Raw genomic sequence first — 57,402 nt, forward strand, 5'->3', positions numbered from 1 at the left:
AGAATTTATGGTTACAAATACGAGAATTATATTTTAAGAAATATCCAATCCCTTCAAGAAATAGAATCTAAGCAGTCAATTTTTTCTCACATTATTCACCATTCACTTATCTGTATACATGTATATAGGAAACACCCAAATGTTTTTTTTTTCAAATCTTCCACTTTGTTTGTCATGAAAGAGAGCCCCAGACGTTGTGCTTTGTGGAGATCGAGGAAGCACGTCACAAACCGACAACACAGTTACACATTTACAACACACAGTTATGTTGTCCGTCACCCATCCTTTGTCTTATCCTGGACGAGAACGACGTAGATATGACTAGTGTCATACAGATTGATCGAATCCTATTTAACACAGTTTTTGTTTACATTCTGCATAGAAATTGGGCGACTACTCCATCTATGCTGTCTCCTGTCATGAATTCTACCCAGTGACCGATGTACGTTTCTTTGTCAATTTGTCCTCCTTTCTTTGTGTCCATGGCTTTGAACATGGCCTCTACCGCCTCTGAGTTACTCATCCCGAAACATTTCATGCCCTTTTGAAAATTTTCAAAAGTTATATATCCAGCGTTGTTCACATCAAAAGCATCGAAGAAGCTCCCAACCATGGATTCAAATGTTTCTACGAACAACTTTTTATTGAAACCGACAAGTTCCTTGAAAGCTGCGACATATTCATTTTCAGATATGTTCCCGCTGTTTCCCATCTTTTCCCCGACTTCTAACAATTTTGGTGCTGTTTCCTTTGATATTCCACCCTTGCCACCTTTCGCTGTAATTTCTTCACCTTTCTGAATCAAAATTTCCCATCCATTCTCCAACCAATTTCGAATTGCTTGCGCTTTTTTCTCGTCCAAATTAAACTCTTTGATGAAAGAATCGGTCATATCTGAATAATCCTGTTTGCTAATGTATCCGTTCCGCTTCAGATTACTTAGTTGAAACCATTTTCTGACTTTACTCTCCACAAGTTGAGAGACAACCATTGTTTCAATATTACCGGAAGTCATAGTAATGATTAGTGATTATGTCTGCTTCAGGATCCAAGAAAATGTGAAGTAAATGTGTTTTCGCTTTTTCTTGGTCTTAAGTACTAGTAATACTCAGCAAAAGCGGATCATTGAAACCCGCCTCGTGACACCGCCCAATGACTACAGTGATGTGATCTGAAAGTTAGCTTCTTTTCATCAATACTACAAGAGATCTTGTCAGATTTAGGCACACGCAATTCTGAAATATTGAACATTATCAAGTTTCTGTTCCTCATAGATAGATTAGCAACAGAAATGTGAACTCTCTTGAAATATGTGTACTATCATCGGGTTTATAAAACCTGTTCAGTTCAAGATTTCATGTACTGAGTAAACTGATTTTAATGTTTCACGTACCGGGTAAACTTATAACCGTTCAATTCAATGTTTCACGTACCGAGTAAACTGATTTCAATGTTTCACGTACCGGGTAAACTGATTTCAATGTTTCACGTACCGGTTAAACTAATTTCAATGTTTCACGTACCGGCTAAACTGATTTCAATGTTTTACGTACCGGTTAAACTGATAACCGTTCAATTCAATGTTTCATGTACCGGATAAACTGATTTCAATGTTTCACATATCGTGTAAACTGATTTTTTTTTACCTATGATAATTGTACTCGCTTTCTTTATAAAGTTGACTAGAATTTGAATTTTAAACAACTCTTGCATAACTTAAAATTTTAACTCCATCTTACTCTAAAACATGCCCAACTTCATTAGAAGTATTTCGCGGTCTGTTTTTGTTTTTAAATTAACGATATCCAAGTTTCATATTTCTCTACACAGAGAGATACATAAACTACTTTCACGGTCATGTTTGCTTAATTTTCATTGAACGCAAAATTGCCAATATTCATCTTTTTTATAATCAACCGAATTTTAGTTATATCCATTATTTCTTTTCAAAGAACTTTTGTAACAGCTTAATAGCATTTCGTCATACTGAAATGTAATGAATGGGGAAAAAAAAGAGAATTATTGATTTTGCTTAAAAGGTACATTCTAAAACTTAAAGCTGATCAGTACGTTCACAGTTCATCACGAGGAGTAACACTTTGATGTATGTCCCAAATATCGTGTGTTTTCGACAATACCACAACGGAATGTCATCTATATTGGTCAATATGGAAATTACTATCTAAAGAACAGCCTAACAATTGTTGTCAAACACGTCAGATAGCTTTCAACCTAATGACAGGTTGTATTTGCAAACAAAATCATTACAACAAACATACAATTTGCGAAATGCCTGATTTTAATTCGGACTGACGAAAACATAATGCGTGCCAAGATCTTAACTTAACCAGAGTCATGAATAGGACTTGGGTGCAGAGTTAAGACCTGCATAAATCCAAACAGAGTATTACGGGGCACATTGTATTTATGTCTCTCAACTGATTTGATTGGTTGTATCTTGTTTAACGTCTCTCTCGAGAATTTTTTACTCATATGTAGACATCACCAAGACCGGCGAGGGCTTCAAATTTAGGCCTTTTGCTCGGCGCTTACGGCCATTGAGCAGTGATGGTTCTTTAGCGTGCCAAACCTACTGTGACTCGGGACATCCGTTTTTAATGTCATCTCTGAGGATCTGTGACATTCACACCTGATGTCAAGCGTTATGGCAATGGAACTGTCAATGCCTGTTTTAACGACTAAGGTCTGTAGCGGCCGGTATTCGAATTCCGCATGCGGGGCGAACGCTGTAACCTCAAGACCACCGCGGCGGTCTCAACTGATTTGATATGCAAGAGTTTATTTTGCATATGATCAGTTTTAAATTGAAACAGATTACTGCTAAACAAGTTGTTAAGCCGTTCTTGGCACACTAACTTTGACTACGGATAACTCCGTTTACCTGATCAAGATATAGGGTTCACGGCGGATGTGATTGGTCAATAGGGGATGATTACACCTCCTAGGCACCTAATCCCACCTCTGGTGTATCCATAGATTCGTGTTAGTCCAGCTCTCGATTTTGTATTGCTTATAGGAATTACGAGATTGATCACTGTTCCTTATCTTCATTTTTCATTAAAATGTCCAGTTGGAAGCCACAGCAAGAGATTTCTTGTTGTGTAGAGGGCTTTTAATTTTGACTCACAAGAATATAAAAACACATCAGTTAAGCACAATTTGTGTCCATGGAAATTCCAACAGCCTGAAAATGAATGGCCGAAACGTTGTCAACAATAAGTCAATTTTATGCTCAAAATAGATAGCTTATGACGATATTTGCTCATTTAATCAACCAAACTACTTAATGAAATCATTTTTGAATGATTTGTTTTCAAAACGAGATAATAAAAATCGCTTTTACTCAAGATATTGCCAAAAAGTCTTAATTTAGAGCATGACATTGACATTTTGTCGACATCTTTTCGGTGACTAACAACATATATCATCTTCAGATGTCGTGTAATAACCTGATGTCGTGTACTAACCAGATGTCGTGTACTAACCTGATATCGTGTAATAACCTGATGTCGTGTAATAACCTGATGTCGTGTAATAACCTGATGTCGTGTAATAACCTGATGTCGTGTAATAACCTGATGTCGTGTAATAACCTGATGTCGTGTAATAACCTGATGTCGTGTAATAACCTGATGTCGTGTAATAACCTGATGTCGTGTAATAACCTGATGTCGTGTAATAACCTGATGTCGTGTAATAACCTGATGTCGTGTAATAACCTGATGTCGTGTAATAACCTGATGTCGTGTAATAACCTGATGTCGTGTAATAACCTGATGTCGTGTAATAACCTGATGTCGTGTAATAACCAGATGTCGTGTAATAACCTGGGCGACAATAATTTTATTGACCTAATTTTTTGTCGATAAGCTACAAGTCATCATATTGATTTATCTAGAAATAAGACGAGAAAAATATGTCCTCCAATGCATAAAGCCCCAGGTGTGAGAAAGTACACATTGGTTTTTGCAAAAATGTCCTGGGTGTAAATAGAAAGACATGTAACAATATGGTTTACAGTGAATTAGGAAGATTACCTTTATGTATAAAGAGAAAAAAAAAATAATTAAGTACTGGATAAAACTGAAGAACACAGACAATTGTATTTTAAAGGCTTGTTACGAAGACATGTTCACTTATTGTACTGGAACATATTGTTGATATATATATATATGTATTTCATTTGGATATTTTCTTAGATAAGGTTAAATCGATATAAACGTTCATTTATTAATTCAATTTTCATTGATTTACAATCATCTGTTTTATAACTGGCGTGTTTGTGTATTGGCAGCCACTGCCTTCCATACGTATAACTTTAGAGTTATCGGCCCTTGGTATATTTGTCCCACTCAGAATTCCACGTTCAACTTTCGGAAATTGCCATAAGCTTGGCTGGCCACAATGTAAGCATGCATTAATTAAGTACATTGTGTATGATTTATTTCACAAGTTCTAGCTATTTTAGGAATGCACATCATGTATTTTATCGTATATTGCGATTTCCATGCAGTCTTCGGTTAGTCACGTGGTATACTTATAAACATGCATTTATAGTTATTTGCTTGTCTGATGTGATACTTGCCTGGCTTATATTTACTCCTTTATTCTGTTATGTAATTTCTTTGGTCTGGTTTGTTAATTTTTACTGGATTTTCACGTTTATCTAAACACAGCCCTTTATTGAAAATTTAAACTATGGAACGCACTTTGTGTCACAATCGTGATGTACAACTTTTATCACACGTTTCAATTGTCAGTTGGAAGTTGTTTGTGTGATTATGTTTTTGTATTTTTATGATGTGTTAACCCTGTGTACACGGAATCTTTACTTTTCTTTGTAGTTCTTCTCCATTCATTGATTGATTGATTCATTAAAGTGGTTTAACTGACTGCGTCTTGTCTAGGCAGTACACTTATGATAGTAACTGGTTAGCTAATATAAAAGAAGAATTATCTAATCTGGGTTTAACTTACTTGTGGGACCACAATAGGAACCAAAATATTTATAAAATAATCGAACACAAAATGCTAGACATATACAGACAAAATATAATGTGTAGTTTTGAAAGTTCATCAAGGTGTATGCTATACCGGCACCTTGTTGACAATTTTTGTGTACAGTATGATCTAACAAAACCAATAGACTCGTATAGTAAGCAGCTTATTACTCGTTATAGAACCTCGTCACATTCATAATGTATAGAAACCGGTAGACATAATATTCCCAGAAACATGAGGATTTGTAAATACTGTAATTTAAATGATATTGAAGACGAATTCCACTTCATTCTAAGATGTCCTCTTTATAATGAATTAAGAAAAGAAAAATAAAACAATTTTATTATGCCAAACCAAGTGTATTTAAATTGACCAAGCTTCTGGGTGTAAATAACATCAAAGAACTGAGTAATTTAGGTAAATATCTTAAATGTGCCGAGAAACTACGTAATGACACAGTGCATATTAGGAATCAGTGTAATTGGTTATGAATACCTGTACTATATATATACTGTGTTTATATATAACTTAAATTTATGCAATGACATTAAATGTATAAGGTTATGTGAGTTTATGCACTCTCCATATGCTGTTCCTGTATGTATTATATCTTTATATATACTGGACTGCCTGTGTAAATATATGTGCATGTGAATCCAATGAATGCTGGACAACTCGCCCCCAAGACAACTCGCCCTCAAGACACCTCGCCCCGTCTTCGAGACAACTCGCCCCCAAGACAACTCGCCTCAATACAACTCGCCCTCTCTACAGCCCAGTAGCTAAATACTTCGTTACTAGCTTGAAAATATGGATGTATATTTCATTGCTGTTATAAAATTTAGAAATTCATTTCAAAATTAAGGATTATCTCCCTCATGCATAGCTCTTATCCTTGAACGAATTTGACTCCACTTTTTTGGCACACTGCTTTTGCCTATAATAGCTCTAAAACGTCCTTGCTATTTCGGATTTCAAACATTTCGGTTGAGCATCACTGAAGAGACATAATTTGTCAAAATGCGCATCTGGTACATCAAAATTGGTACCATATATGTTTTACACACACACACACACACACACACACACACACACACACACACACACACATATATATATATATATATATATATATATATATATATATTATCACACTTTATTCCTATTTTTATTATTTTGTTTGTACAAAAATCTACACTTTTAACGCCGTAAATATACGTCTTTTTATTTCATACTTTAAAACGAAGATCATGGTGAAATTCTAATAGAATTATACACAAAATAGAAAAATGGCATAATTTTCATAATTCAATATTGACTATATGACCACTATCCTCAGTGAAGGCCTTATGTGCTTCCTAGCACGAAGAGGATTAAGTAAGTAAGTAAGTAATATTGACTAAGAATTATATTTACTGATCTTCACTTAATTATTGAAAAGAAATAAATGTCTCCAGTATTACGAACATTTTGGGATTTTTATTGGGGGGGGGGGTATCAATACGGTATGTATTACATAAGTGTAAGTGTAAAGCATGCATGTGAGCGTTTCTCAACTACATTTTAATTCTTGTTGAAAAATCATGAATTTCCTATTTAAGAAATTTTATTACGGTTTTGTTTTATACTTATTATTTGCACGCGGCAATTTCAAAGTGAAAAGTGAGTACCTTAACGTTTGAAGTAAATATTTAAGAGCGGGGGAAATCAAAGAATTAGATTTAAAGCAATACAAACAGATTGTGACGCAAAAATCTTTTTGCGGAATTTTATCGCGAACTGCGCGCCGTAATTGATTGAGAGTTATTTTTTGAGTTCTGTCCTTGCGAATCATTTTCTTTGAGATTAAAAAATATGCAAAATAATGTATTTAAGTTTCAGATACAATTTAATATTAGTATTCTGTGTTTATAACAATAGTCCAGGTAATTAAGAAATTTATAAATTATGTTTGATTACTTGGAATATTAAAACCGGTTTGTCGGCTTATTTATAACTCACTCACTCACTATATGTGCACGCTCTTCATTCTGACGCCGCCCTTCACACAGTTCACAGGATGTTAGAATAGAATTCGCTGTAAAACATTTTAAGTATTGGTAAGCAAATTATAAAATATTTTGATATTCTATTTTGGATAAATATTATCAGTATCAATACATGTAATTCTACTATAGTAACATTTAGCATTTTATGAATTTCATAAATATGCTAACGTTCATTTATAGTTATAAGAATTCTAATACGTTATAGCAGTGAAATATATCTTTAGCAATTTCGACAATGTAAAACTTATGCGGTACCAATTTTGATGCACCAGATGCGCATTTTGACAAATAATGTCTCTTCAGTGATGCTCAACAGAAATGTTTGAAATCCGAAATAACTATGAAGTTTTGGAGCTAAATATAGCCAAAAACAGCGTGCCAAAATAGTGGAGCCAAATTCGTCCAAGGATAAGAGCTATGCATGAGGGAGATAATCCTTAATTTTGAAATGAATTTTTAAATTTTATAACAGCAATTAAATATACATCCGTATTTTCAAGCTAGTAACGAAGTACTTAGCTACTGGACTGTAGAGACCCTCAGGGACTATACAATTTTCTTTATTATTCACAATAGAATACCTCTTTGTTCCAGTGAGACGGGTTTAATTGGGTGTGTCACTGCCATACAATTGGGGTATGTTATTGATGTATTTGTGTTTATTTTTTCCAAAATATTCATGACAATGTCTTTGTTGACTGAATATTTGATATGTTGTATGTTTTTGGAAAGAAACAGATTATTTAGTGTGTTTTATTTCTTTTCCCTGTAATAGCTCATTGCCAATTTAAATATATAATAAAAATAGTGACATTGAACAAAAATCTTTGTCATAAGATGATTGATAATTAATTATACCACGCCGGCTGTGTAGCCAGCTAACACACTCCCTTTGATGAGCAATGTTGATGGTAATTGTTTTAGAATAATTAACAACATGTATAAAGATATTAAAGCAAAGATTAGATTGAATAATAATTTTTCTGACGAATTTCCCTGCCAATTGGGAGTCCGACAAGGGGAAAATTTGTCACCTTTTTTATTTTCCATTTACTTGAATGACCTTGAAAAAATTTTGTTAACAAGAGGTGCTGTTGGACTTCCGCTTGTGGAAGAGAGACTTGAAAATGAAATTCAAATTTATGTCAAGTTACTTTTGTTATTCTATGCAGATGATACGATTATTTTATCACAAACTGAAAAAGATTTGCAATATAAACTTGATATTTTTTATGACTATTGTGACAAATGGCGTCTAAAAGTTAATGTAGAAAAGACAAAATAATGGTTTTTGGTGAAAGAAATGTATCATGCTATAATTTCTTATATGACGGTAAAACTAATGAAATTGTTGATGAATTCAAGTATCTTGGTAGATTTTTTAATATAAATGGTTCATTTACCAATAATATAAAATATCAATATGACAAAGCAACTAGAGCAATGTTTGATGTGCTAAAAAAATGTAAGCAAAATAACTTATCAATCAAATGTCAACTTGACCTTTTTGACAGAATTATACAACCGATTTTATTGTATGGTTGTGCAATTTGGGTTTTTTAAACACTTCCATAATTGAAAAATTACATACTCGATACTGTAAATACATACTTAAATTAAATCAAAATACTCCGAATTATTTTATTTATGGAGAACTTGGAAGATATCCTTTGTCTATAAATATTAAAACAAGAATAATCAAATTTTGGTCAAAAATTATTTTATCAGACAATAGAAAGAATACAAAAATTATGTATTCACTTATATGTAAAGATAATAATAACCCTTGGATAAAATGCATTAGAAACATTTTAAATGAGTGTGGATTGTCATATGTATGGGAAAATAAAGCTTTTTTAAACACAGACTGGTTAAATGCAAAGGTATTACAAACACTGAAGGATCAGAGTATACAGAAATGGAATGAACTTTTATGTAATTCGTCAAAAGCAATCAATTATTCCATCTTTAAAAATGAACCAAATTTTGAATTTTATTTAGATGAACTTCCTAAAAATAAAAGAGAAATACTCTGTAGATTTAGAGCATCAAATTTTATATTACCTGTAGAGACAGGGCGATGGTTAAACATTCCAAGAAATGAAAGAGTATGCACTTGATGTAATAATAATGATTTGGCTGAGGAGTTCCATTATTTATTTATATGTACTGATGAAACTATTAAGAAATCAAGATTGGAAAACTTAGATAGATATTATACAAATAGAACAGACAGATAGAAATTTAAACAGCTTCTTAATTGTAAAAATGTTATTGTACTTAAAAGATTATGCAAATTTTTAATGGTTATAAGGGAGAGGGCATGTCCTCCATGTTAACTGCATGCTATGTACAATATTGTATTATATATTACGAATTACTTCTCTACAATACACATGTTGTATTTATTTGAGAATAAATAATTTTGTTGTTGTTGTTGTCGTACCAAAACCCAGCTTGTGTCTGCTGTAAGTATATATTTTACATCAAAGTGATGATAAGTGTACTGAACCCAAGCACTGATCAATTTAAAGCTAGATTTTATTCATTCATTCATACTTTATTTCATTTTGAACAGATATATATATATATATATATATATATATATATATATATATATATATATATATAAACAAAAAGAATATAGAAAAATAAACGTATATGCACTACCCTTAAAGTATGTGATGGATAGGGGGATCGCAGATAACGGCATGGTGTCTGACAGCTAGGGAGGCGATACCTGTAACTGAGCCAGAACATTCTGGTAATGCGCAGCTGCGCTTCCAACAAGATTGAAGTTCAGTAAGCGGAAGGTTTGATTATTGGTTTCGTGTATTGTATACCGCCCCAGAAGAACAAGAAATATTTCATTTTCTGTCAATCCGCATAACTCTGCACAAAGGCGTATGTCAAAACAGTTTGTGATCACGTTCCACCAATTGTTCCAAATAATTGCAGTTGCAGGACATGCGCAAGAGGAATGTTGAAACACATTGAAGAAAGGCCTTCCACAAAGAGAAGTTTTGCTAAAAATCAGATAAACGACGGTTTTGAGTCCGAGAAAATTTGTATAAAGGAAAAAAAATTCACAGTCGTGCAACATTCGTATTTGACGCGAGGTCATGACTCTACCACGTACCATATTCTTCCATTTCAGTTTCGAAGGGAAGGATACATCCTGCAGAAATTTCCATAAATGGGAAACAAGATTATTTGATTGGAGAGTCCTCACAATATCGGGAATAAAACCAGAATGAACATCGGAGAGACTGTAGAGATAGGAAAATAGTCTTGCGAGAAATATTGACTTCGTTAATGTTTTTGGATTCAGACGACATAATCTTCCAAAGAATAAAAGTTTCCGCACGTCAATTTCAGCACATATGGATACAATATTGAAAAATGATTCGCATAACTGCATAACTTTGGTAAATGATGGTACTGATGGTAGTACGATTGTTTTGTACAAATGAGACATTGTCATTGGGTTAAGAAACTGTGTACCAAGATCGGATAGTGCGAAGTAAGATTTACGCCCTTTGTTGCATGATTCCTGTATTCTGTCCGAGAGTTTGCATTTGTAGTTAATAACAATTCCTAGATGGTTATAGGACTGTTCGCATGTCACTTTGGAAGGACCTAACTGCCACGATAATTTGTCTAACTTTGTTCCTTTAGCTCGAAATTGCAAGACGCAGGATTTGGACGCATTTAATGTAAATCGCCATTTACTGGAGTAGTTGTATGCGATATCCAGCACTGTTTGGAGCGATAGTGGTGATATGCCAATTAATGACAAGTCGTCAGCTATAGAGGGGCAGCTGCTAGGGATATCTAGTACACCAGTATTTAGACTACCCGACTGTAGTTAATGAATAAGATCATTAATAAAAACAAAGTACAAAAAGGTGGAAAGCACACCGCCCTGTCTTAAGGCCGTTTTATACTGAGCGCGAATTCGAACACGAACGCAACCACTGCGAGTTTTCACGCGACTTTCCGCGCGAATCATTGTTCGTATTGAAAGCGGTGATACTCGTGGAAATTCGCAGATGACACAAGGTCATTATGTTTTGGCCATGGCGAGCTACATATTTTCGGCTTTTATCATAAATAATTGGATGTTCCTCGATTAAGAGAATGAGTTGTTCTGTTCTGTCACCTGGCATGATGAAGCCTGAATTGTCACAGACAAGTATGACTTTTGACCTCACATTCTGATTGGCTAATGAAAATTGTTCGCGAGGTCTTTTCCCAAAAATTCGCTCTGGAGGCTATCTCCGCGGTGTTCCACGCGAACATGAATTCGGTCCCGTTCGCCGTCAGTATAAACAACATCATTCAAAATTAAGTTAAGCAATGCAATGCGAACGCCGCGTTCGCGGTCGTGTTCGCTGTCGCGTTTGTGTTCGTGCTCAGTATAAAAGGGCCTTAACGCCTTGGTTAAGAGGAAACCAACCTGATTGGGTTTGGTTTACAATAATTGAACTCATTGTATTTTGGTGACATTGGTTAATAAGTGACCATAATTTACCCCTGATGCCAAGTTCGTATATCTTAAACATAAGACCAGGCCTCCATACCGTGTCAAACGCTTTGCTAATATCAAGAAACCCCACGTAAACATTACTACCTTGTTCCAAATTATGAAAAATTGTTTCATGTAGATTGAACGATGCGGTCAGACCACCTAATTCTTTCTGGAAACCTTGCTGTTGAGTGTTGGGAAAATCTTTCCTGTGTAAAACATACTTAGTAATACGATTGTAGATAACTTTTTCAATAATTTAAAAAAAAGTAAGGCAATAAGGCTACAGGTCTGTAACTGTTACAGGAATCTTTAGGTTTATTGCCACCCTTATATAACGGAACTATCAGACCACGTTTCCAGTAGACGGGGACATGACCACAATTTACAATTGCGTTAAATAACTTTAGAAGACAGGAGATAAGTAGTTTACCACCATGTATTATGTGTTCATTTGTCAACAAGTCATCTTTAGGTGCTTTTCGTAGTTTTAAGGTGCCAATAGCGGTGATTGTTTCTTTTAATGTGATCTTGCCTCCTGGTATATAACCGAAATCTAGCTCACTTTCGTTTTTTAAATGTTGGAACTTCTCGATTTTCATTTGAAATTCGTTGTCAAAATTATCTTCATCCAATGGAGTGTAAAGTTTCTTGTAGAATGTAGCAAATGTTTCCGCTACACCATGTGGATCCGTGTGAATCACTCCATCTTCATCGCAGATCTCAGGATATACTCGTGATGATCTAGGCTTCCTGCGTTTAGTCAACTTCCAGAACAACCGAACATCAACTTCAGCAGCTTAATCGATATCACTATATACCTTGCGCATATAGTTCTCGTGTTCTATGTCAAGAGCATTACGAAATTGACGCTTTGCTCGCTTATAATCACGATAGGAAGAGAACTGCATACCTCGAGGTCTTCCCTCAGAAATCTAGATTCTTCGCTTGATTCGTTCTATCGTGTGCAGGTGTTTGACAGATTTTGCCCAATCTGGGCGTGTATAGGGATTATACGACGAGAATGGAATAGACGATTCAGCACAAGATAACAGTATTGACGAGAGTTCATTAGCGAAATCATCAATGTCTTTGTCGTCTCTGAGTAAAGTGTTATATAAATCTCGCAAGTTGTCCTGAACAAGATTTCTATATTCTACAACAGATTCAGGGGTAGCCTTATGCCATGCGGGTAATTTTGATTGAGAATTTCTTAAAGAGTGTCTTCGGATTTCGAAATTAAAAATCGCTTTGACTGGTAAGTGGTCTGATGTAATGGAAATATATCCTTCTTCAAGAATTTTGTAACTTTTTATCCATTTAAGAACATGCTTGTCAAACAAAATGTAATCGAGATTAGTTCTCTTTTGGATGAAGGAAAAATGTTCACCCTTAATAACAAAGTCTTTGTTTTGGATACATAAATTACATCTTGAGACAAAGTCTGATAATAAAAGAGCCTTGATAGGGTTTGTGTTACATGTATCAATTAAGCTGCCGTTGAGATCACCTGCAATAATAACTTTACCATAGTTGGAATAGTAGCTGTACAGATTTTCAAGAATATCAAGTTCTTGTTTATATGCATCAATATTGTTCTCAGATGGCAAATGAACACCAAGAATGTAATAATGGTTGCCATTGTGATCATCAAGTTGCATACCTACAATTCGGTTTGTGTTATAACAACTAATTTCTTTGAATAAAAACATCAGCGATTTCTTGTACATAATAGCAACACCGCATTTTCCAGTAAACCCTGAATTACAATACAATGTGCTATCATCATCAATTTTGACAAAGCAGGCATACTTTCTATGACTACTGCCAAGGTAATTTTTCGTGCTTTCTTTTAACTTATGTTCTGTTACTACCATAATGTCACAATTTTCTTTGTCTAAAACGGTTGACAAGCACATTGCAGATGAGATAATACCACGTACATTCCATGTCATCAGAACAACTATAATGTATAATAGAATACTGCTTGATAAGTACATACATGTAATATACAAGAAAAAAGTCTACTAGATAACTAATGTGTGTGACACTTGTACATCATTTATCTCGGTAGTCATTGTCAGCTTCATTGTGCCAGTCCCCGTGTGTGCGTTGCACACTTTAGTTCCCATCCTCTATTGTTCATCCATCTCCTGCATCGAACACCTTCGGGCCAAAAGTCGGGAGATTCCACGGTTTTCGCGAACTCTGGTGGGACATTTACTTTCGCAGTCATGAGGGATCGATTAAATTTCGGCTTAAATAACATTAAGTGGGTTATTTTTACACGTCTGTGTTCGATAAAGTTTGCAATGCCTGCTCTTGACGATTCTTTACCTATGCCCGATAAGTAGTATCTGGCTGACTTTCGATATGTAACACCAATAAAAATGTCATCTTCATGCTTAGAAGGTGCTTCCGAGTTACGTTTGTCACTTAGCGTAATAACGCATGATTTCCGTTGTAATCAACCGCTCTGTAATCCGACGGTCCTGAAGATCCGCTTATTTGTTTGACTTTGTGTGCATTTTTCTTGCTATCAAAGCGCAAAGTCTTTAATTGACTTGCCTGGGAGTCATTGGACCGCGGCGGGGTAAAACCGTTACCAATAAGAGTACAGTTAGAGGCGCACGACGGGGACTTCCCCACTTGAGTGAGATGGAGAGGAATGCAGATTTTCACGCGGCCTATGGTTGTTTGCATGCTGGTCTCGAGTCTTTTCTGTCGAGATATTTTGGATTGAGTCTGACGATGTAAAGGAGCAGGGTTGTGATGATGGTGTTGATGATGTTGAGCGTAATGATTGAGTATATGACAAAGAAGAATTATGCAGCTGTGAAGGGTTACTACCTCCCTCAGTTGTACTATCACTATCACCCTCAGATTTGCGTTCGTTGACCGTGCTGGCGTATGATTTGCATGGACTGAGCACATTTATTTGCTTTTGCAAATTCATAGATACTTTTGAAAGCCTCTTTAATTCCTCGCTTGATTTATCTTTATATGATTGATAATCCATACGATCTGTATCCACACGTTTGAAATTGTCAGAGGTGATTTTTTGGAAAGAGTCATATTTGGTTAATCTTGAAACGGATTCTGCTTGGAGGCGGTCATGTTCAGTACGAAGCTGTTTGTATTTTGATTGGAGTGACTCAAGGTCAGAGGTCAGAGATTCAGTAGACTTATCTCGGGAGTGTATAGCATTCTCTAAATTGGCGACTCGTTGTATGAGAGAATGCATTGTTATTTTTATTTCCACTGCATTGATTTTGAACATGTCAGTACCACATGATAACCCTTTGCTTTTGTCAAATATTTCGTTTATACAAGATTTTTCTCCTTGTGTAAATATATATAATATGTAACAATCTTTATCATATCTTGCTGTGCTCGAACTGCTTTTTGTAGTTTTTCTGTTGAACAATTTACCAGTAGGACAATCTGAATGTGTTTTGGCGCGTGAACAAAATACATCTCAATACCAACAAATCATGCTTTCATCATCTGAACATAGGTCAAGCAATTTGTTTGTGTAAATTTCTTTAGGTAAATTGTATAGCTGACTATCTAAATTGTCGATGTTAGCTTGATTTGGAATAATATGACATTCATTGCCTGCTAATGCTTCTAACACTGACGTCTCTTGAGATACTGTATGGCTAGACAAGCTAGGTTGAAACTCGTTAGGAGTACTCAAGCTTTTCGATGTAAACAGCTCCGCAGAGTCATCGGTATCCATTGAATTTTCACAATTTAACAAATCTGTCAGTAAACCATCCCTAGGAGGACAAGGTGTACCAATTTGATGGCCAAAAGTCTTCCTCTTAGAAGGCTGTGCAAGAGCTTGATCACGAGCCGATTATTTTTAGATATCTATTAATAACTCGGGGTGGGTAAACAGTAGGCCTATTATTCTCGAGAATAATAGAAATGGGGGTTTTCCGATTATTTTTAGATATTGATGACCGGGGGTTTTCCGATTATTTTTAGATAAGGTATTGTTCTCGAGAAGAATGGAAAGGGTCATTAGAACAGCCTCGACCTAATTATGGGATCGATGAATCGAAGAGATGCTACAGGATGGGTAAACAATAGAACCGCCAGATCAAGGTGTCAGTGGAAGAAATCAAATAACAAAGGTATTAACCCAATGTCATTCTAAGGTTGTATTGAGATTCAATGTCAATCAGATGATATAGGACCATCACAATCAGATAATCCAAGGGACTCCGGTCATTAATATCTAAAAATAATCGGAAAAACCCCATTTCTATTGTTCTTGAGAACAATAGGTCTATTGTTTATCCACCCCATACAGCCGTCTATACTATTAATTAATTAAATAAAAAGACGTATCTTTACGGGGTTAAAAGTGTAGGCTTTTGTACAAACAAAATAACAAAAATAGGAATAAAGTGTGATAATATATATATATATATATATATATATATATATATATATATATATAAAAGCACTGAAAAGGCCACGACACTGTTGGTTATTTAAAACTCAAATTTTCGACGCAACCCGCGTCTTTATCAAGAGACATATATTACATAAACAAATAACACACAAAAACGACAAGTATCGATAAACTACATTGGTGAGAAGAGTGATACACTATTGTACTGAGTGATAAAAATGGTGGTGGTTACGTTGTAAAGCGTGTTTACTGACTATGGTTTAGAGAGTTTGTAACATGGTCGGGTCGGGATGAAAATAAAATTATTAACACGCTTTACAACGAGACGCTTCAAATGAAGGAAAACCATCACTATTAACGACCAAAACTCTACTGACATATGCCCGGTTTTGAATGTTTCCAGTGTCACTCTCTCGAATTCTGAGACTTCACTTCTTTCCAAGGGCCTCAATTTCTGTCCTACTCCACGTGAAGTCAATGATCAACAAGTAAGAGAGGACACTAGAGCATTCTTCCGCCGACCACGGCTTAAGGAACATTTCTCCCGCAAGGACTCCAAAGATAACAGTGCCTCCCCATCCCAAGATGCTATTGACATTTTAGAGAAACATCCTCTCTACAGACCCAAAAGCACTTGGGAACCACCTCCAGGCAAATGTGGAGCTTTGGAGTCTTACATCGAGGCGGTCGAGGAAGAAATAAACAAAATCCTTTTAAAGCCGGATTCAACCCGAGATAATCTCGGCAAAGACGAAAGGTCGGCATTGCAAACATTAAAAAATCGGGATAATATTGTCATTAAAAAGGCAGACAAAGGTTCTACTGTTGTTGTCATGGACAAAGACAAGTACCTACACGTGAGGCTCATAGACAGCTCTCAGACGAACGCTTTTATAAAAAGTTACAGTCTGACCCCACCGAAGAGTTCTCTACCAAGATCACCGAAACCCTCCAGCAAATGTACAACAAGGGCGGGATCGGTGACAATGTTTTGGGAGCGCTTTGTCCTAACAACTGTAGACCAGGACTATTCTATCTACTGCCTAAAATTCACCAAAAAAAAGACATGCCAGGCCGTCCTATAGTCAGCGTCATCGGACATCCCACGGAGAAAATCTCTGAATTCATTGATTTACATCTCCGTCAGCACGTAGAAGATTTACCATCATACTTGAAGGACACCACTGATTACCTTAATAAAACACCCTCATCGGGCCTGCCAGACCATACCCTCCTTATGACCATGGATGTTACTTCACTTTACACTAACATTCCACATGACGAGGGTATCGAGGCGTGTAGAGAGGTTTGGAACAATAGGGTAATTAAATGTCCTTCAACCGAATCACTCATTCAGCTTCTTGAACATGTCCTCAAGTTCAATAACTTCATGTTCAATGGTGAACACTACCTGCAAATAAGTGGCACAGCTATGGGAACAAAAATGGCACCATCGTATGCCAACATCTTTATGGGGAGACTGGAACGTAGACTGCTACATTATTCACCAGTTAAACCCCTCAGTTGGCTACGTTTTATTGATGACATTGAGATGAAATGGGTTAACGGTCGTGAAAGCCTGGACGATTTTATCGAGATGGCAAACTCTTTTCATAATTCCATCAAGTTTACTGTGGAAATTTCCACCTCAAATAACACTTTTCTGGATACCACAGCCACGTTTAGAAACGGGGAAATTGAGTTTAATATCCACACCAAACCCACTGACTCTCATTTATACCTTATGCCATCTAGTTGTCATCCACCCCACACTTTCAAAGGTGTACCTAAGAGTTTGGCTACGCGAATCCGCCGCATCTGCTCCACTCCTACTATTTTCCAAGAACAAGGAACAATCCTCAAAACTCATCTCACTAACAGAGGATATGATCCTTGCAAGGTACAATCCGCGATTGATGAGATGTCACTACAGGACCGACAGTCCCTCCTCCAGTATAAAGAAAAACCTCAGAATGACAGGGTTCCATTGGTCACTACGTATCATCCCGCCCTCAAGAACATCAACGGTATTCTGAAGAAACACCTGCCCATTCTGCATGCCAACAAACGAATGGCTGGTGTTTTTAAGGAACCACCGATGGCATCCTTCAGGCGTCCCAGAAACCTGAAGGACATGATAGTAAGGACCAAACTGGATAACCCTTTACCCAATGGAGGTTTCAAAATATGCTCAGACCTCAGATGTCAATTATGCAAATATAGCTCAGACACTGAGGGTTTTAGCAGTCCTGTCACGGGTCGCAGTTATAAAATATTGGGAAACTTTTCCTGCAAAACCAATAATTGCATCTATCTCATCAGTTGCGATGTCTGCCAGAAGCAGTACATAGGAGAAACAACAGACCTTCGCAGACGGGTCAACAACCACCGGTCCTCCATCAGAACCAAAAAAGATTTGCCAGTAGCAACACATTTCAATGGCAATAACCACCGATGGGAGGACATGACAGTAGTGGTTATTGATCATGACCCTAGTTGGTCAGATACCGAAAGAAAGCAGAAGGAAAAATTCTGGATGCACAGGTTGAAGTCATTTGAACCGCATGGTATCAACAAACCTACTGACTTCACCAGGATGAAGCCGGGCTAAACCCTTACTAGATTTTAAGCTTCATCTAGACCTACTCGTCTGACCATGTCCCTAACAGTGGTACTATGACCATTTTTGAACACACAGATTTTTTTCTTTTCAATTGTTTACAATCAGTCCATCTTTTTTAATTTTTTTTGAACTTCATAACCGATTGCTTACATATAAAACCCATTTATCAGTTTCCGTGATTCTATTTTTTTTTTTTTTTTTACACATCCACCCTAGACATGATCAGTACGGGAATGTCTGATGTTGATTCAATTTCCTGGGCTGCCTATTCTTTGTTTTTGTTTGGAGTTGGTCCATTTTGTTAACTTATTCAAACTTGTTGTTTACATTATCTTTCTCTCAAACTTTATTCATCTCTTACTTCGTTTACATAGCTTATTTTCATTTATTTATTATTTATGTATTTTTTTTTTTTGTATTTGTTACTTATTATTATCTTTTATAAATTATGCATGGTTAAAATAGAATCTCTCTGGGTACGAGTTAGCTTTACTATTTGTCAACGTAATTGGGTTAACTCGTTCCACTTGAGATTAATTAAGTTTATTGTTTTTCTATTCGGACATTTTGAATCAGCTCTTTGGACGAATAAGGCATGTCCTAATTCGCTCCACTTTTAACATTGATTGGCAAGCCTAAAGACCAAAAACATGTATGGGGGCGAGTTGTCTTAAGAGAACTTAAGAGAGGGGGCGAGTTGTCTTGAGAAGGGGCGAGTTGTCCCAAAGAGGGACGAGTTGTCTTGGGGGCGAGTTGTCCTGATACCAATCCAATTAGCCATATGACTCACGGAAATACCCACATTTTGATGTTTAGTGAACAAGACAAGGCACGTACACGTTTCCGTACTATGGGTATTTTTCTCTTTTCAACTACATAACGATTGGGCTTATGGGTAGTTTGGGAGTTGCCTTCAGTAACCTGAATTGACACATTTCTTACTCACAGGTTAGTTTTTCGTTAATGTGTATTATAGTTTGCTTGGGGGCGAGGGTTACATTTTGTGAACATCTAGGATAGTTTCATTCAAAGTGACACTTTGAAAACTTGATAGTGTAACCCGGGATTCATTCCCCAAAAATAGTTAGAATGATTAGATGTTAGTCGACTTCGTATACGCACTGCCACTGGTAAACAGTTGATATAGTTATCTTAGTTGTACTCAATGAAGTGATCAGCTCATTGCATTGTAGCCTCGTCTTGTTAATACGTGTGTGATTTCTATTTGGAAACCCTACCTTTACGAAGTCATATTAAGCTTTGTCAACAAGAACGATCGCCAAGCTTGATTGCATAAGACACCTTGAGATGGTATTTAAAGGGATTAACATCTGTGTAACTGTGTAATTTTTACCCACTTATTTATGCATTCAAAATTTAATTCATCCAGTACGCGGTTATGAAAATGATATATATATATAAATATATTATGTAAGACTCCAAAGTGCGATGGGACTCCAAAGTGTGATGGTCACGCCAAACCCCGATGGTCTGCGCCAAACACCGATGGTCTGACACGCCAAAGTGCGATGGTGTGACACGCCGAAATCCATTGGTTTGTAAACGACACGGTGTTGTGGTACAGACTGTACCAACCGTGTGTTGTTTCACTAAAATATCAATGCAAAATCCATGCATAAAAAATAAGAAGTTCAACTTATTTCATTACCGTTTAGTTGTCGTGTTATTAAACACAGAACATTCCACCGCGAAATCGTATAGAATGTTTTGCATTATAGCATATTCCCAGGATTTTATTACGTGTACGTCACAAATAATAAATAATCATGAATTAAAGAATGTTTGGGCGAAGAAGACAGCTTGACAACAAATGTACTTTGCCCTTCTCACTATCCTCAACCTTGTATACCTTGCCGTTCTCACTATCCTCAACCTTGTATACCTTGCCGTTCTCACTATCCTCAACCTTGTATACCTTGCCGTTGCTATCGTCTGTGTTACATTTCTTTGGTATTTTGAAAGACGTTAAGAATGACGTTACACTGACGTGACGTCACAAACGTTACTGAACTCCGTACCATCAGACTTTGGCGTGGCCATCGCACTTTGGCGTCCGTAACGTTAACAAACCATCGCACTTTGGCGCAGACCATCGATCTTTGGAGCGACCATCGCACTTTAGAGTCTTACATATATACACATATATATAACGAATAGGCTTTGGGGTAGCTTGGGAGTTGCCTTGGGTAACCTGAATTGACAACTCTAAAGCACAGGTTAGTCTTTTGTTAATGTGTATTTTTATATGCTTGGGGTAGGAGAGAGAGAGAGAGAGAGAGAGAGAGAGAGAGAGAGAGAGAGAGAGAGAGCACTTTCGCCCTGCGGACTCGTCATTAGATTTTTAAACAATCAATCGGAACGTCACTCGGCCTATTCCGGAGAATTTTATTCTCTGGAATATGCCGAGTGATGTTCCGATTGTTAAACAATGTAAACAAGTTCCATTATGACATCATCCTCGTGACGTTATGAAAGCAACGTTAAATATAATACAGTCATGATTGTGACTTCAGAAAATTACACAATGTTCATGTAGGGCACTTTTAAAAATACAAAAATATTTAAAACAGTTCAGTGTATAAGTTTTAAGCGCCTCTAAATTCCCTAAGAATTAAGGGCCCGGTTTTTCGAAAGCTGGTTAACTTTAACACAGTGGTTAAGTTTAACGCAGTATTAACTCCTAGCCAAGTGATCAGCTAACAGAGTCAACCACTTGCTAATCATTTGATTACCCATAATGCACATGTACTTCCTATGTAAACAATACGAATGCAGGAGTAAATAAAAGTCTTGTTTGTGGGAGATAGCTGATGAAATTTTCATGCATTGGTTAGTTTCGAAATACATGACAGTGACTGTGGGAAATGCACTTATACATGTATAGATGAATTCATTAGTCTATATATTCAATTTGAATAATCATTCAGGCATTAGAGCCTTATATAGTGATGTATACTAGGCCTAAGCCTAGTTGAGAAAAATGGTGCTTATGTTGTAGAAATCAGGCTCATTGCATAGTTTATCAAAGTGGGGGTTTAAGGAGAGTCGGACAAGTTAACTTCACAATTGTCTGAAAATACTTGACAAGCCAAAACAGAATAATTTATACACCCCCTCCCCTAAAATGAGTTGTTCTGTATCGGCCGAACCTCAAATCCTAAGTTGCCTGATGGGGGAGGGGACGGTTTCATCCTTTACCAGTAAAATATATGGGTTCAGTTCATCAATTCAAGCCACCAATCACTGGTGCTATATACGAAAAAGCAGGGAAGAGGGCTGTCAGACTTTGCATGTACAATCAACAGTAAATGTATGTTGTCAGAAATAGGGGGTGGGGTGGTACATGTCTTGAAAATTAATATACGCAATAAAATATATGGTTTTCTATATTGTTGAATATCTATGGGAGGGGTTTAACGGCGATGCTAGAATATAAAAGTATCTAAATTTCTAAAATATAAAGTAAACCACCTTTCGAAAAACTGTGCCCTGTACATTAAAGGACACAACGCATGTTTCTAAACTTTTTCATTTTTTCAGCAAAATTAATTCTTTTTATGCCTAAAACTCCTTTAAATGTGTTTTAAATTAAATATTTTGCGTTATGTTCGAGTTTGAAAGCGATAAAATTTAAATCTTGCGATGTGCATATTTACTTTCGCTATTTTACGTGCCATTATGCGTGACGTAATATGCGCCCTTGGGTTTGAAAACATCTATTAGCCATTTCATAAACAGATCAGATTTAATTGACAAAAAACAATTATCACGTTAACGGCTTGTAAATAATATCGCATTAAGATGTTTTGTGCCGTGCTCAGGTGCACAAGTTGTCGGTAAAAAGGATTTAGACTGAGTATTTTTCAATTTTTCGAAGGAAGGTACGAGAAAAAAGACATGGATAATTTTTTGTTGGAGCAAGAACTTTACCTTTAAAAAAAACACCCAGTCACCTTTTCAAAAACCGCTTTGACAGAGACCCTGACAAACTGCGAGAAAATGGATATATCGAAGCTATAAACACTGGTAGGCCTACAGCATACATTCTGTTCAATACACACTCGGATCAACTGACCTTCACCTTGTAACAACATATACAATGTAACTTGTGCTCTCATTTCTATCAACTGGCAGATGTACAAAAAATTTAATGATACAAAATAATTGAACTTTTAATTATATGAATAATAGAATATTGTATTTCTAACTTTAAATTGAATTATAAAATGATTTCCTCATTCAACTTGTAACATCTTGAGTGCGTCAGTATAACGCCGTGCTCCCACTTCCTAACGACGTGCAGATCACAATTCAATAATAATAAGATTGCTTTATCAAAATAAAATAATTGATTTCCACTTTAAATTTGATTATTTTTATTGATTTGTGTGTGTCTTCTCTTTTTCTTTCTTTCCGAAATGCACCCATGACAGTAGCTTGGCCTAGGGCCTAGTTGTCAACAATGTATTATAATTTGTCTAATCCAAAAATAAATAATAATTGCACTGTTTAGTTTAGGAAAACAGCGCCAATTACAGATGTATAAAGGAATAACATTACCAAACAGTTTGTAGACAGTAACCCATATAAACATTATTTACTCGCTATATTGCCGATTTCATACACGTTTTACTCGCTATATTTGGGTATTTACATCGCTATAACTATGCACCGATGGCGAAAACATATAAAACTCGGAAAATTTGTCAACAACGATTTAAATGTGTCCCATGGTGAATAGATTAGGCCCCTTAAAGCTGAGTTTTTAATAATATCTCACACTACTTTCACAATCCGAAAGGCGCATGTGATGTCATTGTACCACGTGACTACCTACTATTAGAATTAATTACTATAAGCATAAAGAAGACAAAATGCACGTAATTTTGTATACTTTGAAAACATGATATGTGTCCTTTAAAATATACATTCTATGTAAAATGTACCTGTTAAATAACAGGAAGTAAAAATTTTAACAGTTTCGTTTCGGCTTAAACAGTTTTATGACATAGTTTCCTTGGCTTTGTGTAATTGTTCATTTATTTTCCTCTTATACTTTGTAAAATGGGAAAATATTAAACCTGCCTTCCCCGCACGAATCAAAATGTCCGCTACACCGTGTGTTTCTTATTTCAGGATCTCTGATTTGTTGTTTATGTACATGAACACGGTCAACCAATTTGGTTCCTGTTTTCTCCACATGTAGGGCAGTAAAATAGATTTTTAGATTTACACGTCATAGTTGAATTTACATTGAAGTTCATTCCGTTTTTGAAAGTTATGGAGTGACCGGTTTGTATAAATTGGCAAGTACTTGATCGTGGATCCTCGCATTTGAAGACTGCTGGTTTTTCGGGGTTTGATGTAAATTTGGCTTTAGTGAGATTTTTTTCAAATTTGATGGTGAACGTCTGCTGTGGAGTATATCCGTGGGCTGAATTAGGTCATTTAATGTTTCCGATTGTTGAAGAATTGGGAAGGCTGTTTTGAACATGTTGTGATGTTTTGGGTTGTGTGTAAGAACGAAAGGAATTTTTTGTTGTTGGTTTCATCATATTGTTTAATAGATCGCAGGGAGTTTATTTGGCCTTTTGTATAGCTGTTTCAATTAATTTTGGTGGATACTTCTGTCTACATAGAAATACCTTAAGTTCAGATAATCTTGTATTTATGCGATCCTTATCTATTACTATTGTGCAAATTCTCCGGGCCATGTTAAAAGGGATGTTTTGTTTGGTGGGAGATGGATGACATGAGTTAAACATCAAATATTGATGGGAATCTGTATTCTTGTAGTAGAGATCTGTTATGATTTTCACCCCCTCCTTTACAATCAGGATGTCTAAAAATGGTAATTCATTTTCATTAATTTCCATTGTAAATCGTATGTTATTGTGTAAGTGATTCAGCATGTTGTGGAAATGTTGTAGATCTTGTACTGATTTGATCCAAAAAATAAAGCAATCATCCAAATAGCGTTTCCAGTTATTCTCAATATACAGGCCAAATTCTTCTCCAAAAACTGATTTGCATTCTATAAATAGTTTCTCCTCAAGAAAGCCTAAAACTAAAGTTTTGTACGTGGGGGCGACTTTTGTCCCCATGGTTGTTCCTTTTGTTTGAAGAAAGTATTGGTTATCAAAAAAGAAATGATTATTTTTCAAAACTATTTTGATTCCTTCCAGGATAAATTCCTTTGAGAATCTTAATTGCAATACACCTTGATGTTTTTCAATCCAGACTGCGTACAGAGAATCGAGAGTAAATGAAAAAGTTTAATTGTGTTTCGGTTAGTGGAAAATGAACTTAAACACTTATGTATAAGGAGATGAGGAAAATAAGAGAAAAAGAAGAACGACGCGCAGTGGTTTACTGACCCAAGTTTGGTGCTACATTTTTTCCTTTGCTGAATCTTAAATTAGTGCACAGAACTCGTAGGAAAGATTTTGAAAGCATTGGGAGTCCAGAATATGTTCTTTGTGAGAGCGTTTGCATTCATTCGACATAACCTTCCTCGAAACGACTTTTGTGCTGATGGGTACTAATACAATTCCTCTTCATCCTTAGTGTAACATATGTTGCAACAAGTTTCCTCTCACTCTGCTCCTCTTTTGCGCGGACAAATATAACAACAGAATTTAGAGTCAGTGGGATCTTAAATTAGATAGACTGTCGTTTTTAGCTAATGTCGCATTATTTAATTTCAGTCCAGTTTATCACACTTTCAGCGAGTTCATGTTTGCTGTTGTTGCACGTACTGTCCACAACATGGTAGTTGAAGTGAAACATTTAGAGTTTTGTGATTCTTATCATTGCAATATCGTGACATTTTCGACTTTACATTTTAAAGGTACCGTGTTTAAATTTCCTTTTTAAGACAGAAGTGTCTTAAATCGATATCTTGAGAACGCAGACAGCAACGATAACGACCAGTTACACGATAACCAGTAACAACTGAATTCTAAAAGATATTTTCAAAGTTTCAAGTTCGTTTTCTGAGATACCTGACAGGTCGTCTGCGAAATTTAGATGTACATGTTGACAAACGATTGTCCATTAAATATGATTTCTTGTTTGCTGTTGTGTTTCTTTGTATCTGTCTATAACTGATAGAAATAACATTTGTGACAAAATACACCCTTGCTTTACATGGAAGGGATCTGAGATCGGAGTTTCTTACGATAACACTGCATTCAAAGTTGATGTAGAATGTCTTGATTATTGATATCATCTTAGATGATACATGCATATTTCAATTTTAATGTATTTTTCTCAAAGTATATATTCGGATTCTGTGAAAAACTTCTTTAAAAACCAATTCCGTTTTTGGGTCCAGTGTCATATAAAAGTATATATTTGGTGTATATATCCTCATCTATAAGCTCCTTGATATTCTCTAAGTTAGTTGTTGATTGCATTAACTATTCTGCTAAACATTATTTTGCTAACGATTTTGCTGAGTACAGAAATTGTCAACCTTCCTTCGGTGGCCTTTGTTTCAGTCAGACGACTATATGTCCTTGACTGTATCCCAGTTTCCTTCGATGCTGATTATCACTCGCAACACGCTAAGACGGACTTTTAATTCTATAGTAAATGATTATTTGATAGATCATGCTTTTAAACATGTAATATGGCAGCTTTTTTGCATTGTCTTTCTGAGCTGAACTGAGTTGTACCTTAGCTCGTGGAAAATAGTGGTCACTATTTGCTTAAGCGCAAGCTGAAGTCAAGTACAGACCTTCTCCATTTTCTGTTAATGAATGAATTGTCGATTTTATTGATATTTGTTTTATCTGGTCAACTTGTGTATGTTGTTATGTGGAAAGATGATACCTTCAAGTCTTTATTGATAAAGAATTGTATTAGATGTTGGTTGTTGTTGTTTTTTTATTCTCATTCAAAATACTGCGCTAATGTTCTCTTATAATAGACGTATATCTAACACTGGGCTATTTGATCCTTTTGCATTCATATCTTTTATCACTGCAAATATGCCATGTGCCATGTAGGAATGTGTTGAAGAAGTCGGCTTGTAAGTATTCGTAACATTCGCCTTTTTTATTTTCATCAGCATCATTTGTTGGTGCAAAAACACCGAAAAATCGTTTGCTTGCTTGATCTTAATTTAAATATTGGTTGTAATTTGCCGCTCATTTACCGTGTGTTTTGTTTCTTTAATACACATAATAAAAAAACCCATTTTTATGGTTTGTCCTAAATACCGAAAGTGTGCACACTATTTAACTTCATTTCCCAGAACCTATCCAATGACACACCCTCACTCGTATAATATCTATTCCATATTGCTGCCTTTTTCTTTATGATTTTAGCAGTATTCGATGTTCGATACATGGCATAAACATTCCCTTTAGGAAAGTCAAGGATATTACTTGACCCAAAGTTGGGGACTACATTTGCAGATACTGGGTCGTTTCTACACTTTAATTGACCTTTCATTTAGAGGCCTAGTCTCATTTGAGACCCTGTAGTTAAGCTTGGGTGGGAAGGTACCGAAACACCATCTACCACTATGAGGAGGATCCCAGGTCTGGGCTACATGGGTGTTGCTGCATGAGACTGTACCGAGAAGGGATGCCTTTTGCACTTTAACTTCCATTTTCGGGGCAGATACCACTAGCGATGGGGGGAACTGAAAGATAGATTGATAAGCACAGACATCACAACACACACTGTAAGAGCACTGCACTTTCATTCAGCAGACATGCTGATGCTTAATATATCAGCAAGGAACTCGCAGATATTGTATCTCTCTAATCTATTCATTCAGAGGCTTTTTACAAAGTGTTCAAAAATATAGTGTTTCAGTAAAACTTTATTTTCTTTACATTCAGTGTGCACGGAATGTAAATCTGGGTATACATGCTCTAAAGTAGTCTTCCCCGCATCTCTTCTTCAATTTTTTGCAAGTTTCGAGACTATAGAATCTTTACAACATTGGCACATTACACATTTAGTTATGTACGTGTACGTATTTATCGGAAATAATTATTTGTTTGTTGTGCGTCCCTTCGAAATTTTATAACTTATATCAAGCACAGGCATCTGAAGTATGGATATTACTACCCCCACCCTTTCATAATTTTTTTTTGGTGGCAATAATTTCTCTAAAATGTATGAATTCCCAGTCTATCTCATCCCTCTTTTGATTCATGTATTCGTTTCACGCTTTTTGTAAGCTTTAGAGATTGGCTTTCTACCGGTATGATAAAATACACAAGGTAAGAAATAAAACTTTGTAAACAAACAGGGGTCCCCGTTTCGGGACACATTTTCCAAGCAATTACAGCGTTACCTAAGGAATTTTGGCGAGTGGCAGGTCGGGGAGATGTCATACTACAAGGCTCTTTAACTCAAAACCCATCTCATCTCTTTTATTTGACACAATCTTGCGTGCATTGATCGGACAGGGCTTCATCTCTTCTACTGGCAGCCAAAAAGGAGGTCACAGAGTACAAATTTGTTGTACGCACCGTGTGATTGGTTCGCAAAGACATTGCTTTGTCTCGGGATCATCCGAAGGGTCTCGGGATTATTCTGTGGCGAACAGAGTGAGATATTGCGGCGCATATGCCAAAAAAAAAAAACAGAACAAAGTGTAGGTTATGTTTCGTCTAATGTAAGCTTTAACAGGATGAATATGACATAATAAATAAATCTAATCCACATGCTCATTTTCAGGTCATCATGTCAGATGTAGTATTTGGATTTATTTCCTGCATTGCATTTGTGGTAATCGTTCTGTTTAATGTTGGAGTCCTCACACCTAACTGGGTAACAGTGCAAGAAACAGTTTCAAATTCCACCAATTCTACAAGGAGCTGCACGTATGGTTTATTCCACAGTTTAGATTGTCCAGACAACGAAACTGGTTAGAAATGGATTTTCTTGTTCGGATTTGATCGTTTGTAACCAATCTTTTCACAGGTTGTATTAAATGTACAGTGTGCCTTTTTCACTGAAACCATTGATCTTGTACTTCCTATAGAATGCAATGGGAGAAACTGATTCACAAAGCGAGCTTCGTCAATTTCTTGAATTTGCAAGAATGAGAAGAAATACTTTAGGGATGAACTTAATTTTTGGGCATATCATACAAATATAACCTGGGTCAGTTTACGTTCTATAATCCGCGAAGCAGAATTATAAAAAAGCGTAAACTGCCACAAACCAGGTTATTCTTGCATGATATATATACTCTAAAATATTAAATTCATTCCTTATAATTCAATGCAAAAACCAAAATTAATAATCTTCGTTTATCAAAATGTATATATACAAATGAATTATGTGAACTTCGTCAAGTGATTTGCGTACAAGTAGGCCTAGATTCTATATACGTCTTGCCTAATATGGTAGCTGAGGTCCCGTGTCACAGAAGGTGTGGCACGATAAAGATTCCTCCCTGCTCAAAGGTCCAAAGTGACAAGCATAGGCCCAAATTTTGCAGCCCTTCACCGGCAATGGGTACGGGGCGCCAAATAGGACTCTTGTGATTTTGTACTCAAAATCCAATTTGGTGTGGACAAAAATGACTTTTGTTCAACAAAAATGAGTTAAAGTTTAAAAAATGTGATAACAAATAAAAAAAATGAATTTCCTGACGCAAAATTATCGTCAGTGGACAAAAGTCAATTTTGTCATGACAAAATTCATTTTTGTAGACAAAATTTTATTTTGTTTCACAAGTGAATTTTGTATGTAAATTAGTTTTATTTGGATTCTGAAAACTAAGTTCGCGTACAAAACTGAGAAAGATTCTGACAAAAATCAGTTTTTTGAGACAAATTTGAGTTTTTTGTTAGACGAAATTGAATTATGTCATAACAATATCACTTTGTCTACAAAACTATGTTATTTTATAAATGATAATTTCAATTACATAATGACGAAAATTTATTTTGTTAGACAAAATCATCTTTCAGTGGACAAAATTCAATTTTTTCTCGACTAAATTTTATTTTTGTAATTTTGAAACCGAGGGTTCACTTAATAAAAGAATATCGGGGCACAGATTTCAAATTAATAATGGTGGTAACCAACTTCTTTACAAGCATTTTAATGCACCGGACCACTCCATCTTGTCCATGAGGGTTAGAATTTTAGAAAAAATTTACCATCACACAAACAATCCCACATTAAGCACCCCTTTGTAGACAACGAGAAGATCACTGGATCAGGACCCTAGGCATTGCATTTCCATATGGATGCAGTGATAATGTATATGATGTGGGAAATTTGACTAGTCCACAAGGAAATAACGTGAAACTGATGGTACTCTTTCCTATTACCCAAAGACGGTAACGCAGTCATGGACATCGTTCATATAAAAGACCAAGTATAAATGATGTCACGTTTGATTCACTTTTGCCTTACGTCAACAGACAAGTAGGTTCACATCATATTCGTACAAAACTTTACTCTATTCCATTGATAGTTTTACACACGTTATTTGAAGAAGCTATGGCTAGTCTATACTTGGATTTTCAACACCTGAATATAGACTGAACTCTATGATTATGGATGTTGCCTACCACAGGCTCTATAAACCAGCACGGACCATGGATAATATTCCTTCCAAATCATACCGCCAGTTCCTTAAGCTCAAATTTACGAAGAAAGGAATAGATACCGTCAACATAAGCAACATTTTTCGTCATAAAAGGCTTCAGTCGTGTATTCCAACTTATTTCAAGTTCAAGTCTACACCCTGTATTTCCTACATCTATACTACTATTGCATCCAAACTTTTTAATTATAAGAATACTTTGCAGTGCCTAGATATAGACCATCTTATACGTAATCCACCAACATGTTCTTCATCTTCTTTCAATTAAGTTCCAGCTAGACATGTCATTACTGGTGATGTTGATATAGTTGAAAATGAGGACCTCAAATTACTTATTCTTAAAGGTCCTCAATACAGAGAACCTCAGTCTTTTAATTGACGACAGAACTTCATCTCTATTATGAGTTCTGTCGAGGATTATGCCAGACGATGGGCTAAATGTGAAAAAAGAACTTGATACATTGTCAAAATGGGTTAAAAGCATAAGAGGGATATTAAAATCCCGCATTAGACACATGGAAACAAAAGTACGTAACATGTAAAACTTATACGGTACCAATTTTGATGCACCAGATGCGCATTTCGACAAATAATGTCTCTTCAGTGATGCTCAATCCTTCTGTGTTTTGTAAACCAGAAGTGATAAAAGAATTAGATAGGTTACATGAGGAATATGTTTTGGTTCCAGCTGACAAAGCTAGTAATAACATTGTCTTTGTTTGTAAGGCTCCTTATTACAACTGTATTTTAAACGAACTTGGCATTAATTCCACTTTTGGTAATCATACTTATACTCCAACTGCCATTTCAAAAGATGAAATTCTTCAAAACCATGCTTCAGTTTTAGACACATTTAATATCCCAGTCAATGGGTCGAATGAATATGAGTTACCGTACCTATACTGGATTCCTAAACTACATAAAAACCTATAAAAACAAAAGTACATTGCTGGATCCAGTACGTGCTCTACCAAGCCCCTATCTTTGCTCCTCACGAAAATATTAACAGCTGTGAAGTAGAAACTTCAAACTTACTCTACGACTACATATGCCAGAAGTGGTGTTAATCAAATCTGGATTCTAATAAATTCTAAAGAACTTTTAGTAAACTTTAAATCGCAGAATTTTTCCCAATCAATAACATTAAAACCTATGACTTTTCAACACTATATATGGCCATTCCTCTCGATAAATTAAAGACTAGACTTTTTGACATCATAAACAGTTGCTTCTTCAACAAAAACGGAAAACGGAAATATTCATATCCAGTGATCAGTCATTCAAAAACTTACTTTATAAACACCACTCTGATTCCACGCACAAGTACTCTGAAGTTGAAATAAAAAATATGCTAGAGTTCCTCATTGACAATATCTTCGTGGTCTTTGGTGATCAGGTCTTCCAACAGTCTGTTGGAATTTCCATGGGCACGAATTGTGCTCCTTTATTACTGACCTGTTGTTATATTCATATGAAGCAGAATTTATTCAAAAACTTCTACGCGAGAAGAAAAAATCTCTCGCTGTGACCTTCAATTCGACATTTCGATATATTGATGACGTTTTGTCTATTAACAATAATAGCATTCATTCATATGTCGATTTAATACATCCCTGTGAGCTCGAAATAAAGGACACCACAGAGTCGTCAACTTCTGCTTCATATTTGGATATTTTATTGAAAGTAGACATTAACGGCAAACTGACAACTCAACTGTATGACAAACGGGATGATTTCAGCTTCTCCATTGTCAACTTCCCATATTTATGTAGCAATATTCCATTATCACCTGCATATGGTGTTTATATATCTCAACTGATTCGATATGCAAGAGGTTGTTCTGCGTATAGTCAGTTTTTAAATCGAGGTAAACTATTGACAAACAAGTTGATGGTAACGGGATTTCAACAGTCTCGATTGAAGTCAGCATTTCGCAAATTCTATGGGCGTTATAACGATCTAGTTCGTCAGTACAACCTCGTATTGTGTCAAATGCTGTCTGATGTGTTTCATACCGATTGTTAAGCCGTTCTTGGCACACTGATTTTGACTGCGGATAACTCCGTTTACCTGATCAGGATATAGGGCTCACGGCGGGTGTAACCAGTTGACAGGGAATGCTTACTCCTCCTAGGCACCTGATCCCACCTCTGGTGTGTCCAGGGGTCCGTGTTTACCCAACTATTTATTTTGTATTGCTTATAGGAGTTATGAGATTGATCACTATTCGTTATGTTCACCTTGCATACAAGTCATTCTTGTCATGACAGAATTCATTTTTGTCACCTTTACTTGTAAGCTGTTCACCGATTGGTTGCAACGCTTTCACTTAGCTTATTATTTGGTAAAAGTTTAGTTGGACTTGGAAGGTATGCTAGTTAACAAATATTTGCTGATTATTCACGTAAACGTAACGCTTATGATAATTCATGTGCCATTGAAAGAAATTCATTGATTTTCAAATACTTCAATCGGCAAGTACATGATATCATAACCTGCCTCTCTTTTCGCCTCAAAAATGAGATTCCAGACTGGAGCATGTGCCTCTCACAGAAAGTCGATTGTTTAGTGTAAACAAAGTATTGTGCAATCTGTGTGATTGGTGTATCTTCATTGAGCAACTCTCGTAACCTTTCTATACTAATGTCTTCGTCAGGCATGTCACTTGTTGAGACCATCATAGCGTTTTGGTACCGGGTACGATCATCGCCTGCACTGCAATGATAGACCCTCTTACAAAATCGTGATGATCATTTGCATGCAAGGTGAAGATAACGAACAGTGATCAATCTCATAACTCCTATAAGCAATACAAAAATAGATAGTTGGGCAAACACGGACCCCTGGACACACCAGAGGTGGGATCAGGTGCCTAAGAGAAGTAAGCATCCCCTGTTGCATATCAATATTTGCATTCTGTAAACTATATTAGTACATATGCATACAAAATTAACTACTGTTACACAAAATTGACTTTTGTGATGCAAAATTCAATTTTGTGTTCAAATTCCACTTTGTCTAACAAAGTTGAATTTTGTCCACACAAAAAAATGGATTTTGAGTACAAAGGCTCGAAATCAAAATTTTGTGTACGAATTCAACTTTGTCTCACAAAATTGACTTTTGTTATCTAATTTGCAAATTAGATAACAAAAATCAATTTTGTTTGCAAATAAGTTTATATTTACATACCTGATTGACAAAAATCAATTTTGTCCAGTCAAAAAGAATTTTTGTCCACTGAAAGATAATTTTGTATAACGCAAGGTGAAGATAACGAACAGTCATCAATCTCATAAAATTTATTTTTGGTATTATCAAAATGAAGTTCTCACAAACCAAGTGTTAATTACATATTTTTGTAAGACAAAAATGATTTTGTTATGACAGAATTCAATTTTGTGTTGACAGAATTGATTTTGATTACAAAAACATCAAGTCCCAATTGGCGGGGCGCCAAGGGGAAATCTTTAAATTCATATTAGTGAAATATTCTCAAGAGCTACGTTAAACAATATTCAATCAATCAATATTGTACACATACCAGGCTCAAAACAGTGTTGCAATGTAAATTAAAGAGAAAAATAAGTAGTTATGGATGCTGGTTGGCGAAGGGATGTGTACCCACACCAAACCATATTATACAAAAATTACTTGCATTGCTTAATTAATTAATGAAATTGACCAATCAGAGACTACAATGTAATAAGAATTAAATCATAGTGTAATAAACTTCAAGTTGTACACAACTAGTAGTTCGCTATAACTATAAACTCGTAAGTATTATGGAACTTATAGCTATAGCATACCTAATCTTTATTTTGTTATACTTGTTAAAATTACAGATTTTACTCAAATTTCATATTACAGTTTTCGATGGCACGATCCCTGCACTGAACATAGCGACCTCTCTTTGTCTGACAGTCGTCCCGCTGCTTTGGGTTCTCTTCTCCTGTCTGCTTTGTTGCTGTAAAACAGACAAATCGGACTGTCCATGCGTAGATGGTTGCTGCAGCAGTTACTCGTTATTCTATGCTGTGGGAGGTAAGACAATTATCAGAGGAACATAATATGTTCTTGTGGATGACGGTTTGTTTTATATTTTTTACCGATGTCTATAAGTATCTTTCTGAGAGTAACCATTTGATGTAAAACTTATACGGTAACAATTTTGATGCACCAGATGCGCATTTCGACAAATAATGTCTCTTCAGTGATGCTCAACCGAAATGTTTGAAATCCAAAATAATTATGAAGTTTTGGAGCTAAATATAGCCAAAATCAGCGTGCCAAAAAAGTGGAGACAAATTCGTCCAAGGATAAGAGCTATGCATGAGGGAGATAATCCTTAATTTTGAAATGAATTTCTAAATTTTATAACAGCAATTAAATATACATCCGTATTTTCAAGCTAGTAACGAAGTACTTAGCTACTGGGCTGTAGAGACCCTCGGGGACTAACAGTCCACCATCAGAGGCCTCGACCCAGGGGTCATAATGTAAAACTTATACGGTACCAAATTTGATGTAAACTTATCCCATTTTCATGTTATGGTTCAATATCAACTAAACGTGGCATAAAGCTTTCTTGCGTTAAGGGAATTCATGTGTGGGGTTGTCCGGTTCGAGGCAAAAAGACAACAAAACGATATTTAGCGACTTTTTGTCCCGAAATAATGAAAAGGCGGCTAAATGATAGCATTAGTTACTTTTCCCCTCAAAATAATGAAAAGACGACAAATTGTCAGGGGGTTTTGTCAATAAGGAGTCATTCCCTTTATAAGATGATATGATATGGATACACTGAAAATAGTTGGGATATTTAAACCTTAACCCATAAAACACCTCAATTACAAGGAGACATCCTCAATTAATGAAAAATCAAATCTTTTCAAAAATAAAATTCATGTTTTAAATGACATTAAAATAATGTGTTAATTTAGAGATGACCGATTTGAATATACGTAGTCATACCGTTGGAAAATAATTATCTTTGCAGGTCTGCTTGGATTTGCATCCCTTTTGATGGTAGCTTCCAAATTCAATACTGAACAGCTAGGATGGTCCTTCTTCATGACAGTTGTGGCAACTTCAATCATTCTGCTGGAGGTACTTTGATTGATAATGCATTAAGTTGTATTGATGTACTGAAGTCAAATAAACATCAACCCCCATGTCCAAAATATTTACTTGGAAGTATCCTGTTTTCAGATCGTCGCTTTGGTTACTTATTGCGTTTGTTCCCGAAATACGAGTGAAAAGTGTACGCTATTCCTCGTGTACAGAAGGCGTCATCAGTGGGAGAGGTTTTAGGTATGTTTGTAGTTTCCTAAAGAGTTTACAATATTTTTATCTGATAAGATTATTATTTTCTGTCATGTTTCCAGACATTTCATATTCGTAATGCTATTCAGCATTTGCATATTATCTGTCTCAAATTTCCAAAAAATAATAATTTTTATATTCTAGTGATTTAGAGAAGAGTGAGGAGGCAGTTGCGGAAGAGATCAGTTTTGATTGTCATATGACATAATATAACTACAGCATGCAACAAATTGTAAAATGTAGAACATTTGCAGAACAAGACTAATTTTTTGTTTTATTTACTGAACTTTTACAGCAACCTACACTTCTTATCAGATATACATGTTTTATTCATGTGTTTTCTTGTTTTAAAGCACTGTATCATGCGACTTCTTATTTATTTGTATTTAGCATTATAATAGCTTTAAACATATTATAAAGCATCTAGTAAACATATCAAACATTTTCTTGTGTCTTCTGAATATACAAATTTTCCGATGGGGATCTATAATTGTTTTACAATCATAAACCTAAATGAAAGGTAATGAAGTAAGACTATGGGGATCTAAATACTGTGAAGAAAAAAAAACCTACCGATCACGTGAGCCACAGTCTACTATCGGTCCCATAACAGCGTGTCAAATTTGCTTGATCGATCGTGCAAATATTTGGGCGGAGATTCTCAGAGATTTCAATGAAATAGGTTTTGATTTTGTTCTTAGTGGTCGATTACATTGACAGAATGGCATAGCATTGTCATCCAAACTCACTTATTATTGAAAGCATACTGCCAATCAGTGACCAAAGGGCGTTATAGTAGATTTGATCATGAACCAACATAATGTCCTATCGCAATGACACTCAAAATACTATGTCTTATGTAACAGATTTTCCCTCAATCAATCTTGTCGAAAACCCCAACAGGAGTTCCAAATATCAATTGAGGGGAAATATTTTACATATTGGTACCCATGTTGGGATCTGGCTAATCTCTTGTGGGTAAGAGTGATTGTCCTTATACTTCACCCCACAGGCTCTGGCACTCCGGGAGACTCGAGATAGTTCTCTCTTTCTCTGGAGGGGAGGAATGTGGTAGTGTTAGATAAATTCATTTGTGTAATATTTTTACTTTCTTCTTTACAAAACTGGAACAGGATTGGTTACTACTGATGTCTCAAGCACAACACCAAATTCCTGGCTTAGGTTCATTTATTTATTTATTGGTGTAAGATCCTTTATATATACCCTTAAAGTATATCGATCTTCTCTATGGGACAGAGTCCAGTGCATATATTCGCGATGATATATTACATATCAATTGAGAGTTACATAAATGAATTGTCCAGTCCGTAAGGTCTGAAGTATTGTAAACATGTCTTTGTCGGCATACCTAGTCTTTGTCAACTTGCTTTCTTAAAATCTATGGTAAAACTACTTGAATACAATTCAGTAACAAGAACCAGTGAAAGTTGAATACAACCCACTTAAACTTGACCACATGACCACTAATTCTGGATAAGGTGGATCTATAAGTTCAAACGTGTACATTTACATGATAGTTTTTATAATAATGAATTAAAATAAAACACATTAGTACAACACCAATTTCTAACCATGTCTATGTAAGGTGAAGATAACGAACAGTGATCAATCTCATAACTCCTACAAGAAATACAAAATAGATAGTTGGGCAAACACGGACCCCTGGACACACCAGAGGTGGGATCAGGTGCCTAGGAGGAGTAAGCATCCCCTGTTGACCGGTCACACCCGCCGTGAGCCCCATATCCTGATCAGGTAAACGGAGTTATCCGCAGTCAAAATCAGTGTGCCAAGAACGGCTTAACAATCGGTATGAAACACGTCAGACAGCATTTGACCCAATGCGAGGTTGTATTGACGAACTAGATCGTTATAACGACCATAGAAATAAAGAGTTTAGCAAACACTGACCCCTGGACACACCAGAGGTGGGACCAGGTGACTAGGAGGAGTAAGCATGCCCTATCGACCGGTCCCACCTGCCGTGAGCCCCATAAGAAGGGGGAATATTGTAGAAATCAGTGGGAGATCCAGAGGAGGATCCGAGGTTGGTACCCCGGGCCCGTTTCGTCAGAAATTGTGCTTTAAAAACGTACAAACATCACGCATTTTGAAGGTGGAACAATCCCCTTTCCCTTTGAAAACCAAACTTATTGGTAAAACCCACTCCCCTTTCAAAACTCCCTGGATCCGCACCTAGAAATAACGTCATTACAGGTACCTGCTGTGTAGATAACTATGATATTTATGATTGAATCTTTGATGGTTTAGGAAATACTGACGTTCATTAGCACATTGATATTGTGAATTTCAGCACAAATTTCTTTTTTAAACTCAAGTAGTTATCTTATTTGGTTTTTCCTTTCCATTCGGCCAACCTTTTTCCAGATGCTATAAAACGTTTCCTTGTGTAAATTAATGATCAGGATAAGGGTTACTAATCTGAACACTATATTATGACACTATGGATAAAAGATACAGTGAACGCCAAAGCGATGCTTTAGATCAGGATATAGGGCTCACGGCGGGTGTGATCGGTCAACAGGGGAAGCTTACTCCTCCTAGATACCACCTCTGGTGTGTCCAGGGATCCGTGTTTGCCCAACTATATATTGTGTATTGCTTATAGGAGTTATGAGATTGGTCACTGTTCGTTATCTTCACCTTTGATTTGGTTGACAAAGTTCCCTTCCGTGTTACATTTCACATTGATTAAATACAAAGATCATTTATAAAACTTCTCAGTTTTTAACAAAATAATATCATCAAAAGCACGATCAAGAGAATGATTTGATGGACAAAGGGGAACGATTTCATTCCTAAAAGTTTTGTAGTACGATTCAAAGAAATTAAGGTTGATCGATCCTGATGTGATGTCATAGGTTTTTGCAAATTTCTTTATTAAATTAGACTTTGAGAATGATAGAAATATTTCTTTCAGAGGAATCTCATTTAGTGCATAAAATAAAAAATTTGATAAACTATTGATACTAAATGAAAAAATATCTCATAATCAATTATTTATTCAAAAAAGATGTCAAGGGCAATAACTCCTATTCTGTTAATTATTCTACTGTATGTCTATATCATACAATGATTTCCCTAATATCCAGAGTAAATTTATACATATTTTTGAATTAGCAGTTTTTCTAAACTGTTGACTTAAAATTTGTCATTTCAACAAATTTGTTATTTTCTGATGTTGTATCTGTGACATCTTCAAAACGGTGGCAACACGTTTTCCTTGGTTATTAATTATTGAATGGAAATAAATACAGTGTTCCACTTTAAACCCTTAATATTGAAAAGTCACATGAGGGTCGAGGCCTCTGCTGGTGGACTGCTAGTCCCCGAGGGTCTCTATAGCCCACTAGCTAAGTACTTCGTTACTAGCTTGAAAATACGGATGTATATTTAATTGCTGTTATAAAATTTAGAAATTCATTTCAAAATTAAGGATTATCTCCCTCATGCATAGCTCTTATCCTTAGACGAATTTGTCTCCACTTTTTTGGCACGCTGTTTTTGGCTATAATAGCTCTAAAACTTCATTGTTATTTTGGATTTCAAACATTTCGGTTGAGCATCACTGAAGAGACATTATTTGTCGAAATGCGCATCTGGTGCATCAACATTGGTACCGTATAAGTTTTACATGAAGATGGAGCTATCTTAAATTAAAAGCTACCGTTACAAATTAACTTCATATGTTATAGTAATCTACATGTGCAATGATTGCCCTGCTGCTTTCACACTCAAATCAATAAACCGTTTCCTTAAACCATTAAGATAAATTGTACAGTTTGCAAAAACATGTTAAAACAAAACTATTAAGCGTCATTTGACATCACTTTTTGACCTTGTTCTCTAGAGATATCATCAGAATTCTTAAGCTTATCTTTGTTTTCTTCGGGTGCCAAAGAATTGAATTCCTGTTGTGTTGGTGATTTTTTTCTCCAAACAGAAGCGAGCAATGAACACCCTGCTGCTATCAAGGTAAGCAGACCTACATATAAAAAACCAAATCTTTAATGATAATTGTAATATTTGTAAGCATGATAATCAATTAGCGACCAATTTGTTGGATTTGATATCAAAATCCATGGTGATATATTGTCGGTGCAAGGGTGGAGGGAGAAAAACAAATCTCCTGGTGTGAAACCTCTGGTCGGTAACACGGCGTTCGGATGATTTATCAAAAAAATCAAAGTTCTCATATTCGATAAATTCACTTCCCACAAAATATCTCCTGATGTGAAACCTCTGGTCGGTAACACGGCGTTCGGATGATTTATCCAAAAAAAATCAAAGTTCTCATATTCGATAAATTCACTTCCCACAAAATATCTCAGTTTGATAATTTATAAAGTTATGTATCATACACAAAAGCATGACGAAATAATCCGAAATAGGACGTCTTGATATGCTAGGACAAAATATATGGAAGACAAACATAAAATGCGAATATTTGTGATGACATATAGAAAAAAATCAAAAATCTGAAGTCGGATAATTCGGAAAATTTTAAAATAAACATGCATTTTGGTTCTCGGAAAACGTTTTGTTACATTTAGAAAAAAAAACATTTTTGTTTACAGTATATATGCAAGGTGAAGATAACGAACAGTGATCAATCTCATAACTCCTACAAGAAATACAAAATAGATAGTTGGGCAAACACGGACCCCTGGACACACCAGAGGTGGGATCAGGTGCCTAGGAGGAGTAAGCATCCCCTGTTGACCGGTCACACCCGCCGTGAGCCCCATATCCTGATCAGGTAAACGGAGTTATCTGCAGTCAAATCATTGTGCCAAGAACGGCTTAACAATCGGTATGAAACACGTCAGACAGCATTTTATATCAATTAAAAACATGTTTGAATAAAACTGAAATAGTGTTTGAAAAGACAGTGTGCTGCCCTCATTCCGGAATTTTATATTCCGTGGATGAGTCGGGAATTAGTTTCTTGTTTAGTTTTTGACTCGCTGCATGGTTGTGTAGCAGTGTGTTTTAACTTGTATATATTATATGATACCGTATTTTAATAAACATGAATAGTGCATATGAATTAAAAGCGCATTTTATGATTTAAGTCAAATTCCCAGATCCACCCCTTTATCTACTTAGTGTAATAGGTGAGTGAAAAGGTTCACAGGTCTTGCTATTTCATTGGCTATAGAACTGAGTTTTATTCAGTTAGAATCTAGAGAGTTTTTGGTCAGGTTGGTCGTGGCTTGCTTTTAAGCAGTTTGGTATCTTTTTGCTGATTTGACATTTTGGTTTTGACAAAGACATTATTAGACCTTCAAATCCAGACCTGACAGTAAGTACTAATTTTATTAACATTTATCTTCATAATATGTATATATAACTAATATCACTGTTTGAGAGAAGAGTGAAAGTTTAAATATTATGAAGAACAGTAAATATCAATTTAAAGTTATTTCCTCTCAGTATATGCTTATATTATATCTATAGTTATTATAGTGTATATAGTACTGTAATGATATATTTGTTATAAATAGATTAGAAGCATCCAGGCAGCATTTTGATGTTTGCATGCATTGGGCCTTGTCCCATAGATAGGTAATTATAAGATATTACCTTTTATTATATTTAAAACATGTAATTTCATAGTGTTACATTATTTGTAATGCAACTGTAAATATTTGAGTAAAGTATATTTTACTATATTTGAATTAAGGGAGATAACTCTTAAGGTTGAAATGTACTCTCTATTGATTGTAAATTGCTGTGATATTCATTGTTACTATTTTGTCTTTTAGGGCCATTTATTTTTGTAATCAACATTATGTAATCATCGTCATCATCCTTATTCGTTTTACCGTACAATAAATGACTGCATTGTGAACCCTAAGCCAGGAGTTGGTTATTTCTACATTATAAACCACCACCCCTGCAACAGTTGCACGAGTCATCATAATCTTATCGCATTCCAAGCGTAATTCTGGCCTCCTTAAAGAGTAAGTTTACTTTCTATGTCTTTAATAAGTGTTTGTTTACATGTTTATATATTGCACACACCGTTGTTTTGCATAAATGGTGCATATTCTCCAAGTGTACTAAGTGACCCGATTTGTGTATTGCTATATTTAACATGGCGGCGGGTCAGTTCAAAATGTTGTTTACTATATTCTCATGTCAGTTTTTTCCTTGATACATTTCATGTAAGATTATTATTATCAGCTTTAGGACTACATTTATACTCGTAACATTATTCAGTTCATAGGTGCTTACTTTGTGGATAATTTGTAGAGTTACCCTTTATGCATTACATACATGTATCTAGTGCAAGTGCACTCCAGTATTGAAATCCTGTTTGTTAAATCAGTAAAATGTATTACACACTTACAACCTGTAAAGTACAGAAAATTTCTCACGTTATTAATGTACAGATAGTCTTGTTTGCTTATCTTGTAATTCCATATTAAGTTACTTATATGTTAGACACATGTACTATGTTTATGCATTGTTGTATTACATTGTGCATTGGAACTATTGTAGTTTTCACCCTCTACGGAGGTTTGGATGGAATAAAGACATCACAGACAGCAATATATCGTATATATGTCAAAAGACGGCGTCCACGATTACATTGTTTACCTCCATGACCTTTGATGATTATTTTATATTGTCTAACGTTACTCATATGGAAACGTCAGCAATGCCGGTGAAGGGCTGCAAAACTTAGGCCTATGCTCTGCGCTTACTGCATTTAAGCGGAGAGGGATCTTTATCGTGCCACATCTGCTGTGACACGACATCTCGAATTTTGTAGTACCGAAGGACCGCCCCATTTAGTTGCCTATTTCAACAAGCAAGGGGTGCTTAGGACCTAATCTAACCCGGATCCTCACGGGAATTCAAACGCATATATAATTACATGAAAGTTAATGCAATATGGCGATGTTGTGTGGACAAAAAAATATATCATACTACAGACGCTCAATGTTTACTTTACCTGCCAAGATAAACGAGAATCCATAAGACCCAGTCATGTCAAAAACAAGACCTAAAATTAAAATCATGTTTAAAAATAACGTAGATACATCAATTTGGGTTTTACTTCTTCTATGTTTGCTAGGTTTAAAAATAGTGTATTCAAATATACATCGTATATAATTTGAAGTTTTACCTTCTAGAGGTGGACCAGTGAAAGACCCCAGTCCTTGAAAAAAGTACCATAAGCCAATTGCAGACGTCAGCTTATCCATTCCCGCCATTTCTAAACAGAGAGGGACGGTGAATACAAGCAATCCTCCAATGTAAACTCCGTACAGTGAAGCGAAAATTATTGGACCTGTTGAATACGTGATAAAAAGAGGAAAGATTGCAATCAAACCTCCTGCTAAAGCTGTCAGTCCGAAATTGAGTAATAATGGATCCAGACCGTCGGGTCCGATGGCCAGTCCAATCGTTAGTCTGGGCAGTATCGTGCCGATACCGATCGCTGTAAACATGAATGATGCTTCGTGTTTGGAAAAACCAGCATGCACAACGTAATTTGGTAAATGAATCATGATAACCGCGAAAGAAATATTCCACAGCACTGAACCGAGAAGAACGCACATATAAGCGGGTGTTTTAAACAAGATGATGTAATCTTTTAAATATTCACATCTGTTTTCCTTTCTCTTTGTTGTAAGCCCTTTATTTGGCGGAGTTCTTAATAGCATACCACACGGTATGATATGAGACACAATGGCAGCTAAAAATAGAAATGTTCCTCGTAAGCCATACGTGTCTAGGAGGTGCTTGGTAATTGGCCCACTAGTCAACATCCCCAGTCAAACACCGGAAGTAGTAATGCCCATAGCAAATCCACTATGTTTTGGAAACGCATATCTAATGGCGACTGGACAGGAAAGTATCGCTAATCCAATGCCTATGCCTAAGTGAAATATTTCAAAATAAAGAAAATCAAATGAAATTTTCATTAGAAATTAATGACAGTATTTTTTAATGTTTTCGATAGAATGAATAGTTTCTTGATTGCAAAGGACATTTACTTCTTGTGTTACAAACGGTATAATGACGAAAGAACACCATAACAGACATCACCAATTATGCTAAATTCGCAGCAACTATACAGTTAATTGTTTCATTGTTTAGTTGTATTTTGCTTAACGTCCCGCAAGAGAATTTTTCATTCGTATGGAGACATCACCATTGCCCATACTCGGCGCTTAGGTGCCACACCTCTATACTTGGCGCTTAGGTGCCACACCTGCTGTGACACGGGACCTCGGTTTGTGACTCCTCGTCCGAGGGAACGTTCCATTCAGTCGCCTCTTACGACAAGGAAGGGGTACTAAGGACCTATTATTATTTAAAACGATTTTTACAGAGAATTAATGCATGTATTAATTCTTTAAAAGAGAGCAACAATTCAATATAAAGAGGTCATTAAATCAATTGTGAAAATTGAAAATATCGCTTATTGAATAATTACTCTCTGTAAAAAAATTATTGCAGGCATCAGTTGAATTAATGATATCATTATGCATGGGGTTTCTTTGTTCTCCTTTATGGCCATACAAATTGATAAAACTGGACAATATTAGTTTAATTCGAAGATTACAATTACATACTTTCAACAATTCAACAAAATTAAAAATACTACAAAGAATAGTTCGTTACCGATATATTTTTGCAATCTGCACGCATGCATTGTCTCTTTAATGGACTTGGTTTTACAAAAGCGATCATATGGAGTGGCCAAATAAAGGTGACATGTTTGGGGGACAAATATAATGCATATAATATTGCAATATTTTATGCAGTAACTTCAGAAAGAGTATATCACCTTACCATCAAAGTATTTTGAATCGTTTCAATATCAAGAAGGGTATGAAATCGGTATATGTGTACTAATTTTATCAGGATTCATATTTTAGCACTTTTCGTTGTGAGAAAAGGACGCTATTAATGCTTGCTCTCAAAATATTTCCTAAACATTCCAACCATCATATAACCTAATAAAGAAGAAATCATACGCCATGATTGGCTCATTGATTTTGACTACGGATAACTCCGTTAACCCGATCAAGATATAGGGCTCACGGCGGGTATGACCGGTCGACAGTGGATGCTTACTCCTCCTAGGCACCTGATCCCACCTCTGGTGTTTTCAGTGGTCCATGCTTGCCCAACTCTCTATTTTGTATTGCTCGTGGGATTCATGAGATTGATCACTGTTCGTTATCTTCGCCTTTCATACTACAGACATACTAAAATTACACATGAAGTAACCTGAAATTATTCCATTGGTCACCAGCACTACCCAAAACGATTTGTAAAGAACGAAGCAATTAACCCAATCACCACTATTATCCCTCCTGAGACGGAAGTGACTCTGCAGCTCCATCTTTTGATACAATAACTCGTCAGAGGACCTTCATTAAAAACAAACAAAAATGTATGAATATGCTTATATGCAAAGGCCGGTGTAACATTAACTAATGACCCCGTTGAAAAAAGACCCCAGGGGTCATATCTTAATATTAAAAGTTGACCCCAATAAAAATTTTACGTTTTTTGTTGTTGTTTTTTGGTTTGTTTTTTTATAATAAACGGTCATTGAAAAGTGATCAACATTAAATTTAACGTTAAATTTTGATCATCAATTGGGTCGTTTTAACGGTTACTTTAATGTGTTATATATAACGTATATGCTTAAAATCGATTGTCTCAGAAACACACACAGAGAGAGAGAGAGGGGGGGGAGGGAATCATTGTTCTCCAGGCATTTCCTTAACAGGAATTTTCTATCTTTTCCTCCGTCTCTCTTGAGACGTTGAATCTTTGCAGAGCTATAATTTTATGGAGAAACGAATAAGGGTTTTATTAATTGTTTTAGATCCCGTCGTGAATTTTTCACTAGTCATTGCATTGTCCAAGTAAAGAAGTTTTCAACTCAATATTTAAATTCATATGTACATGTATAAAGTGGTGAGAATCCTTTGCTCGAATGAGAAACAGCAATATGCAAAAATAGATGGAGATGTTACGATTTAGCCAAATAAAATCGTTCCGAACGTGGTAGAAATCGAAATCAACTCTGAAAAACGTTATTCAAACGAGCAATAGAGAGTATACTATTGCAATTAATATGCATCTCGTAAATCACTTCATCAATGCATTATGTGCAAATAGAATGATGAAATAAAGGAAATCATGATTTTTTTTCATGAATTTTAGTATATCTGTTTATTTCTGATTTCCGTCTACCTGACTGAGATATGGATTGCACAAAAACATTTTTATATCTGAACTTTCTAAAGAAATTGTTGTGACCTTGGTTTTTCCGTCTGCCCCACTTATTTCTTTGAATTTAAACATTAATTTAATGACCTTTTAGAATATGATAGGTGGTGTCCTGTAGATGTGCAAAAAGGTTTTGGAACTTTCAATTTTACCCTGTGGGCCAAATGGGGGTTAAAACGATGTTTTTTCTACAAAAGCCTGGTTCCCCGAACTCCTCTTATATTTGGCGCAGTAGCCAAATTATGTTTTGAAAGATGACTGTTGACTGTTGATGTCCTGTAGACATTCATTAAGTTTTTGGTTTCATATTCATGCTGATGGCCAATCTGGTGGAAAAACGACGAACAAAAACCTGGTGCTTAAATGCTTTTTGTCATGTGCAATAAGAATATATATGCGTTAAAGGTTGAAATAATTTTTATAGATATTTGAACAATAAAAAATGATGGGTGTTGGGATGACCCTTGTTTACTTCCCCATCATAATTCTCAATACATCTTGATATATGCAGCAAATATATATATGGTTCAAGGGTCATCAACTCAATAGTTTGAATTTCAACAATTATGAAATAGGGTTTGAGATTGCCTCAGGGCACTTGTCCTACAGAATACTCAATGCATCTTGACATATGCAACACGAATATACATGTATATGTTATAGAGTATATTCAAAGGAAAACACTTATGTCCAAGTTTCACTGTCTTATGGCAGCATCTAGTATACATGCATATTTGGGTTATTTTTCAATGTTGAAAGATGACCTCTACTACCTGACTGAGATATGGATTGCAAAGAAACTTTCTGTATATTTGGGGTTCTTTTTCAATATTCAAATATGATCCCATCACTTGTCCGAGATGTGGACTGTACAGAAAACAATTTGTACATTTAGAGTCATTTTTCAATGTGGAAATTTGACCTCACCAGAAATAATTTCTAAGGGTCATTTTAACAAGGGTCAAAATTTTACGCTTTGGAGGGTAGTTAATTAATGGTCTGGGACAATTTTAAACGTTCATTATTAATCAAATGTCCGTTGAAAAATAATCCCTGGGTTACTTTTACAACGGGGTCACTATTTCATGTTACAGCGTCACTATTTCATGTTACAGCGTCACTATTTCATGTTACAGCCTGAAGCGTACTCTCCGGTATTTTTAGCATGGTATTTTTTATCTCTACATTCAACTTTCATTGATGTCGAAATCGCAGTCGTTAACATAGATGAACTATACTTATTAACATTAACGGCACACTGACAACTCAACTGTATGACAAACGGGATGATTTCAGCTTCTCCATCGTCAACTTCCCATATTTATGTAGCAATATTCCATTATCACCTGCATATGGTGTTTATATATCTCAACTGATTCGATATGCAAGAGCTTGTTCTGCGTATAGTCAGTTTTTAAATCGAGGTAAGCTACTGACAAAACAAGTTGATGGTACAGGGGTTTCAACAGTCTCGATTGAAGTCAGCATTTCGCAAATTCTATGGTCGTTATAACGATCTAGTTCGTCAATACAACCTCGCATTGGGTCAAATGCTGTCTGACGTGTTTCATACCGATTGTTAAGCCGTTCTTGGCACACTGATTTTGACTGCGGATAACTCCGTTTACCTGATCAGGATATAGGGCTCACGGTGGGTGTGACCGGTCGACAGAGGATGCTTACTCCTCCTAGGCACCTGATCCCACCTCTGGTGTGTCCAGGGTTCCGTGTTTGCCCAACTATCTATTTTGTATTGCTTATAGGAGTTATGAGATTTATCACTGTTCGTCATCTTCACCTTGCATGCATACGCGCATTGATCACAGCATGAGTAAATGGCTACCAAGACAATTTGCATATATATCAAATATACATGTACCTGAGATACTCATGAGATTGATCAGTAGAGATCCAACAATGGATGTGGTGGCGTCATCTTTCTGGAAGACGTCCAGAAGCGATAAGTGTATGATAACAGCTCCATACATAAGGATAGATGCCAAAAATTGGATACCGAAGGCAGCGACCAGGACAACAATCGCCCATCCAGTGTCAGCTGACTCCATTCTGTTGTGTTTCTGTTACAGAAAAAATATTCAACGTAAAAAAAATGAAGTGGTCAGCATTATTTGATTGCATTTAGTTATTGCAGGTTTGGGCAAACGTGAGATCGGTGATCTACGTGTATACATTATGTAAGACAGAGTGTCATAAATTGGGGAAATTAATATGCATTCAAAAACCTCGGCAAAGTATTGATAAGAGTATTGTTCCTAAGTACTGAAGTATAATAGAGCGCTATTTCCTATCAAATGGCAAATACTATAGTAGTTAAAAGTGTGTTGTGAGCTTTATACCCTGCAGGCATGGGGCAGGGGATTCATCTTTCCCCCATTCTGTCTATTGTTTCTATCCTTCTCTCTCTCATCTTCTCTCCTTCCTCTATTTTCCTCCTCCCGATCTTTTGCCTTCCTCCACCCTTCCTAGACCTTTTACCGTGTCCACTATCATAGTTATATAGTCAATTGCATATAACTGCAAATATTTGTCATAATTCAATGTTGAATATATATACCTTTTCCGCTGTTTCGTCATTAATAAACTTATCCTGTCCCATTGTTTTTACTTCTTGATGAAAGCATTGACATTTGAACTTGGCCGGTTATGTATACCCTTATCATAGAACCACAGGTGTTTGACGTTTTAAATATACATGTAATAAAGAATTTTCTATCTATAAACCAACTATTTACCAGGTGTATCGAATCGTCTTTTCTTTTCTTTTTGTTACCTGTATCACTTGTAATATTCAACGAAACATTTGATTTGATACGATAATTAGACCTCTACCGTCAAGTAACAACTCTGTCAAGGTCATATTTCTCCCGTCGTCAAGGTGAACTGGAATTTGTCTTGATAATTTAGGTCAAGCTACAATAACCATCCACGGAGTTATTGATATTAAGGGCAATGAAAGCTACATAATGAAATGTTTAACAAAACTTCTTCAGATGATTCATAGGCACGGACAACTTCCGAAAGGAAATTTTCCGGACTAGACACCTATTCTAAATTCGCAGTTCAAAAAGTGACAAAAATAATCATAACATAACATTGTAGTAACATTTTTCTAAAGTTTCATGATGCAGGCTTTAACCATCTTGAGAACATTTTACAGTGGTATGTAAAAAGCGGTATAAAGGGCAGTGGTTAGCTACGTATTCACTTTTCCACAACTGTGGTTTTGATTAGTAAGTGAACTCTAATTCTATAAATATCATCTTTGTTGTGTTTTTTTTAACATTCTCTGTTGCCCAACGGTGCGTGCTGAAAACGTTCAAAATTGTTGTCTCTCTGACAATTTTTTTCTATAGGAAACAGAATTGTTGGTAATTCTGTTTTGACTACCAGACTTTTGATACTGCTGTTATGTCAAATATAATGCAAAAGAAGTGATGGCGGTTCGAGGAAGCGGTTTCTTATGTGATGTTATATTATGTGTATTTGACTAGCAGTCTTTGAAATAGCAAGTCGTAATTTCTCTGTAAAGATTTCATTTAAGGTAACATAACTTAAAAACCATGGGTATACGTACACAGTTCTATTCTAAAATGTATTGCCGGTACGTATGTTAATAATGATATATGCTTGGATTTTTTTAGTTTAAAAAAAAGCATAGATATTCACTGATTTTGACTACGGATAACTCGATAGGGGATGCTTACTCCTCCTAGGCACCTGATCCCACCTCTGGTATATCCAGGAGTCCGTGTTTGCCCTACTCTCTATTTTGTATTGCTTGTAGGAGTTATGAGATTGATCACTGTTCGTTATCTTTACCTTTTTATCCATAACAGTCGACTAGCAAATCAATTTTGCAAATATGTAAAGAAAGAAGGTGCTCCACGTCTCAAAGGTGTTGCGTGAAAACACGATAATATAAAGTTGTTCGAATATATAATAAAACGAATTGGAACTTATGTCTGGATTCACATATCTTAGAAAAAAAGATTAAAAGACGGGTATTGACAAAAATAAGTAAAAATTAATATACGGGGGTATCCCCGAATTTCAGAAGATGCCACCGTAAAACAAGATAAATTTAGCATGAACATGTTCTTCGAGTTTTCCAGTAAAAAAAAAACTATCGCTTGAAGAGGGCATTTATCGGTAAATTTTAAAAAATTGAAACATTTTCTGATATTATTTTCAACTTCACCTGTCTCTTCATTTTCCATACGAAAGTATGATCTACTGCGTGCTTCAGTGGTCATGTCATCGACTAGAAAGGGAAATGTATATCCTTCACGGATATACCGGTAAGATCATTTTAACCATACGTTTTCAATCTAGACTTCTTTTTTCTTAATTGAAACACACTTCTAGCCTTTACAAATGTTTCATATGAAATTTCTGTTTATGACAATGTGCCGAGTTTGAAATAAACTTCACACCTAAACATTGTTTATTTTTTCATGTTGTAAACAACTTCTTGTCCAAGATGTGAATAGGACTCACAAGCATGTCGAATACAACATGATACCTCTGTTTTACTAATCAAGGCTGCTAACGAGAACGTGTATGTTTTCTGAGTGAAATGCTTACCGTTAACACTGGGAAATCCTACAGGCATCTGAATGACAAATACGTAATAAATTTAAATCTAGATGAAGGTCAGTTCTTTAAATACCTGGCGCGGAGTCCCGATTAGAGAGACTTACCGTTTCTGTTCAACACCCTCCTTTGTGGATTACTGAATGTGGAAGAGTGTTGTAATGTTCCATTTCATTTTCCTAGATCTCAAACCTCCTGCCACGGCTACCACCAGGATTCGAATCTGTAGTCAGTCAGTAAATATTGTCAACTTTGTTCGCAAAGAGAATTCACAAGGGGAATGTCCTCTGTTGAAGGCCATTTAAAGAGTTATGTTATACTCTAACGAACGGTGTAATGTAAATGAAGTATTTGTACATTTTAGAGTGGGGACGTAAATTACGGAATGTAGATCATATGTACAGACAACAATACAATACAATAACTGAATAGACAGCTATACAAACAACAATACAATAACTGAATATACAGCTATACAAACAACAATACAATAACTGAATATACAGTTATACAAACAACAATACAATAACTGAATATACAGCTATACACACAACAATACAATAACTGAATGTACAGCTATATAAATAATACAATACAATAACTGAATATACAGCTATACAAACAACAATACAATAACTGAATATACAGTTATACAAACAACAATACAATACAACAACTGAATATACAGCTATACAAACAACAATACAATAACTGGATATACAGCTATACAAACAACAATACAATACAATAATTGAATATACAGCTATACAAACAACAATACAATAACTGAATATACAGCTATACAAACAACAATACAATAACTGAATATACAGCTATACAAACAACAATACAATACAATAACTGAATATACAGCTATACAAACAACAATACAATAACTGAATATACAGCTATACAAACAACAATACAATAACTGAATGTACAGCTATACAGACAACAATACAATACAATAACTGAATATACAGTTATACAAACAACAATACAATACAACAACTGAATATACAGCTATACACACAATACAATACAATACAATAACTGAATATACAGCTATACAAACAACAATACAATAACTGAATATACAGCTATACAAACAACAATACAATAACTGAATATACAGCTATACAAACAACAATACAATACAACAACTGAATATACAGCTATACAGACAACAATACAATACAATAACTGAATATACAGCTATATAAACAATACAATACAATACAATAACTGAATATACAGCTATACAAACAACAATACAATACAATAACTGAATATACAGTTATACAAACAACAATACAATACAACAACTGAATATACAGCTATACACACAATACAATACAATAACTGAATATACAGCTATACAAACAACAATACAATAACTGAATATACAGTTATACAAACAACAATACAATAACTGAATATACAGCTATACAAACAACAATACAATACAACAACTGAATATACAGCTATACAGACAACAATACAATACAATAACTGAATATACAGCTATATAAACAACAATACAATGCCTGAATATACAGTTATACAAACAACAATACAATAACTGAATATACAGCTATACAAACAACAATACAATAACTGAATATACAGTTATACAGACAACAATACAATAACTGAATATAAAGCTATACAAACAACAATACAATAACTGAATATACAGCTATACAAACAACAATACAATACAATAACTGAATATACAGCTATACAAACAACAATACAATAACTGAATATACAGCTATACAAACAACAATACAATAACTGTATAAACAGCTATACACACAATACAATACAATAACTGAATATACAGCTATACAAATAACAATACAATACAATAACTGAATATACAGCTATACAGACAACAATACAATACAATAACTGAATATACAGCTATACAAACAATAATACAATACAATAACTGAATATACAGCTATACAAACAACAATACAATACAATAACTGAATATACAGCTATACAAACAACAATACAATACAATAACTGAATATACAGCTATACAAATAACAATACAATACAATAACTGAATATACAGCTATACAAATAACAATACAATAACTGAATATACAGCTATACAGACAACAATACAATAACTGAATATACAGCTATACAGACAACAATACAATAACTGAATATACAGCTATACAGACAATACAATACAATAACTGAATATACAGCTATACAGACAACAATACAATAACTGGATATACAGCTATACAAACAACAATACAATAACTGAATATACAGCTATATAAACAACAATACAATAACTGAATATACAGCTATACAGACAACAATACAATAACTGAATATACAGCTATACAAACAACAATACAATACAATAACTGAATATACAGCTATACAAACAACAATACAATACAATAACTGAATATACAGCTATACAAACAACAATACAATAACTGAATATACAGCTATACAGACAACAATACAATAACTGAATATACAGCTATACAGACAACAATACAATACAATAACTGAATATACAGCTATACAGACAACAATACAATAACTGAATACACAGCTATACAAACAACAATACAATAACTGAATACACAGCTATACACACAACAATACAATAACTGAATATACAGTTATACAAACAACAATACAATACAATAACTGAATATACAGCTATACACACAATACAATACAATACAATAACTGTATATACAGCTATACAGACAACAATACAATAACTGAATATATAGCTATACAAACAATACAATAACTGAATATACAGCTATACAGACAACAATACAATACAATAACTGAATATACAGCTATATAAACAATACAATACAATAACTGAATACACAGCTATACACACAACAATACAATACGATAACTGAATGTACAGCTATACTTAATAAAATCTACCTCTACTTGGTCCTTGAACCTAATGGTTTTGCGATTTTCTGATGATCAATAAACTTTGTAAAACCATAAAATATAACACAGAAAGGAATGTAGATTACGTTCTTAAAAATACTATCAGGCTGGCTGTAGTGTGACAGGGCCCTAAAAAATACTATCAGGCTGGCTGTAGTGTGACAGGGCCCTAAAAAATACTATCAGGCTGGCTGTAGTGTGACAGGGCCATAAAAAATACTATCAGGCTGGCTGTAGTGTGACAGGGCCATAAAAAATACTATCAGGCTGGCTGTAGTGTGACAGGGCCATAAAAAATACTATCAGGCTGGCTGTAGTGTGACAGGGCCCTAAAAAATACTATCAGGCTGGCTGTAGTGTGACAGGGCCATAAAAATACTATCAGGCTGGCTGTAGTGTGACAGGGTCCTAAAAAATACTATCAGGCTGGCTGTAGTGTGACAGGGCCCTAAAAAATACTATCAGGCTGGCTGTAGTGTGACAGGGCCATAAAAAATACTATCAGGCTGGCTGTAGTGTGACAGGGCCCTAAAAAATACTATCAGGCTGGCTGTAGTGTGACAGGGCCCTAAAAAATACTATCAGGCTGGCTGTAGTGTGACAGGGCCATAAAAAATACTATCAGGCTGGCTGAACCTACATAGGAAGGAATTTTCCATTGATACTCGCTTCCATTTTCAATCGTTATGGGATGGGTAAAATGCCTCAAGTCTGAATGTAGTTTTTAAGCCTAAAACTTGCTTCTGCTATCTGGTGATATGTTCTTGATAGCTATCTTAAGGCAGTTCACTACATTAAAGTTTTATTTCATAGCTCGTTAAAACACCTCTTATGAGGCATAATGTCACCATCGAAAGAGTGATACAAGCTCTGGTGTATTTTATATGAATTGTTTGTGATTTTTCCCGGAGTGATAAAGATGAGATTGGTTTGCATATAAAAACAGGGGATGTTCACTCCTCCTAAGCACCTGATCCCACCTCTGGTGTGGCCAGGGGTCCGTGTTTGCTGATTGCCGTTTGTATTGCTGATAGGAGTTATGAGATTGATCACTGTTAGTTATCTTCACCTTTCATACTCTAGCGTTCAAATTTGCTGTGATTTGATGCATCACAGGAATATTTAAGAAAACATGCAAAAACTACCAAGATAGACACGTTATTTGCTAATATCTTTTAAATTTATGAATAAAATCTTCAAAAAAACATGTCATTTAGAAAAACGATATATCAGAGAAATATATTCTAAAAAGAAATTGAAAGGTAATGGTTAAAATTCAGAAATATTACGATTTTTCAAATTTGAACCAAGCCCGGAATTATTAAAAAGTATTCATAGAGAATATTGTAATCAGAAAACTACATTGCATTGATGTAAAATGGTATACAAATTATACGAGTTTATCAAGGAAACTAATTTCTTTATCAACAGTGCATACAATTAGCAACAACATGATTATTTTAGTAATTTCTATCAATTTTGATCGGGATCGGTATCTTTTTCACTCGTTTAATTTGAATATAGTGATTATATCTTAAATTTGATCATTTTGTTTCAATTTCTTTTTATATATTTTTTCGATATATCTCTAACTGACATGTTTTTTAAAGACTTTATCCGTATATTCAAAAAATATTAACAAATGACGTTTTCAATTTTCATAAATATTTTTTTTATTAGATATTCATATCATGCACCAAATCACAGAGAAATTTTGACTCTAGAATATCTTATTTGCAAACAAAACACCTTTTTTATCATTCCGGAAAAAATCACAAAAAGTCAAATAATTGAGAGCTTGTATCACTCTTTCCATGGCAAAATCATACTTCACAAGAGATATTTTAACGAGTCATTAAATAAGATTTTATTGTAATAAGCTACCTTATTCACGATTTCCGTATAAATTATTCTAGACTTGTTCCAATATTTTATTTCTTAAAAACTTTGCTCTCTGTCAGAGACCAGGTACATACACAGACTTCAGCAAATCTATGTCAGAGATAAGAAACTGGGTCAAAGGTCGATAACCTCGTGCTACTTTTTTTTTAATATTGGACCGCACAATGTGGGTCAGTAACCTGATTGAAAGGTAAGAATAGAAATAATATTTGCAGATAACGTCGTCTGCTCCCTTTTTGCGTACTACATAAATGTTATGCAAATATACAAGAGGCCCGTGTGTCAAATCGCTCACCTGGATTACATTCACCCTTCCGTTGTTCAAATGTTGCGATTATTTAGATTTTTTTATCAATCTTTATTCCCATGGAAAAATTTGAACCCTTTATTGTGTCTCCAACCTAGCCCCAAAGGATCACATCATAACTGAAAATGAATTCACATTATAGAGTTGCCTAAACATCAATATGACTAATAGGATCTGATTGATCACACATTATAGAGTTGCCTAAACATCAATATGACTAATAGGATCTGATTGATCACACATTATAGAGTTGCCTAAACATCAATATGACTAATAGGATCTGATTGATCACACATTATAGAGTTGCCTAAACATCAATATGACTAATAGGATCTGATTGATCACACATTATAGAGTTGCCTAAACATCAATATGACTAATAGGATCTGATTGATCACACATTATAGAGTTGCCTAAACATCAATATGACTAGTAGGATCTGATTGATCACTATTCGTTACCTTCACCTTTCATCTTGCTTTTTTTTTTTATAAAAGCAAGGTCACAAGGTCATATATCATGGTTTAATATGAAAGACCTTGTCATAAGAAATATATGTACAAAACATGCCTGGCAAGGTCTTTCATAATTTAATGTTGAAATATGCTCCCACCATGGAATTTGACCTACTTTTTAAAAAATTGACGTATTCAATATTTCCTGAACTATTTAATGTAGGGCTGTGATATAATGTTGACATATTCTTTATGGGAAGACCTTGTTAAACTTTGGTATTGGACCTTATGACTTTGACCTGGAAGTATACCTACTTTTAATTTTAAAAAATCTGACCTATTTAATACCTCCTGAACCATTTAATTTATTTTTAAGCCCATCCTTAAATAATTCCGGATATATAGGTTATGATTTCTTAAAAGTAGGTCAAAAGTCAAGGTCAAAGGACATGATATGAAATGAAAGTGTTTCTTGAGAAGACATTACTCCACCCTACTTTTACTTTTGCAATATCATGATCCTCTCCTCCTTTGAAGGGGACACGGCCCTATATTTGAACAAACTTGATTCCTCACCCAAAGATGCTTTGTAATTTGCCCAGCGCTTTTGGGATAAGATTATGAAAATGTGATAGGTTTACAGACGGATGATAGAAAATGATTTTTAAAAATGTGATCAGAAAGGTAAATATCAATATTACAATGTTGCTAATCTGTGTGTATGTTGAAGGGGGTTTAAAATGTACTACACAAGCTATAAAACGCATGAGAAGATCAATTAAAGTTGTATTAGAAAAATATAATTAACATTTTCTAAATATGTGGGGGGAAAACAAGTTTACAATCAATTTTAACTCTCTCTAGCAACCCTAGTTTCCTCCTATTATGCCGCTGATTAAGATTACGACAACTTTTGTCTGTCTTGTTGGGCACTGCAATTGCTGTCAGTTGAAGATTTCAGTTGCTTGGCTGGGAGATTAGCCAACAGCAATGTTCGGGTGCAAAAACGAAAACGTCGGATACTTAGAATATAAATACTGATGAAATAGTTTCCTACGACCTATGAATTGTACGCAGAAGTTTAGACAAAGGTTTGCTTTACGAATAAGGTAATTACGGAATAACATTACCAGATTCGTTGTAAATTTGAGGTTTAGCGCATTTGCTGACGATACGGCCGACTCAGAAATCTAAATGGAGAACACCGGTTTCCAATAATAGACTGGCGTGTTATATTTAAATATAAGGCCAACGTTTTTGATGTTCTGT

At 35.3% G+C, this 57,402-nt stretch overlaps 4 protein-coding genes across 8 annotated transcripts; 2 read left to right on the forward strand and 2 right to left on the reverse strand.

The window, feature by feature from the left end:
- Nucleotides 1–345: 345 nt before the first annotated feature.
- LOC125654124 (uncharacterized) lies at nucleotides 346–1,039 on the reverse strand. The gene has a single exon (XM_048883913.2). The coding sequence runs from the start codon at nucleotides 1,013–1,015 to the stop codon at nucleotides 368–370; it is 648 nt and encodes a 215-aa protein (XP_048739870.1). The 5' UTR covers nucleotides 1,016–1,039; the 3' UTR covers nucleotides 346–367.
- Nucleotides 1,040–7,029: 5,990 nt separating this feature from the next.
- LOC125655067 (uncharacterized) lies at nucleotides 7,030–36,027 on the forward strand. 3 transcript variants are annotated; one of them, XM_048885220.2, is made up of 7 exons: nucleotides 7,030–7,121; nucleotides 7,665–7,706; nucleotides 28,371–28,560; nucleotides 34,129–34,302; nucleotides 35,258–35,367; nucleotides 35,470–35,571; nucleotides 35,728–36,027. In XM_048885220.2, the coding sequence occupies exons 3-6, from the start codon at nucleotides 28,377–28,379 to the stop codon at nucleotides 35,569–35,571; spliced, it is 570 nt and encodes a 189-aa protein (XP_048741177.2). In that variant the 5' UTR covers nucleotides 7,030–7,121; nucleotides 7,665–7,706; nucleotides 28,371–28,376; the 3' UTR covers nucleotides 35,728–36,027. The 3 variants fall into 3 exon arrangements, with proteins under 3 accessions (XP_048741177.2, XP_055999219.1, XP_048741176.2); XM_056143244.1 differs by lacking the exon at nucleotides 7,665–7,706 and having other exon boundaries at nucleotides 7,043–7,121; XM_048885219.2 differs by lacking the exons at nucleotides 7,030–7,121; nucleotides 7,665–7,706 and adding an exon at nucleotides 19,441–19,595.
- Nucleotides 17,268–19,600, forward strand: LOC130047602 (uncharacterized). The gene is made up of 2 exons (XM_056142938.1): nucleotides 17,268–18,201; nucleotides 19,596–19,600. Exons 1-2 carry the CDS (start codon nucleotides 17,268–17,270, stop codon nucleotides 19,598–19,600), a joined length of 939 nt encoding a protein of 312 aa, XP_055998913.1.
- Nucleotides 36,028–38,262: 2,235 nt separating the features above from the next.
- Nucleotides 38,263–47,924, reverse strand: LOC125656888 (monocarboxylate transporter 12-like). 3 transcript variants are annotated; one of them, XM_056143247.1, is made up of 5 exons: nucleotides 47,774–47,924; nucleotides 42,971–45,023; nucleotides 42,764–42,853; nucleotides 42,590–42,640; nucleotides 38,263–39,610 (listed from the first exon to the last, which is right to left on the reverse strand). In XM_056143247.1, exons 2-5 carry the CDS (start codon nucleotides 43,407–43,409, stop codon nucleotides 39,435–39,437), a joined length of 756 nt encoding a protein of 251 aa, XP_055999222.1. In that variant the 5' UTR covers nucleotides 43,410–45,023; nucleotides 47,774–47,924; the 3' UTR covers nucleotides 38,263–39,434. The 3 variants fall into 3 exon arrangements, with proteins under 3 accessions (XP_055999222.1, XP_055999221.1, XP_055999220.1); XM_056143246.1 differs by having other exon boundaries at nucleotides 39,195–39,610; nucleotides 42,590–42,853; XM_056143245.1 differs by having other exon boundaries at nucleotides 39,195–39,610; nucleotides 42,590–45,023.
- Between the last annotated feature and the right edge of the window lie 9,478 nt (nucleotides 47,925–57,402).

This window comes from Ostrea edulis, chromosome 7, assembly GCF_947568905.1.
Source record: "Ostrea edulis chromosome 7, xbOstEdul1.1, whole genome shotgun sequence".
Taxonomy (NCBI): Eukaryota; Metazoa; Mollusca; class Bivalvia; order Ostreida; family Ostreidae; genus Ostrea; species Ostrea edulis.

Excerpts from the sequence above, each read along its gene's own strand:
- LOC125654124 (XM_048883913.2), bottom strand. The coding sequence starts at position 1,015 with ATGACTTCCGGTAATATTGAAACAATGGTTGTCTCTCAACTTGTGGAG.
- LOC130047602 (XM_056142938.1), top strand. The coding sequence starts at position 17,268 with ATGGATGTTACTTCACTTTACACTAACATTCCACATGACGAGGGTATC.
- LOC125655067 (XM_048885220.2), top strand. The coding sequence starts at position 28,377 with ATGTCAGATGTAGTATTTGGATTTATTTCCTGCATTGCATTTGTGGTA. Across the intron at positions 28,561-34,128 it reads TTGTCCAGACAACGAAACTG|TTTTCGATGGCACGATCCCT; the intron begins GTTAGAAATGGA and ends TTCATATTACAG. Across the intron at positions 34,303-35,257 it reads GTTATTCTATGCTGTGGGAG|GTCTGCTTGGATTTGCATCC; the intron begins GTAAGACAATTA and ends TTATCTTTGCAG.
- LOC125656888 (XM_056143245.1), bottom strand. The coding sequence starts at position 43,409 with ATGTTGACTAGTGGGCCAATTACCAAGCACCTCCTAGACACGTATGGC. Across the intron at positions 39,611-42,589 it reads ATTCTCGTTTATCTTGGCAG|GTCTGCTTACCTTGATAGCA; the intron begins GTAAAGTAAACA and ends TTTTATATGTAG.